The sequence below is a fragment of the Hippopotamus amphibius genome, chromosome 1 (assembly GCF_030028045.1).
Source record: "Hippopotamus amphibius kiboko isolate mHipAmp2 chromosome 1, mHipAmp2.hap2, whole genome shotgun sequence".
In the NCBI taxonomy this organism is placed as follows: domain Eukaryota; kingdom Metazoa; phylum Chordata; class Mammalia; order Artiodactyla; family Hippopotamidae; genus Hippopotamus; species Hippopotamus amphibius.
In genome coordinates, this window is record NC_080186.1 from 109,776,028 (window position 1) to 109,844,414 (window position 68,387).

A 68,387-nucleotide genomic window follows, 5' to 3' on the forward strand; every position below is an offset into this window, starting at 1 on the left:
GGGAGACCTGTGTGGCCAGGTGACTGCCTCTTGCAGCCCCGGGAGGACAGATATTTCTAATACCTCACCTAGCTTTCCCGTCTTTCTTTTCTTTTGTATAACTGGCATGACAATACACCCAAGAAACAGTAGTATCTAGTGCTGTGTCCCCTGCTTAGCAAATAAGGCACAGGGTCATTTTATACCACCAAGAGGAGGAAGATCCTGTGAGTGGAGGACTTTGTGGGGTCTCTTTTGGAGCAACCGATGAGGTTTCTGAGAGAAGGTCTGGGAATCTCTGCCCCTCTTTCAGTGCCTGGGTTGTAGCCCACCAATTTGAAATGTTTGGTGTCTCTCCCTGGTTCCTCAGGGAACATAAGTCAGCCTGGAAGCAGTGTTTCCTAAGAGATACTCCACGAAAGCCCCAAAGCTGGAACTTTCCATTGGGCCACTTTGTAGTCACGTTCACCCTTCCTTTGAAGGACCTTTTGGAGAATAGGAATAATCAAGGGTGACATGCTTTTAAAGAGGCATCTCCACTCACAAAGGACTGGTTTTCACCACAGACCTCAAGGGAACATTCCCTCAGCCTTTGGGCAAGGGGCTATGGGGTTTGCAATCCCCAACATAGAGTCAGGCCAGCATTGTCCTTAAAACGGGTATGGTGCTTTTAAAATACACTTTTTTTTTTTTTGGTCGTAGAGTTGATATACATTATTATATAATTTACACATGTACAATATAGTGATTCACAACTTAAAGGTTATATTCCATTTATATGTATTATAACCTATTGAGTATCTTCCCGGTGTTGAATAATATACCCTTGTAGCTTATTTTATTCATAATAGTTTGTACCTCTTCATCCCGATCCCTAGGTTGCCCCTCCCCCTCCCCTTCCCCACTCCCCTCTGGTAACCGCTAGTTTGTTCTCTATATCTGTGAGTCTGTTTCTGTTTAGTTTTATTCACTAGTTTGTGGTATTTTTGAGGATTCCACATATAAGTGATGTCTGACTTATTACACTTGGCACAGTACTCTTCAAGTCCATCCATACTGTTGCAAATGGCAAAACTTCATTGATTTTTTTAAGACTGAGAAGTATTCCATTTACTACATATACCTCATATTCTGTATCCATTCATCTGTTGATGGACACATAGATTGCCTCCCTATCTTGACAATTCTAAATAACCCTGCTATGAAAACTGGGGTGCATGTATCTTTTCAAATTAGTGTTTTGGGGTTTTTTTGGATGCATACCCAGCACTGGAATTGTTGGGTTATGTGATAATTCTGTGCCCACTAACCATGTGTCAAGGTTCCCTTTTCTCCCCATCCTGGCCAGTGTTTGTTATTTGTGTTCTTTTCGATGACAGCCATTCTGATAGGTGTGAGGTGACATCACACTGTGATTTTGATTTGCATTTCCCTGATGATAGTTGATGTTGAGCTTTTTTCCTGTTGGTCATCTGTATGTCCTCTTTGGGAAAACGTCTGCTCAGGTTTTCTGCCCATTTGTTAATTGGGTTGTTTGGGGTTTGTTGATGTTGAGTCCTACAAACTGTTTATATATTTGGATATTAGCTCCTTATCAGTCAAGTTTAAGGGTTTTCCTTCGTTCACAGTCTTACCCTGGTTGTGACTGTGCTTTTTATTTTGGAAAAGTTTCTTTTCAGGATCTTGATAGATATTTTCCAACTGTGATTTTATAAAGGGGGTGCCGCACGAATACACACTAACAGAAACTGGATTTACTCTCCCACTTGAAACAGCAAAAGAAAGCAACAACAATAAACTGGACAAAATAGATGAGACAGAGATTTTCAAAAGACTGGCCATCAGGCAGTAAAGGTCAGTGAGTGATCCTGAGAGATGAGAAACAAGCAGATGAGCCTACATTTGCTCCAGTTTACCACCTGGAGAGAGTTTCCAAGCAAGGCAGGGGAGAGGAAACTGAAAACAAGCCAGTGGACTTCATTGAGTTGAGGACACTGAGCTGAGTCATTGCACCTCATCCTCATCTTCCCTTTCAGCAGGTGGAACCTATTGGTGTCTGCTGTTGTTATTCTACCTACAGAGAGATACCTAGGCTGAGCTGGGAACAGTCATCTTCACACTTTCTTCAGTAAGGAATGTGTACCCTCATTCGTATCCCACAGTAGAATTAGCACAGTGCTTTACCCACAGGGGCTTTGTAAATGCATTCGTGGAACTCAGCTAATTTAGGATCCAAGTCATCTAGATGAGCAGAGATATTATATTTTGTACAACATGATGGGATAGAGGAGTGACTCAAGGAGTGTTAGATTATTCTGTTTCTAAGAGCACTAAAGAGATATCAGGCACGTGAAAGCCAGGATTTTACTGCTAGACCCCACTACATTCTCACTGCAAACTTGGAAGTTGCTTTACTCCTTTACTTTGCTTACTGGATCTGAAATGTAAGGGTAAAGCACCAAGTTCTAAAATTCTAGGAATATGACCAATATTTAAATTGTCTTTGAAATGGGGAGAGAATTTGAAGTCTAGAAGGCATTGCCTTTTGTAAGAGAAGACAGATAGTCCCTGATTGTTATGACATGATGAAACTATAAGACTTATTCAATTTGCCTGTTCATTTCTCCTACTGACCAGGACATAGACAGTAGAGACAGACATCAGCAGTTTCCTCTGGAAACGCTGGCAGTGTTGGCTACTTTGAGCCAACATAGATTGCAGATGTTAGTTGTATCATGAGAGGATGAAATCTGGCTGAGAGCCACAGTTGTTGGACCTGGATTGGTCACTAGCTGTTGATAAAGAAAGAAGGGCGGCCACGAGAAACACTGAGGTCATCCCTAGGCAGCACGGGTCACTTCCTCCAGTGAATCCACCCCCATTACACTTCTCATGACTTTTTGGTCGCTGGACTGAGAGCTCCAGGAAAGTTGGAATACCCTTTTAATCATCTCTGTGTTCATGTCTCCTGGCACTGAATCAAGATGCGAGTAGGGTCTCAGTGACATTTGTTCACTGATTGAATAAAAGTGGTTGCAAATCTTCCACCTTTTCAACTACATTCCTTCCCAAATGTGCTCTCAGAGATACTCTGCTTTCTCCCAAGATGTAGCAAATCCCCTTCCTTAAGGACGTGCCCGCCCTACATTATCCACGCCCTTTGATCCAGACCTCTGGTGACGCTGAGGAAGACCCACCTCTCCACAGTGATTCCTCTCAGGGGTTCACTGTCATTAGGAAGAGATGTCCTTGGCCTCCCCTCCCATCCTCTGGTCTGCCACAACACCTAATTGAGAAGAGCCCCACACTTTGTTGAAAGTATCCACTTGGATTCTTCTTCCCACTGCTTTGATGTCCTCAGGTAAATCTTACTGATAGCTGAACTCCAAGTTGTTCACAAAGCATGAGGAAAAATAAACCCTCACAAATACTTAAGAAATACTGGGTGTAAAGTCTTTCCAAGTGTAAATGTGGAAGAATATTACTAGTACCTCTGCTTCAGATGGAAGGGTCCCCTTACCCTGCCCCCTCCTGACCTCAGGGCAAAACTGGTGAAGGAAAGAATGGACATCTCCATCCCTTCTCCAAACATTCTTTCTCCCTCTAAGCTCACGCTTACTTGGGGCATCTGCTGTGGGGGCAGCTGCGGGTGCAAACAGCAGGGTCCAGCACAGAGCCTCAGGGTCTCCTCCTCCTCCTTTTGGAATTGGTGCTCCCAGCAGTGCAAACGAACCCTGATCCATGCTGTGGATCTCCTCGGCAGGTGCACAGGTTCACTGTGGAGTAAGTTACTCTCTCAGTCCTCCCTGCTCAGCTCAGGCTGCTCCTTGAGGACGTGGATAATGCTGTGTGCACTCTTCACTTTCCCTTGATTCTTGTGAACTCAGCTTGTCCTTCTTTTCATCTCTGCTGGCAGCCAACTGCTCTACCATTTCTTTACCCTTCTTTGTGTTATTCTCGTTCTTCCAAGCTGCTGATTTTCTTTCTTCCATCTCCTCTATCATTTATGTCTTTTCAGGGTTTGGGCTTGGCTTAGGCTCCTGCATGAGACACACAGAGAAGATACCAAGGTCTGCTCTTGGCTGCAGTTCCCAGGTCCCATTTAATATGCATCTCAGTCTCTTATGCATTCAGAGAAATGTGAACTGAAAGGGACTTTGGAGGACTTGAATAACAGCTTTTTTTTACTGATAAAGAAACTGATTCCCAAAGAGAACAGGAGATTTTCAAAACCCTGGGAACAACTTAGTGACGGTAGAACCATCACACAGGTTTGGACACAGGCTACGCTGTCCGAAGCATACAACACACTGTCCAGGAACCTACAGCTGAAATTCAGAGGACATTGTGTCAAACATCAGTATTTCTACTGGTAAAATAAAGTCTGATTATTTATACTCAGTCAATTTTCAATCCCTGCTGACAAAATGGGAGCAAGGAACATGTGTATGAAATACACCACGGTCATCCTTAAAAAACATATATGTGATTCTCTGCAAAACACCTGGCTCTGGTGCTAGAGGTCATCTTCCTGAGAGCAGGTGCTCTGTGTGCCTTGTTCACCCCTCCTCCCCAGTGCCTGCTCCAGAGCCTGCCAGATAGAACATTCGGTAAATATTTGTCAAGCAGGTAAATATAGGTAACAAGGAGAAACTAACTTTTACTGATGTGTTCTAGTGCTACCGTATTTCCAGTCCAATCCTATCCTAGGACTGTGCTGTAGCAACGAGAGCACAGCCCTAGGAATAGCTGTCCAAGATGCAAATACCAGCTCCCCGCGTACCAAGTTTGCTGTACATGGTGATTTCATTACCGTCTTTGAGCATATGGTTCTCATGTATAATGGAGAAGAATGTATAATGTAAAACAGAGAAAGTAGTATTAACCTTGGATGAGTAACTATGATATCATGCGGCTGACAGGCCCCAATCCCTGGGCCCTAGCTGCACAGCTAAAGAATACCTACATCAGGGTCATTGTGCTGCTTCTTAAAGGCCCAAGAAACTGCATTTCAGACAGAAATTCCCAGGAGATTTTCATGAAAGGAAGAAGCCACACCTTCAAACAAGCACTTTAGAATGGAGACCCCAAAAGCCTAGTGGCAACAAGAATGACCCAGTGGGATCAAACCAAGTCCGTTGTCCAAGGTGCTCTGCCAAGGGGAAATGTCTTCTTTTCCAGGAAGGGCACCTACCTGAAGTGGAACACAAAGAGGACCCTACTTCTTCATTCGGGGCTTTTAGTGCCTCCATTGTCTCTTAGATTTTCTCCCCTGCTCTAATCGCTGGGGATCTCAGCCCTCATATGGGTCCTGTTTTATGAAGACCTCTGTTATTTTATTCTCCTCTTGGAGAAGGACATGGCAGAGATCAGTTCTGGGCCTCCACATTCCAGGCTTTCTCCTAAGCCTCTTTCTTTCAGGTGAGCTGCAAGAAATCATGGGGGTTAGAATTCAGGTCAATAAAGAGGATCCCAGAGGAACACGAGACCACGAGGGCAGCCCCTCATGGGAGATGGTCACACCACGACGTGGTCAATATCAGCCCTATTCAGGTGGGGAGGACATAGTGGCCAATTGTGTGGGCAGAGGACCCAGCTACATCTTTCCAAACCTCTAATCAACAAGATTCTGAGATAACAAAAATGGATTGCTTTAAACTACTGTTTTTGTAACCTGTTAATAGGCAGAAATAGGGAACTAATTCAGATGCTTATCTCTACTTACCTGATGTTCTGACTTTTCAGAAAAAATGTATGCTAAACTTGTATGCAAAAAAAAAAAAAAATCAAAGAATCACAGTAAAAATCTTGTGCTCACCTTCATGTGGCTGTTTCCAAGCCCTTGTAACATGAAGGACACTATGAAGGGCATTTCTGGTGGTAGAGGAATGTGTCATTAATGTTACCAAACAACCTTGAAAAGAATAAAGAGGGTACAACACTTAACTCCACATAATATTATCCAAGAATTTATCATATATCTCTGTGTCCTGTGGCAGATTTGTTTTTAGATCCTTGTTTTCCTGGGCTCTTCAGACAAGGCTTATGTGAAGTATCAGTTACCAGCATAGGCGAACCAATTCCAGGAGAGCAATACATCAGCCACTGTTATTAAGTTCCCCAAACAAAGTCCTTTGAATGCAGTCTTGTGGGAAGACATTCAGGAGCCTTTCTGAAACCTTGAAAATGTTTAAGTATGTGGGCCGAGCGATGGGATTCAGAATGTCCCGCTTGAGCAGTGGAGGAGCTGAGGGTGTGGGGCGTGGAGACTGTGGGGGCGTAGGCAGAGGGTTGGCCGTCTCTAGGGGCACAGCCCCTTTCTCACTTGCACACCTCATATCACCCTGTTTGGCCCTGGAGGATGGCTGGTTAGCCAAAGACGGGTAAGATTCCTCAGGGGAGGAACAACCTAAGACAGGCACAGCCGCAGAGGAGCCAACAGGGGTAGGGCACAGACCCTTCCTCATATCACCCTGTTTGGCCCTGGAGGATGACTGGTTAGCCAAAGACACATAAGATTCCTCAGGGGAGGAGCAACCTAAGACAGGCACAGTCGCAGAGGGGCCAACAGGGGTGGGGCACAGACCCCTAATATCTGAGAGAGGTCTCCTGCCCCCAGGGCTGTTTTGCTCTCCACGCCCAGCTCAAATCCACACCTGCTCAACTCGGACCTAGGAGGCAAACAAAGATCATTGCCCCAGTCATGTGAGGCCTTTGATTGTTTATGGGATTAACCTGGGAGTGTTAGCCAAGAACTCAATAAAAGCCACGTGGGATGAATCAGCAAGGCTCTTGATCCTAGAGGTCTTGAGTCCCCCGGTCCCATCTTTCTCTTCAGTCTGTGTCTGTTTTCTTCAAGCTTGCGGCACCCGTCACTCACCTCGAGTCGCCGAGCTGGTCTCGGCACAGTCTCTCCTTTTGTTTTGACTACAAATGAAGAAAAGATCTAATAGTTAATGTCCTATTCAAATGAAACGTACACTTAGAGATCTGTTTTCTAATTTTTATTTTGCTCAGGCTCAATCATGGAGATTCACTCCTCAGGATGAGTGAGTTCCCAACTGGCAGCAGCCTGGGCTGTCTGTGAAGGGAAGTCAAGTTAACACAACCTCATATCTCTTCTGTGAATCAATCCCTCACCCTCAAAATCACGAACAATACATGAACCTAACAGGCAAGAGCATCCACCAAGCAACAGTGATATGTTTGCACTTTACTTGGCTCAGCTTATCTGAGAGAACAGAGCAGTCATAAAGAAGAAGAGAACACAGAAAAGTCAAAATATCAGCTTTTCCAGGATGTCAGTTAAACCAATGAGTGTAAACTCACTTGAAGACATCTCTCAATAAGGGGTTAATTGTTGGCAAAATAAATGGCATGTACAGAGCTATCCAGTGTTGAACACAGAGTGGCAAAAAGACTTTTCTCATAAATGATTGAGAATATGAATTTGTAAAGCTTCTTTGCAAGGCAGTAGGGCAGGATTAGCAAAATGAGATACATGTGTACAAACCATTTCTAAGCTGAGAAATTCCTTTTACAAGAATAGCTACTAGAAAAACCCTTACACCAGCAATAATGGGGATATAGTTGGCACTGTAGCCTGCTGGTTGCGCATTCCTGGACTCAAACAAACAACGGCCGACAATATTTTTAACAGTTCCAAACACTTAGTTAAAGTCACTCTGATACCCTGTCAGGTTTGCATCTACGGCTTGAGGACCAGAGTGCTTGCTTTTTCTGTTCTCTCTTTTAGGGATTTCCAGTGAGAAAGAAAAAATACCAGCGTCTGCTGCCCTGAACTAATCTTACACTCACAGCCTGACTGATTTGTTTTCATATTGGAAGTAAACAATCTCAGATACAGAATATCAGCCTCACACAAGAGTATTCTGAGACTGAAAATCAAGCAAAACCAGTCTACCTCATAAACATTTCCAGGCACAGACAAAAACAAGGTCACCGTGGAACCTACAAAATCCCAAACCTCCTCTTCTTTTCATAACAAAATGACTGTTACTTCCTTACTTCAATCATCAATTGCCGGTGCTAACAGTACTCAATATGGAACATCCCCTACGTCCTCCCATCCTCCCCCATATCACCCAACCAAAGCCCAAATCTTATAATAGACTCTTTCTAACATCCTCTTACCCTGAAGTGTGTTCTTTCTGGCTACAAGGAATAAAAAACAAACAACAAACAAACAAAGAACAAAAAAGAACCCCCCAAACCAAGTTGTTCAATGAGAGACGTATTCTCGCTATTTGGCTTCAGGGAATCGGTACCAGCTGTCCAGGAGTGAGCAGCTGCAGAAAACTCAGCCTCAGGAAGAAAGGTTATATTGTCAGTGAGCTTGGAATTCCAGAACTTGTTTTTACCCTTAAAAGAAATAATTCTTTTTACCAAGCCCTTTAGAAACTAACGTGAACCTTAGGAGTAGGGGCAGTATTTTCCTGTATCTGATTGAAAGGGAGAGGGTGAGGATCAGGATCAGAGAAGTAGTGCACAGAGAATGTGCAGCACAAACAGAGCTCGAAAACACCTGGGATCAGTGACAGAACACTATCTGTTGGGCTCAAACCATCAACCATTCAAGTAACAGGTAAATGAGCTCATGGGTTACCCAGGGAAAGAGAGTCATCTTCTAATCTACATCCTATTCATGGTTTGTGAGTCTGGAACATGGGCAGTTCCCCTGATCTGTGTGTCACTCTAACTCTGCTGGGATTGGCTAGGCTGGTGGTTTCACAAGGGTGACAATGGCCACAACGTCCAGCTGTCCCTCTAAGCATTCATGACTAAGTAAAGGAAGGAGCAAGCAGATTGTTTTTCTGCACTGGGGCTCCACCTGCATCACAACCCCCATGCAAACTGAGGGGTGAATTTAGGGTGTGAGGAAGCTCAAGAGTACATTCTATGGCAGGAAAACAATAGTTGGCCAAATTCTTCCTAAACTTCAGCAATTGAAACCTAATCAAAGTTAAGTGACTTGCTTAAAGTCACATTGCAATGATTTATTTGAAGTGCTATTAAAATAGCCTAAACCCCATAGACCATATATTAAAGCAATTAAGCACCAAGCTTATTCAAAACCTCTGGAGCCCTAGGCAGAACTTGCTCAGTGCAGAAAGCTAGTTTTCGGAGTGATGATTTATTTTTTAGTTTTTGTCTCATGGAAATCATTTTCTGAATGATTCAACTAAAGTAGTATCTGTTCTGTATAAAAATGTTACCATGAATGGAGTAATCAGCAAACATAATCAAAGCCATATATGAGAAACCAAAAGCCAACATCGTTCTAAATGGGGAAAACCTGAAAGAATTCCCTCTAAGGACAGGAACAAGACAAGGGTTTCCACTCTCACCATTATTACTCAACATAGTTTTGGAAGTGTTAGCCACAGCAATCAGGGAAGAAAAAGAAATCAAAGGAATCCAAATTGGAAAAGAAGAAGTAAAACTGTCACTCTTTGCAGATGACATGATACTATATATAAAAAACCCTAAAGACTCTACCAGAAAACTGCTAACACTAATTGATGAGTTTAGTAAAGTAGCAGGATACAAAATTAATGCACAGAAATCTCTTGCATTCCTATACACTAACAACGGAAGAGCAGAAAGAGAAATTAAGGAAACTCTCCCATTCACCATTGCAACAAAAAGAAGAAAATATCTAGGAATAAGCCTGCCTAAGGAGGCAAAAGATCGGTATGCAGAAAACTTTAAGACACTGATGAAAAAAATCAAAGACAACACAAACAGATGGAGGGACATACCATGTTCCTGGATTGGAAGAATCAACATAGTGAAAATGACTGTATGACCCAAAGCAATTTACAGATTCAGTGCAATCCCGATCAAATTACCAATGGCATCTTTCACAGAACTAGAGCAAGAAATCTTACGATTTGTATGGAAACGCAAAAGACCCTGAACAGCCAAAGCAATCTTGAGAAGGAAAAAGGGAGTTGGTGGAATCAGGCTTCCTGACTTCAAACTATACTACAAGGCCATAGTGATCGAGACAGTATGGTAGTGGCACAAAAATAGAAAGGAAGATCAATGGAATAGAATAGAGAACTCCGAAGTAAGCCCAAACACATATGGGCACCTTATCTTTGACAAAGGAGGCACGAGTATACAATGGAGAAAAGACAGCCTCTTCAATAAGCGGTGCTGGAAAAATTGGACAGCAACATGTCAAAGAAGGAAATTAGAATACTTCCTAACACCACACACAAAAATCAACGCCAAATGGATGAAAGACCTACATGTAAGGCCAGACACTATAAAACTCCTAAAGGAAAACATAGGCAGAACACTCTATGACATCCATCAAAGCAAGATCCTTTTGGACCCACCTCCTAGAATCATGGAAATAAAATCGAGAATAAACAAATGGGACCTCATGAAACTTAAAAGCTTTTGCACAGCAAAAGAAACCATAAACAAGACTAAAAGGCAACCCTCAGAATGGGAAAAAATAATTGCCTATGAAACAACGGACAAAGGATTAACCTCCAAAATATACAAGCAGCTCCTGCAGCTTCATACCAAAAAAGCAAATAAGCCAATCCACAAATGGGCGGAAGACCTAAATAGACATTTCTCCAAAGAAGACATACAGATGGCCAACAAACACATGAAAAGATGCTCAACATCACTCATCATCAGACAAATGCAAGTCAAAGCCACAATGAGGTATCACCTCACACCGATCAGGATGGCCATCATCACAAAATCTGGAAACAACAAATGCTGGAGAGGGTGTGGAGAAAAGGGACCTCTCCTGCACTGTTGGTGGGACTGTAAGTTGGTATAGCCACTATGGAAAACAATTTGGAGGTTCCTTCAAAAACCACAAATAGAACTACCATATGATCCAGTCATCCCACTACTGGCCATATACCCAAAGAAAACCATAATCCCAAAAGAAACATGTACCATAATGTTTATTGCAGCACTATTTACAATAGCCAGGACATGGAAGCAACCTAAATGCCCATCAACAAATGAATGGATAGAGAAGATGTGGCATATATATACAATGGAATATTACTCAGCTATAAAAAGGAATGAGATGGAGCTATATGTTATGAGGTGGATAGACCTAGAGTCTGTCATACAGAGTGAAGTAAGTCAGAAAGAGAAAGACAAATATTGTATGCTAACTCACATATACGGAATCTAAAAATGGGACTGATGAACTCAGTGACAAGACAAGAACAAGGATGCAGATGCAGAGAATGGACTGGAGAACTCGAGGTTTGGGGGGGCGGGGGGTGAAGGAGAAGCTGAGACGAAGTGAGAGAGCAGCATAGACATATATATACTACCAACTGTAAAACAGGTAGCTAGTGGGAAGTTGCTGTATAACAAAGGGAGTTCAGCTGGAGGATGGATGATGCCTTAGAGGACTGGGACGGGGAGGGTGGGGGGGAGTTGTGGGAGGGAGGGAATATGGGGATATGTGTATAAAAACAGATGATTGAACTTGGTGTACCCCCCCCCAAAAATAAATAAATTTAAAAAAAAATAAAGAAAGAGAAGGATATTTTCAAAGCTAAAAATTACTGGCTAAAGATACAGACCAATAATCAGGGGGAAAAAAAAGAGTAATCAACAATTCTTGAGGAAAAAACTCTGAGAAAGCTTATGCGGAACAAAGAGTGCTATTCAACTCCATTGATCCACAGAGAAACAGGAGTCTCTTGCTGCACTTAAACAAACTATACATTCCATCTCTGTCTCTCAAATCATGTAATAATACAGAGACCTTCAATGTACAGGATAAAGTGACTGAAGTTGATGACAGTGACCACAAGGTATCAGGCAAAGATGGCCTTGGGATTTTGGAGCTGCTCATGGTACCTGCAGAAGAACAGTAGTGATTTTGGAAGACACTCTAGCAAAATACGTGGTTATAAAGGCCATTGAATGTTTAATCCGTGATGTGCCAATCAGTTTGTACACTGATTAGCCTGGTTTGACTTTGGCCAACAGTGACTTTTAACGAAGTTAAAACTGTGATATATAAAATGTCAGTGAATGGTATACGAGCACATCCACTTGAAATGGAGATAACATGAAAAACACAAAAATCATAAATCTTGCCCAGTGTCGAGTTTTACTCACATTTTCAAGGAGGAAGTTAATTGTGAAGGATGAGCAAAGCAACAGAACGTCTGAGCTCACCAGCACTGACTGCAAGGACCTTCTTGCCACATTAGCACATGCTCTGGCCCAGCCTCAACACACGTGGTCTCTAAGTGATGTATGAGGTCATCAGTTACACAGAATGGAGCTCTTGGGGTCATCTCCTATGCTGACACTTACTTAATCAATGTGACAGTCTCCAGGGAACTAGTCCACTTAAATCCCGGGATTCTAGGTTTGATCCCCTAAAGAGTTCAACACAGACTAGATACATCCCACTGAAAGTATTCCATAGGTAAATAGTCTCCCAATAGTAACCAGCATTAATGCATTTGCCAGGAGATTCCTCGCTAACTATTTACAAGGGAAGTTGACCAGGATATTTTTCTTTCTTTCCAGGCCATCCCCCACTGAAAGGAAATGATAGCAACTAGAAGAAATACTGTTTCCCTTCTATCCCTAAACTGTCTAGGTGGAGATTTTAGGCACAGTTTATACATCAGTAGGGATTTACTTGTCTTTCTTTGAGAGAAGGTACAGTGGTTTCTCCCAGCATCTCTGATTAGTCAGTGCCATATTTCAGAGAGAGAGCTAGACATGTTTTTCTTCACAATAGCATGATCACACTCCTCTCTGGAATCCTAACTCACTTATGAGCATGCCTGCTTTTTGCTATGTTTTCCCCCATTTGCATTATGCACTATTTGACCTACATCTTCCCCCAGTAATGGAGCCAGCTCAGATGTAGTGCTTAACCTAGAGGTGGGGCCAAGGAGAAGCAAACACATGGCTATCTTGGGGCTGCATTCAAAGCTAGCCACAATTTGGCTACTTGCTGGTATAAACCCGGCTACAGTACCATTAGGAACATGCACTGCCGAATGTAATGGCAGATTTTGTGTGTTTTGTATTGATATCAACTTTCTTGGTACAAATGTATTTAGACTTATGCATGAGACCATGGCCTCAGAAAAAATGAAAGAAAAACTGCATGAAGCGTGGAAGATGTTGCTATCTGCGTTATACTGAGTTGTATAATTGCACTCTCCTGTAGCCTCCCCACATCTGATAATGAACTCAGGTTCAGCTGTTTGCTGCTCAAAAGCCAGTACTGGAAAGACAAGTGTTGGTAGGAAAGGGAAGGTTGCTTTATTCAGGAGGCCAGTAACACGAGGAGAACGCAGTCTTCTGTCCATAAGCCAATTCCCCAACTGCCAATCAGTGGGCAAGAGCTTTTAAAGGGCAGTTTCACGAGTGTATAGGTTGAGGGAGGGGGCTTTGTGCAGAACAGGACAGTTGGCTCTGACAGTCAACTTGAAATTGTTCCTGCGGTGGCCTGATGAGTGTCACCTTGATTGTTTGAAGTACGGTTAATCTTCAGGTCCAGAGTTGCTTTGTTCCCATTCCCTTGAGGCGAGTTCTCAGAATTGTGTAAGATGGGGCAGCTTATGTCATGGCTACTGTCTGGTCACCTTGTAGTTAACTTCTACCACCTGGCGGGGTTTTCAGTATCTGCAAAACATCTCAGAGGCTATGGATTAGAATATCACCTTTTGCCCTTGAGGAGGACCTAAAAGTCCTTCACTTTGGTTAATGGCTAATTATTATTTTGTCTTGTTTGACTATTTTCCTTTGCTTCTGCATTCTCTCATTTTTCTGATTAACTTTATCCTTCAGCTAAAATTTTTCTATAGTCAGGAGTCAGACAGAGGACATGGGCGTTGGGGAGGGGGCTGTCCTGTGAAGGCCCCATGAGGTCATGCTCAGTTACATTTCTTCCTGCAGAACCTAGAACATTTTTCAGTGGAGTCCCCACTTTACTTTCCAGCAAATTCAATCTGAGGACACAATAATTTATACTATTAACCGACACTTTCAACCTGTTCCCATAACCTGTGTTGCATACCACGTTTCAATTGCCCATTCCTATTTTCAGTGAGACCACTACAGTGAGGGCGGTAAGGAATGTGGTCTGTCTACGGAATACTGTATTTCTTTGTCTATTTCTGTACTCAGCATGTCAACTTCTGTCTGCTAGTGTACCTTTGACCACACATGACAAAGCCAGGAATCTTCAAATTGTAGGGTCTCTGGGATGAGCTTGGGAAATGCCAGCCAACACTTAGGATTCTCTCAGAGCTGAGAATGGCTCTTGATCTGGCTCTTGATCCCCTATCCTTTCCCTAGACGGAGTAACTCCAGATTCCTGATCCACACACCTTATGATAGCTGAGGTAACACACACACACACACGCACACACACACACGCGCACACATGCACACACCCCACTGTTTTCATGTTGGCAATATCGCTTACGAAAGTGCAAAATGTGTTCAATCTGCTGATCCCTCCAGGTATATGTTCACTGAGTTCGTGCTGTGCAAGTCCTCCTTCCCATCCACTCAGTAGGAGACCTTCTAGAAGCCCAACCCAGATCACCTGGATCCCTTTGATCCTTCCTGTGTGACCCTCTCCTGCTTTTGGTCTATTTTGTGACAACGGCCTCCTCTGAGTAGGACAGTCCTCTGACTCATAGAGCTACCTTGTTCCCAGTCCCAGAGAATGGGAAGTACATGGAGTGTATGAGCACCAGAACCCATTTATTTGACCTCTCCCTAGGCACTTAGCCGCTCAGTAAAGGGTGCAGGAATATGAAATCTCAGTGTCCTGGCCTGGGGGAGATTAACTCTTAAAGGTAATTTACCTCCAAGATCTCTTGCCGTCATAGGGCACTTTGCTTGAAATGACACCACATATAGCAATTAACTCAAAATGGACCACAGACCTAAATGTAAGAGCTAAATCAAAACTTCAAGAGGACACATAGGAGAAAAATCACTGTGCATTTAGGTTAAGCAAAGAGTTCTAAGATACTACAGCAAACATGTTATATAGAAGAGAACTTTCATGAAAATTAAGAACTTTATTTGCCTCAAAAGACAGCATTAAGAAAATGAAAGGACAAGTGACAGAATAGCAGAAAATATATGCATATCAAATTTCCAGTGAAGGAATTGTATTTACAATAGCTCGAGAACTATTTCAACTCGATAGAAAGATGCAACACAATTTTTCAAATCAGCCAAAGACCTGAATAGACATTTTCCCCAAGAAGACAAATACATGGGTCATAATCTTAGGAAGAGGTGCTCAATGTCATTGTCCATTGGAAAAATGCACATTAAAACAACAAGATATCACTTTCCACCAACTAGGATGGCTATGTTCAAATAGGATAGACAATAGCAAGTGCTTGTGAGAAGGTGGAGAAACTGAACCTTTAGATGTTGCTGGTCAGAATGTAAGAATGATACAGCCGCTTTGGAAACCAGTTTGACAGTTTCTCAAAAGTTAAACATAAGCTTACCATAAAGCCAGCAATTCTACTTCTATATATCCATTGAAGAGAAATGAAACTTAGGTGCAGGTTGTTCAATATATGTATCGCAGCATTATATGTAATAGCAAAAAAAAAAAAAAAAAACAAACCCACAAACAACCCAAAAACAGGAAACAGCTGAAATGCCCATCAACTGGTGAATGGTACCTGAAATGTGGTATCTTTACACCGTGGAATTCTACTCAGTAATAAAAAGCAAAGAAACTCAAGCCAGAGCATGGATGGACCTCAGAAACATTGTGCTAAGTGAAAGAAGCCAGTCACACAGCACTGCATATTGATTTATTTCATTTATCTGAAATGTCCAGAGAGGAAATTTATGGAGGCAGAAAGCAGATTAACATTGCTTGGGGCTTGAGGGAGGGTTGTCTGCAGCAACGCTGGAGGGAATTGAAAGCAGTGTTCTGAACCTGGAATATGGTACCTGCGGTGGGGCAAGAAAAGGAAAACAGAAGGAAAACGACAGTCTCAAATGAAAGGGTGGAGGCTTCTGAGATCGGTCCATGAATACCGCGCGTTGAGGTGCCGTGCAGGTGGTGCATAGAGCCTGATTGCCGACATCCCAGGTTGAGTAAGAGATTCCCCCTACCCGTGTGTGTGTGCCTTCATCCTCTGACAGCTGCCCTGGAATGTACAAGGCAGATGAGTTAGTGAAAGGCAGCCCTCCAGGTGGTGCCAAGAGACAGGGGCACCAGGGTTAAAAACCAGGAGGAATGAGCGTGCTGGGGATCAGCTGGGTGGAGATTCCTGAAGAGGGGCACTGGGGAGGAACTGGGAGGGCAGTTGGGCAGACGCAGAAAAGCAGCAGCTGAGACCTCCTGAGATTCTAGGCCAAAGCTCGTCCCTGGGTGGGCTTGAACCACCAAGCTTTCGGTTAACAGCCAAACAAGCTCACTGATTGCGCCACAAAGACAAAGACAAACTGTTGCGAGGTTCTGTTGTAACATCCTGGAATCAGAATGCATTCCCCGTCCCTTCCAATCCAGCAGCAAAGAGAGTCACATGCCTCTGTCTTGTCCCACCTCGCTGGCCCCAGAGGCATTGAGTCTCGTCACTCAGGAACGTCCGGCCGTGGACACCGAGCCTGAGTTAGCTGCAGGCTCCAACGAAACAACTCCGAGCCCACGACCATCGTCGCCTGCTCCTGGCCGCCTCAAAAGCGGCCCCTCTAGGTGGGACGACTGCAGGCTCTCTCGGGCCCAAGTCCCCCGTTTCCCACTCATGATCGGCCTCACTCTTCGCGCTCACTGCAGGTCCCCCTCACCCCACCCCTCCCGCAGGCCCGGGTGGTCGCGTGGGGGAAAGGACAGCAACAGGCTGTGTGCCCACCGCGCTGCCTCCTCTCGGCGCTTCCAGAGAAGGGCTCCATGAGGCACGACCTGGAGTTTGCACCCCAGGCAGCCCCTCACCCGGAGCAGGGCCTGGCATCCAGCAGGTGCCCAATAAATGTCTGGCTGAGGATGCAGTCCGCCGCAGGTGCCTGAGGTGGTGGGTCCACCGAGAATTCTTATGCCACCTCTAAGTTTTTCATCCTAGAGGAACCTAGAGTTTTCCAATCGGCTGCTCTTCAAAACCTTTCTTCTGGCAGCTGATTTAGAACCAGGTAAAAGTTCTAGAAAGTCCAAGAGGGCACCACCTGGATCGGCTCTGAGCTCCCCATCCAAGACAGTGAGGCGGCCTCAGCCTGCGGGTGCAGGGGGCAAGTCTGAGAGGGATGAAGGAGGGAAGCTGCCAAGGAGAAAGCCAGTTGGGGTAGGCAACCTGGAGTATGAGGGAGAGAGGGAGAGAGGGAGGGAGAGAGAGAGAAGAGAGAGATCCCTGGAAGCTGTCTTTCCATTTCCTTAGGTATGCTTTAATCACTTGCAACTATGTTTTGTAGGTCTCAGTGTGCAAGTGTTTCACCTCCTAGTATATGTTAATTCAATTCATATATATTTTATTCTTGGTGCTATCTTAAATCGAATTGTTTTCTTAATTTCTTTTTCAGACTGTTCACTCCTAGTGTATAGATCTACAACTGATTTTTGCCTGTCTGTACTCTGCCACTATAGAGAATTTGTTTGTTGACTGGTAGTTTTCTGTTGTGTGGGTTATTGGGGATTTTTCTATGTATAGGAGCTTGCCGTTCGCAAAGACAACGGCAGACAGGAGAGTTTCCCTGTTTGGGTGGCTGCAGCCCCTGAGACTTGGATCAGCCTGCAGCGCCTAAGCCAGGGAAATCAAAATCTGCCTGAGCACTTGTTCTTCGCAAGCCAAATCCAATCATCAGGAACACAGCGACCCCTCGAGGCCCCTGCAGGGCCTGTGCTTGGCCCTATGAGGCCAGAAAGGGGCAGATTCGGACCAATCCAGCCACATGCCCCCAATTAGACAGAGGAGAAGGTTGTTCGTGGAGCTGCAGGCACTCTTCTCAGCACGGTCGGGACCTGGAGGGGATGCTGACTTCAGGCCTTGGGGGCCTCGGGCGGAGTCTGGGCCGCCTCAGAACTTGAGTCCTTCAGTGAGGTGTGCGCCGCATCCTCTTGCCCACCTGCTCTGTGGGCAGTAGGGGGCAAGCCACCAAGTCCAAAAGGTAGACCCACAGGCTATTGCCGGCGGTGATCAGGCACGGGAAGCTGTTTGTCTGTTAGGATTCGAATTCAGACCCAAGCAGCCAGGCTCCCATCACCGCACCAATCACACAGGGACCACTGTTCTCCACCGGGGGATCCATGGAGCTGTGGTCGGGTCGACCTTAGCACTGGAGGTAAGCAGGTGGCTAGAGATGAACCAGTCTCTCTCCCTCTCTCCCTCACACTCCAGGTTGCCTACCCCAACTGGCTTTCTCCTTGGCAGCTTTCCTCCTTCATCCCTCTCAGACTTGCCCCCTGCATCCGCAGGCTGAGGCCGCCTCACTGTCTTGGATGGGGAGCTCAGAGCTGATCCAGGTGGTGCCCTCTTGGACTTTCTAGAACTTTTACCTGGTTCTAAATCAGCTGCCAGAAGAAAGGTTTTGAAGAGCAGCAGATTGGAAAACTCTAGGTTCCTCTAGGATGAAAAACTTAGAGGTGGCATAAGAATTCTCGGTGGACCCACCACCTCCGGCACCTGCGGCGGACTGCATCCTCAGCCAGACATTTATTGGGCACCTGCTGGATGCCAGGCCCTGCTCCGGGTGAGGGGCTGCCTGGGGTGCAAACTCCAGGTCGTGCCTCATGGAGCCCTTCTCTGGAAGCGCCGAGAGGAGGCAGCGCGGTGGGCACACAGCCTGTTGCTGTCCTTTCCCCCACGCGACCACCCGGGCCTGCGGGTGGGGTCGGGTGAGGGGGGACCTGCAGTGAGCGCGAAGAGTGAAGCCGATCATGAGTGGGAAACGGGGGACTTGGGCCCAAGAGAGCCTGCAGTCGTCCCGCCTAGAGGGGCCGCTTTTGAGGCGGCCAGGAGCAGGCGAGGATGGTCCTAGGCCCGGCGTTGTTTTGTTGGAGCCCGCAGCTGACTCGGGCTCGGTGTCCACGGCCGGACGTTCCTGAGTGACGAGACTCAATGCCTCTGGGGCCAGCGAGGTGGGACAAGACAGAGGCATGTGACTCTCTTTGCTGCTGGATTGGAAGGGACGGGGAATGCATTCTGATTCCAGGATGTTACAACAGAACCTCGCAACAGTTTGTCTTTGTCTTTGTGGCGCAATCAGTGAGCTTGTTTGGCTGTTAACCGAAAGCTTGGTGGTTCAAGCCCACCCAGGGACGAGCTTTGGCCTAGAATCTCAGGAGGTCTCAGCTGCTGCTTTTCTGCGTCTGCCCAACTGCCCTCCCAGTTCCTCCCCAGTGCCCCTCTTCAGGAATCTCCACCCAGCTGATCCCCAGCACGCTCATTCCTCCTGGTTTTTAACCCTGGTGCCCCTGTCTCTTGGCACCACCTGGAGGGCTGCCTTTCACTAACTCATCTGCCTTGTACATTCCAGGGCAGCTGTCAGAGGATGAAGGCACACACACACGGGTAGGGGGAATCTCTTACTCAACCTGGGATGTCGGCAATCAGGCTCTATGCACCACCTGCACGGCACCTCAACGCGCGGTATTCATGGACCGATCTCAGAAGCCTCCACCCTTTCATTTGAGACTGTCGTTTTCCTTCTGTTTTCCTTTTCTTGCCCCACCGCAGGTACCATATTCCAGGTTCAGAACACTGCTTTCAATTCCCTCCAGCGTTGCTGCAGACAACCCTCCCTCAAGCCCCAAGCAATGTTAATCTGCTTTCTGCCTCCATAAATTTCCTCTCTGGACATTTCAGATAAATGAAATAAATCAATATGCAGTGCTGTGTGACTGGCTTCTTTCACTTAGCACAATGTTTCTGAGGTCCATCCATGCTCTGGCTTGAGTTTCTTTGCTTTTTATTACTGAGTAGAATTCCACGGTGTAAAGATACCACATTTCAGGTACCATTCACCAGTTGATGGGCATTTCAGCTGTTTCCTGTTTTTGGGTTGTTTGTGGGTTTGTTTTTTTTTTTTTTTTTTGCTATTACATATAATGCTGCGATACATATATTGAACAACCTGCACCTAAGTTTCATTTCTCTTCAATGGATATATAGAAGTAGAATTGCTGGCTTTATGGTAAGCTTATGTTTAACTTTTGAGAAACTGTCAAACTGGTTTCCAAAGCGGCTGTATCATTCTTACATTCTGACCAGCAACATCTAAAGGTTCAGTTTCTCCACCTTCTCACAAGCACTTGCTATTGTCTATCCTATTTGAACATAGCCATCCTAGTTGGTGGAAAGTGATATCTTGTTGTTTTAATGTGCATTTTTCCAATGGACAATGACATTGAGCACCTCTTCCTAAGATTATGACCCATGTATTTGTCTTCTTGGGGAAAATGTCTATTCAGGTCTTTGGCTGATTTGAAAAATTGTGTTGCATCTTTCTATCGAGTTGAAATAGTTCTCGAGCTATTGTAAATACAATTCCTTCACTGGAAATTTGATATGCATATATTTTCTGCTATTCTGTCACTTGTCCTTTCATTTTCTTAATGCTGTCTTTTGAGGCAAATAAAGTTCTTAATTTTCATGAAAGTTCTCTTCTATATAACATGTTTGCTGTAGTATCTTAGAACTCTTTGCTTAACCTAAATGCACAGTGATTTTTCTCCTATGTGTCCTCTTGAAGTTTTGATTTAGCTCTTACATTTAGGTCTGTGGTCCATTTTGAGTTAATTGCTGTATGTGGTGTCATTTCAAGCAAAGTGCCCTATCAGGGCAAGAGATCTTGGAGGTAAATTACCTTTAAGAGTTAATCTCCCCCAGGCCAGGACACTGAGATTTCATATTCCTGCACCCTTTACTGAGCGGCTAAGTGCCTAGGGAGAGGTCAAATAAATGGGTTCTGGTGCTCATACACTCCATGTACTTCCCATTCTCTGGGACTGGGAACAAGGTAGCTCTATGAGTCAGAGGACTGTCCTACTCAGAGGAGGCCGTTGTCACAAAATAGACCAAAAGCAGGAGAGGGTCACACAGGAAGGATCAAAGGGATCCAGGTGATCTGGGTTGGGCTTCTAGAAGGTCTCCTACTGAGTGGATGGGAAGGAGGACTTGCACAGCACGAACTCAGTGAACATATACCTGGAGGGATCAGCAGATTGAACACATTTTGCACTTTCGTAAGCGATATTGCCAACATGAAAACAGTGGGGTGTGTGCATGTGTGCGCGTGTGTGTGTGTGCGTGTGTGTGTGTGTGTTACCTCAGCTATCATAAGGTGTGTGGATCAGGAATCTGGAGTTACTCCGTCTAGGGAAAGGATAGGGGATCAAGAGCCAGATCAAGAGCCATTCTCAGCTCTGAGAGAATCCTAAGTGTTGGCTGGCATTTCCCAAGCTCATCCCAGAGACCCTACAATTTGAAGATTCCTGGCTTTGTCATGTGTGGTCAAAGGTACACTAGCAGACAGAAGTTGACATGCTGAGTACAGAAATAGACAAAGAAATACAGTATTCCGTAGACAGACCACATTCCTTACCGCCCTCACTGTAGTGGTCTCACTGAAAATAGGAATGGGCAATTGAAACGTGGTATGCAACACAGGTTATGGGAACAGGTTGAAAGTGTCGGTTAATAGTATAAATTATTGTGTCCTCAGATTGAATTTGCTGGAAAGTAAAGTGGGGACTCCACTGAAAAATGTTCTAGGTTCTGCAGGAAGAAATGTAACTGAGCATGACCTCATGGGGCCTTCACAGGACAGCCCCCTCCCCAACGCCCATGTCCTCTGTCTGACTCCTGACTATAGAAAAATTTTAGCTGAAGGATAAAGTTAATCAGAAAAATGAGAGAATGCAGAAGCAAAGGAAAATAGTCAAACAAGACAAAATAATAATTAGCCATTAACCAAAGTGAAGGACTTTTAGGTCCTCCTCAAGGGCAAAAGGTGATATTCTAATCCATAGCCTCTGAGATGTTTTGCAGATACTGAAAACCCCGCCAGGTGGTAGAAGTTAACTACAAGGTGACCAGACAGTAGCCATGACATAAGCTGCCCCATCTTACACAATTCTGAGAACTCGTCTCAAGGGAATGGGAACAAAGCAACTCTGGACCTGAAGATTAACCGTACTTCAAACAATCAAGGTGACACTCATCAGGCCACCGCAGGAACAATTTCAAGTTGACTGTCAGAGCCAACTGTCCTGTTCTGCACAAAGCCCCCTCCCTCAACCTATACACTCGTGAAACTGCCCTTTAAAAGCTCTTGCCCACTGATTGGCAGTTGGGGAATTGGCTTATGGACAGAAGACTGCGTTCTCCTCGTGTTACTGGCCTCCTGAATAAAGCAACCTTCCCTTTCCTACCAACACTTGTCTTTCCAGTACTGGCTTTTGAGCAGCAAACAGCTGAACCTGAGTTCATTATCAGATGTGGGGAGGCTACAGGAGAGTGCAATTATACAACTCAGTATAACGCAGATAACAACATCTTCCACGCTTCATGCAGTTTTTCTTTCATTTTTTCTGAGGCCATGGTCTCATGCATAAGTCTAAATACATTTGTACCAAGAAAGTTGATATCAATACAAAACACACAAAATCTGCCATTACATTCGGCAGTGCATGTTCCTAATGGTACTGTAGCCGGGTTTATACCAGCAAGTAGCCAAATTGTGGCTAGCTTTGAATGCAGCCCCAAGATAGCCATGTGTTTGCTTCTCCTTGGCCCCACCTCTAGGTTAAGCACTACATCTGAGCTGGCTCCATTACTGGGGGAAGATGTAGGTCAAATAGTGCATAATGCAAATGGGGGAAAACATAGCAAAAAGCAGGCATGCTCATAAGTGAGTTAGGATTCCAGAGAGGAGTGTGATCATGCTATTGTGAAGAAAAACATGTCTAGCTCTCTCTCTGAAATATGGCACTGACTAATCAGAGATGCTGGGAGAAACCACTGTACCTTCTCTCAAAGAAAGACAAGTAAATCCCTACTGATGTATAAACTGTGCCTAAAATCTCCACCTAGACAGTTTAGGGATAGAAGGGAAACAGTATTTCTTCTAGTTGCTATCATTTCCTTTCAGTGGGGGATGGCCTGGAAAGAAAGAAAAATATCCTGGTCAACTTCCCTTGTAAATAGTTAGCGAGGAATCTCCTGGCAAATGCATTAATGCTGGTTACTATTGGGAGACTATTTACCTATGGAATACTTTCAGTGGGATGTATCTAGTCTGTGTTGAACTCTTTAGGGGATCAAACCTAGAATCCCGGGATTTAAGTGGACTAGTTCCCTGGAGACTGTCACATTGATTAAGTAAGTGTCAGCATAGGAGATGACCCCAAGAGCTCCATTCTGTGTAACTGATGACCTCATACATCACTTAGAGACCACGTGTGTTGAGGCTGGGCCAGAGCATGTGCTAATGTGGCAAGAAGGTCCTTGCAGTCAGTGCTGGTGAGCTCAGACGTTCTGTTGCTTTGCTCATCCTTCACAATTAACTTCCTCCTTGAAAATGTGAGTAAAACTCGACACTGGGCAAGATTTACGATTTTTTTGTGTTTTTCATGTTATCTCCATTTCAAGTGGATGTGCTCGTTTACCATTCACTGACATTTTATATATCACAGTTTTAACTTCGTTAAAAGTCACTGTTGGCCAAAGTCAAACCAGGCTAATCAGTGTACAAACTGATTGGCACATCACGGATTAAACATTCAATGGCCTTTATAACCACGTATTTTGCTAGAGTGTCTTCCAAAATCACTACTGTTCTTCTGCAGGTACCATGAGCAGCTCCAAAATCCCAAGGCCATCTTTGCCTGATACCTTGTGGTCACTGTCATCAACTTCAGTCACTTTATCCTGTACATTGAAGGTCTCTGTATTATTACATGATTTGAGAGACAGAGATGGAATGTATAGTTTGTTTAAGTGCAGCAAGAGACTCCTGTTTCTCTGTGGATCAATGGAGTTGAATAGCACTCTTTGTTCCGCATAAGCTTTCTCAGAGTTTTTTCCTCAAGAATTGTTGATTACTCTTTTTTTTCCCCCTGATTATTGGTCTGTATCTTTAGCCAGTAATTTTTAGCTTTGAAAATATCCTTCTCTTTCTTTATTTTTTTTTAAATTTATTTATTTTTTGGGGGGGGGTACACCAAGTTCAATCATCTGTTTTTATACACATATCCCCATATTCCCTCCCTCCCACAACTCCCCCCCACCCTCCCCGTCCCAGTCCTCTAAGGCATCATCCATCCTCCAGCTGAACTCCCTTTGTTATACAGCAACTTCCCACTAGCTACCTGTTTTACAGTTGGTAGTATATATATGTCTATGCTGCTCTCTCACTTCGTCTCAGCTTCTCCTTCACCCCCCGCCCCCCCAAACCTCGAGTTCTCCAGTCCATTCTCTGCATCTGCATCCTTGTTCTTGTCTTGTCACTGAGTTCATCAGTCCCATTTTTAGATTCCGTATATGTGAGTTAGCATACAATATTTGTCTTTCTCTTTCTGACTTACTTCACTCTGTATGACAGACTCTAGGTCTATCCACCTCATAACATATAGCTCCATCTCATTCCTTTTTATAGCTGAGTAATATTCCATTGTATATATATGCCACATCTTCTCTATCCATTCATTTGTTGATGGGCATTTAGGTTGCTTCCATGTCCTGGCTATTGTAAATAGTGCTGCAATAAACATTATGGTACATGTTTCTTTTGGGATTATGGTTTTCTTTGGGTATATGGCCAGTAGTGGGATGACTGGATCATATGGTAGTTCTATTTGTGGTTTTTGAAGGAACCTCCAAATTGTTTTCCATAGTGGCTGTACCAACTTACAGTCCCACCAACAGTGCAGGAGAGGTCCCTTTTCTCCACACCCTCTCCAGCATTTGTTGTTTCCAGATTTTGTGATGATGGCCATCCTGATCGGTGTGAGGTGATACCTCATTGTGGCTTTGACTTGCATTTGTCTGATGATGAGTGATGTTGAGCATCTTTTCATGTGTTTGTTGGCCATCTGTATGTCTTCTTTGGAGAAATGTCTATTTAGGTCTTCCGCCCATTTGTGGATTGGCTTATTTGCTTTTTTGGTATGAAGCTGCAGGAGCTGCTTGTATATTTTGGAGGTTAATCCTTTGTCCGTTGTTTCATAGGCAATTATTTTTTCCCATTCTGAGGGTTGCCTTTTAGTCTTGTTTATGGTTTCTTTTGCTGTGCAAAAGCTTTTAAGTTTCATGAGGTCCCATTTGTTTATTCTCGATTTTATTTCCATGATTCTAGGAGGTGGGTCCAAAAGGATCTTGCTTTGATGGATGTCATAGAGTGTTCTGCCTATGTTTTCCTTTAGGAGTTTTATAGTGTCTGGCCTTACATGTAGGTCTTTCATCCATTTGGCGTTGATTTTTGTGTGTGGTGTTAGGAAGTATTCTAATTTCCTTCTTTGACATGTTGCTGTCCAATTTTTCCAGCACCGCTTATTGAAGAGGCTGTCTTTTCTCCATTGTATACTCGTGCCTCCTTTGTCAAAGATAAGGTGCCCATATGTGTTTGGGCTTACTTCGGAGTTCTCTATTCTATTCCATTGATCTTCCTTTCTATTTTTGTGCCACTACCATACTGTCTCGATCACTATGGCCTTGTAGTATAGTTTGAAGTCAGGAAGCCTGATTCCACCAACTCCCTTTTTCCTTCTCAAGATTGCTTTGGCTGTTCAGGGTCTTTTGCGTTTCCATACAAATCGTAAGATTTCTTGCTCTAGTTCTGTGAAAGATGCCATTGGTAATTTGATCGGGATTGCACTGAATCTGTAAATTGCTTTGGGTCATACAGTCATTTTCACTATGTTGATTCTTCCAATCCAGGAACATGGTATGTCCCTCCATCTGTTTGTGTTGTCTTTGATTTTTTTCATCAGTGTCTTAAAGTTTTCTGCATACCGATCTTTTGCCTCCTTAGGCAGGCTTATTCCTAGATATTTTCTTCTTTTTGTTGCAATGGTGAATGGGAGAGTTTCCTTAATTTCTCTTTCTGCTCTTCCGTTGTTAGTGTATAGGAATGCAAGAGATTTCTGTGCATTAATTTTGTATCCTGCTACTTTACTAAACTCATCAATTAGTGTTAGCAGTTTTCTGGTAGAGTCTTTAGGGTTTTTTATATATAGTATCATGTCATCTGCAAAGAGTGACAGTTTTACTTCTTCTTTTCCAATTTGGATTCCTTTGATTTCTTTTTCTTCCCTGATTGCTGTGGCTAACACTTCCAAAACTATGTTGAGTAATAATGGTGAGAGTGGAAACCCTTGTCTTGTTCCTGTCCTTAGAGGGAATTCTTTCAGGTTTTCCCCATTTAGAACGATGTTGGCTTTTGGTTTCTCATATATGGCTTTGATTATGTTTGCTGATTACTCCATTCATGGTAACATTTTTATACAGAACAGATACTACTTTAGTTGAATCATTCAGAAAATGATTTCCATGAGACAAAAACTAAAAAATAAATCATCACTCCGAAAACTAGCTTTCTGCACTGAGCAAGTTCTGCCTAGGGCTCCAGAGGTTTTGAATAAGCTTGGTGCTTAATTGCTTTAATATATGGTCTATGGGGTTTAGGCTATTTTAATAGCACTTCAAATAAATCATTGCAATGTGACTTTAAGCAAGTCACTTAACTTTGATTAGGTTTCAATTGCTGAAGTTTAGGAAGAATTTGGCCAACTATTGTTTTCCTGCCATAGAATGTACTCTTGAGCTTCCTCACACCCTAAATTCACCCCTCAGTTTGCATGGGGGTTGTGATGCAGGTGGAGCCCCAGTGCAGAAAAACAATCTGCTTGCTCCTTCCTTTACTTAGTCATGAATGCTTAGAGGGACAGCTGGACGTTGTGGCCATTGTCACCCTTGTGAAACCACCAGCCTAGCCAATCCCAGCAGAGTTAGAGTGACACACAGATCAGGGGAACTGCCCATGTTCCAGACTCACAAACCATGAATAGGATGTAGATTAGAAGATGACTCTCTTTCCCTGGGTAACCCATGAGCTCATTTACCTGTTACTTGAATGGTTGATGGTTTGAGCCCAACAGATAGTGTTCTGTCACTGATCCCAGGTGTTTTCGAGCTCTGTTTGTGCTGCACATTCTCTGTGCACTACTTCTCTGATCCTGATCCTCACCCTCTCCCTTTCAATCAGATACAGGAAAATACTGCCCCTACTCCTAAGGTTCACGTTAGTTTCTAAAGGGCTTGGTAAAAAGAATTATTTCTTTTAAGGGTAAAAACAAGTTCTGGAATTCCAAGCTCACTGACAATATAACCTTTCTTCCTGAGGCTGAGTTTTCTGCAGCTGCTCACTCCTGGACAGCTGGTACCGATTCCCTGAAGCCAAATAGCGAGAATACGTCTCTCATTGAACAACTTGGTTTGGGGGGTTCTTTTTTGTTCTTTGTTTGTTTGTTGTTTGTTTTTTATTCCTTGTAGCCAGAAAGAACACACTTCAGGGTAAGAGGATGTTAGAAAGAGTCTATTATAAGATTTGGGCTTTGGTTGGGTGATATGGGGGAGGATGGGAGGACGTAGGGGATGTTCCATATTGAGTACTGTTAGCACCGGCAATTGATGATTGAAGTAAGGAAGTAACAGTCATTTTGTTATGAAAAGAAGAGGAGGTTTGGGATTTTGTAGGTTCCACGGTGACCTTGTTTTTGTCTGTGCCTGGAAATGTTTATGAGGTAGACTGGTTTTGCTTGATTTTCAGTCTCAGAATACTCTTGTGTGAGGCTGATATTCTGTATCTGAGATTGTTTACTTCCAATATGAAAACAAATCAGTCAGGCTGTGAGTGTAAGATTAGTTCAGGGCAGCAGACGCTGGTATTTTTTCTTTCTCACTGGAAATCCCTAAAAGAGAGAACAGAAAAAGCAAGCACTCTGGTCCTCAAGCCGTAGATGCAAACCTGACAGGGTATCAGAGTGACTTTAACTAAGTGTTTGGAACTGTTAAAAATATTGTCGGCCGTTGTTTGTTTGAGTCCAGGAATGCGCAACCAGCAGGCTACAGTGCCAACTATATCCCCATTATTGCTGGTGTAAGGGTTTTTCTAGTAGCTATTCTTGTAAAAGGAATTTCTCAGCTTAGAAATGGTTTGTACACATGTATCTCATTTTGCTAATCCTGCCCTACTGCCTTGCAAAGAAGCTTTACAAATTCATATTCTCAATCATTTATGAGAAAAGTCTTTTTGCCACTCTGTGTTCAACACTGGATAGCTCTGTACATGCCATTTATTTTGCCAACAATTAACCCCTTATTGAGAGATGTCTTCAAGTGAGTTTACACTCATTGGTTTAACTGACATCCTGGAAAAGCTGATATTTTGACTTTTCTGTGTTCTCTTCTTCTTTATGACTGCTCTGTTCTCTCAGATAAGCTGAGCCAAGTAAAGTGCAAACATATCACTGTTGCTTGGTGGATGCTCTTGCCTGTTAGGTTCATGTATTGTTCGTGATTTTGAGGGTGAGGGATTGATTCACAGAAGAGATATGAGGTTGTGTTAACTTGACTTCCCTTCACAGACAGCCCAGGCTGCTGCCAGTTGGGAACTCACTCATCCTGAGGAGTGAATCTCCATGATTGAGCCTGAGCAAAATAAAAATTAGAAAACAGATCTCTAAGTGTACGTTTCATTTGAATAGGACATTAACTATTAGATCTTTTCTTCATTTGTAGTCAAAACAAAAGGAGAGACTGTGCCGAGACCAGCTCGGCGACTCGAGGTGAGTGACGGGTGCCGCAAGCTTGAAGAAAACAGACACAGACTGAAGAGAAAGATGGGACCGGGGGACTCAAGACCTCTAGGATCAAGAGCCTTGCTGATTCATCCCACGTGGCTTTTATTGAGTTCTTGGCTAACACTCCCAGGTTAATCCCATAAACAATCAAAGGCCTCACATGACTGGGGCAATGATCTTTGTTTGCCTCCTAGGTCCGAGTTGAGCAGGTGTGGATTTGAGCTGGGCGTGGAGAGCAAAACAGCCCTGGGGGCAGGAGACCTCTCTCAGATATTAGGGGTCTGTGCCCCACCCCTGTTGGCCCCTCTGCGACTGTGCCTGTCTTAGGTTGCTCCTCCCCTGAGGAATCTTATGTGTCTTTGGCTAACCAGTCATCCTCCAGGGCCAAACAGGGTGATATGAGGAAGGGTCTGTGCCCTACCCCTGTTGGCTCCTCTGCGGCTGTGCCTGTCTTAGGTTGTTCCTCCCCTGAGGAATCTTACCCGTCTTTGGCTAACCAGCCATCCTCCAGGGCCAAACAGGGTGATATGAGGTGTGCAAGTGAGAAAGGGGCTGTGCCCCTAGAGACGGCCAACCCTCTGCCTACGCCCCCACAGTCTCCACGCCCCACACCCTCAGCTCCTCCACTGCTCAAGCGGGACATTCTGAATCCCATCGCTCGGCCCACATACTTAAACATTTTCAAGGTTTCAGAAAGGCTCCTGAATGTCTTCCCACAAGACTGCATTCAAAGGACTTTGTTTGGGGAACTTAATAACAGTGGCTGATGTATTGCTCTCCTGGAATTGGTTCGCCTATGCTGGTAACTGATACTTCACATAAGCCTTGTCTGAAGAGCCCAGGAAAACAAGGATCTAAAAACAAATCTGCCACAGGACACAGAGATATATGATAAATTCTTGGATAATATTATGTGGAGTTAAGTGTTGTACCCTCTTTATTCTTTTCAAGGTTGTTTGGTAACATTAATGACACATTCCTCTACCACCAGAAATGCCCTTCATAGTGTCCTTCATGTTACAAGGGCTTGGAAACAGCCACATGAAGGTGAGCACAAGATTTTTACTGTGATTCTTTGATTTTTTTTTTTTTTTGCATACAAGTTTAGCATACATTTTTTCTGAAAAGTCAGAACATCAGGTAAGTAGAGATAAGCATCTGAATTAGTTCCCTATTTCTGCCTATTAACAGGTTACAAAAACAGTAGTTTAAAGCAATCCATTTTTGTTATCTCAGAATCTTGTTGATTAGAGGTTTGGAAAGATGTAGCTGGGTCCTCTGCCCACACAATTGGCCACTATGTCCTCCCCACCTGAATAGGGCTGATATTGACCACGTCGTGGTGTGACCATCTCCCATGAGGGGCTGCCCTCGTGGTCTCGTGTTCCTCTGGGATCCTCTTTATTGACCTGAATTCTAACCCCCATGATTTCTTGCAGCTCACCTGAAAGAAAGAGGCTTAGGAGAAAGCCTGGAATGTGGAGGCCCAGAACTGATCTCTGCCATGTCCTTCTCCAAGAGGAGAATAAAATAACAGAGGTCTTCATAAAACAGGACCCATATGAGGGCTGAGATCCCCAGCGATTAGAGCAGGGGAGAAAATCTAAGAGACAATGGAGGCACTAAAAGCCCCGAATGAAGAAGTAGGGTCCTCTTTGTGTTCCACTTCAGGTAGGTGCCCTTCCTGGAAAAGAAGACATTTCCCCTTGGCAGAGCACCTTGGACAACGGACTTGGTTTGATCCCACTGGGTCATTCTTGTTGCCACTAGGCTTTTGGGGTCTCCATTCTAAAGTGCTTGTTTGAAGGTGTGGCTTCTTCCTTTCATGAAAATCTCCTGGGAATTTCTGTCTGAAATGCAGTTTCTTGGGCCTTTAAGAAGCAGCACAATGACCCTGATGTAGGTATTCTTTAGCTGTGCAGCTAGGGCCCAGGGATTGGGGCCTGTCAGCCGCATGATATCATAGTTACTCATCCAAGGTTAATACTACTTTCTCTGTTTTACATTATACATTCTTCTCCATTATACATGAGAACCATATGCTCAAAGACGGTAATGAAATCACCATGTACAGCAAACTTGGTACGCGGTGGAGCTGGTATTTGCATCTTGGACAGCTATTCCTAGGGCTGTGCTCTCGTTGCTACAGCACAGTCCTAGGATAGGATTGGACTGGAAATACGGTAGCACTAGAACACATCAGTAAAAGTTAGTTTCTCCTTGTTACCTATATTTACCTGCTTGACAAATATTTACCGAATGTTCTATCTGGCAGGCTCTGGAGCAGGCACTGGGGAGGAGGGGTGAACAAGGCACACAGAGCACCTGCTCTCAGGAAGATGACCTCTAGCACCAGAGCCAGGTGTTTTGCAGAGAATCACATATATGTTTTTTAAGGATGACCGTGGTGTATTTCATACACATGTTCCTTGCTCCCATTTTGTCAGCAGGGATTGAAAATTGACTGAGTATAAATAATCAGACTTTATTTTACCAGTAGAAATACTGATGTTTGACACAATGTCCTCTGAATTTCAGCTGTAGGTTCCTGGACAGTGTGTTGTATGCTTCGGACAGCGTAGCCTGTGTCCAAACCTGTGTGATGGTTCTACCGTCACTAAGTTGTTCCCAGGGTTTTGAAAATCTCCTGTTCTCTTTGGGAATCAGTTTCTTTATCAGTAAAAAAAAGCTGTTATTCAAGTCCTCCAAAGTCCCTTTCAGTTCACATTTCTCTGAATGCATAAGAGACTGAGATGCATATTAAATGGGACCTGGGAACTGCAGCCAAGAGCAGACCTTGGTATCTTCTCTGTGTGTCTCATGCAGGAGCCTAAGCCAAGCCCAAACCCTGAAAAGACATAAATGATAGAGGAGATGGAAGAAAGAAAATCAGCAGCTTGGAAGAACGAGAATAACACAAAGAAGGGTAAAGAAATGGTAGAGCAGTTGGCTGCCAGCAGAGATGAAAAGAAGGACAAGCTGAGTTCACAAGAATCAAGGGAAAGTGAAGAGTGCACACAGCATTATCCACGTCCTCAAGGAGCAGCCTGAGCTGAGCAGGGAGGACTGAGAGAGTAACTTACTCCACAGTGAACCTGTGCACCTGCCGAGGAGATCCACAGCATGGATCAGGGTTCGTTTGCACTGCTGGGAGCACCAATTCCAAAAGGAGGAGGAGGAGACCCTGAGGCTCTGTGCTGGACCCTGCTGTTTGCACCCGCAGCTGCCCCCACAGCAGATGCCCCAAGTAAGCGTGAGCTTAGAGGGAGAAAGAATGTTTGGAGAAGGGATGGAGATGTCCATTCTTTCCTTCACCAGTTTTGCCCTGAGGTCAGGAGGGGGCAGGGTAAGGGGACCCATCCATCTGAAGCAGAGGTACTAGTAATATTCTTCCACATTTACACTTGGAAAGACTTTACACACAGTATTTCTTAAGTATTTGTGAGGGTTTATTTTTCCTCATGCTTTGTGAACAACTTGGAGTTCAGCTATCAGTAAGATTTACCTGAGGACATCAAAGCAGTGGGAAGAAGAATCCAAGTGGATACTTTCAACAAAGTGTGGGGCTCTTCTCAATTAGGTGTTGTGGCAGACCAGAGGATGGGAGGGGAGGCCAAGGACATCTCTTCCTAATGACAGTGAACCCCTGAGAGGAATCACTGTGGAGAGGTGGGTCTTCCTCAGCGTCACCAGAGGTCTGGATCAAAGGGCGTGGATAATGTAGGGCGGGCACGTCCTTAAGGAAGGGGATTTGCTACATCTTGGGAGAAAGCAGAGTATCTCTGATAGCACATTTGGGAAGGAATGTAGTTGAAAAGGTGGAAGATTTGCAACCACTTTTATTCAATCAGTGAACAAATGTCACTGAGACCCTACTCGCATCTTGATTCGGTGCCAGGAGACATGAACACAGAGATGATTAAAAGGGTATTCCAACTTTCCTGGAGCTCTCAGTCCAGCGACCAAAAAGTCATGAGAAGTGTAATGGGGGTGGATTCACTGGAGGAAGTGACCCGTGCTGCCTAGGGATGACCTCAGTGTTTCTCGTGGCCGCCCTTCTTTCTTTATCAACAGCTGGTGACCAATCCAGGTCCAACAACTGTGGCTCTCAGCCAGATTTCATCCTCTCATGATACAACTAACATCTGCAATCTATGTTGGCTCAAAGTAGCCAACACTGCCAGCGTTTCCAGAGGAAACTGCTGATGTCTGTCTCTACTGTCTATGTCCTGGTCAGTAGGAGAAATGAACAGGCAAATTGAATAAGTCTTATAGTTTCATCATGTCATAACAATCAGGGACTATCTGTCTTCTCTTACAAAAGGCAATGCCTTCTAGACTTCAAATTCTCTCCCCATTTCAAAGACAATTTAAATATTGGTCATATTCCTAGAATTTTAGAACTTGGTGCTTTACCCTTACATTTCAGATCCAGTAAGCAAAGTAAAGGAGTAAAGCAACTTCCAAGTTTGCAGTGAGAATGTAGTGGGGTCTAGCAGTAAAATCCTGGCTTTCACGTGCCTGATATCTCTTTAGTGCTCTTAGAAACAGAATAATCTAACACTCCTTGAGTCACTCCTCTATCCCATCATGTTGTACAAAATATAATATCTCTGCTCATCTAGATGACTTGGATCCTAAATTAGCTGAGTTCCACGAATGCATTTACAAAGCCCCTGTGGGTAAAGCACTGTGCTAATTCTACTGTGGGATACGAATGAGGGTACACATTCCTTACTGAAGAAAGTGTGAAGATGACTGTTCCCAGCTCAGCCTAGGTATCTCTCTGTAGGTAGAATAACAACAGCAGACACCAATAGGTTCCACCTGCTGAAAGGGAAGATGAGGATGAGGTGCAATGACTCAGCTCAGTGTCCTCAACTCAATGAAGTCCACTGGCTTGTTTTCAGTTTCCTCTCCCTTGCCTTGCTTGGAAACTCTCTCCAGGTGGTAAACTGGAGCAAATGTAGGCTCATCTGCTTGTTTCTCATCTCTCAGGATCACTCACTGACCTTTACTGCCTGATGGCCAGTCTTTTGAAAATCTCTGTCTCATCTATTTTGTCCAGTTTATTGTTGTTGCTTTCTTTTGCTGTTTCAAGTGGGAGAGTAAATCCAGTTTCTGTTAGTGTGTATTCGTGCGGCACCCCCTTTATAAAATCACAGTTGGAAAATATCTATCAAGATCCTGAAAAGAAACTTTTCCAAAATAAAAAGCACAGTCACAACCAGGGTAAGACTGTGAACGAAGGAAAACCCTTAAACTTGACTGATAAGGAGCTAATATCCAAATATATAAACAGTTTGTAGGACTCAACATCAACAAACCCCAAACAACCCAATTAACAAATGGGCAGAAAACCTGAGCAGATGTTTTCCCAAAGAGGACATACAGATGACCAACAGGAAAAAAGCTCAACATCAACTATCATCAGGGAAATGCAAATCAAAATCACAGTGTGATGTCACCTCACACCTATCAGAATGGCTGTCATCGAAAAGAACACAAATAACAAACACTGGCCAGGATGGGGAGAAAAGGGAACCTTGACACATGGTTAGTGGGCACAGAATTATCACATAACCCAACAATTCCAGTGCTGGGTATGCATCCAAAAAAACCCCAAAACACTAATTTGAAAAGATACATGCACCCCAGTTTTCATAGCAGGGTTATTTAGAATTGTCAAGATAGGGAGGCAATCTATGTGTCCATCAACAGATGAATGGATACAGAATATGAGGTATATGTAGTAAATGGAATACTTCTCAGTCTTAAAAAAATCAATGAAGTTTTGCCATTTGCAACAGTATGGATGGACTTGAAGAGTACTGTGCCAAGTGTAATAAGTCAGACATCACTTATATGTGGAATCCTCAAAAATACCACAAACTAGTGAATAAAACTAAACAGAAACAGACTCACAGATATAGAGAACAAACTAGCGGTTACCAGAGGGGAGTGGGGAAGGGGAGGGGGAGGGGCAACCTAGGGATCGGGATGAAGAGGTACAAACTATTATGAATAAAATAAGCTACAAGGGTATATTATTCAACACCGGGAAGATACTCAATAGGTTATAATACATATAAATGGAATATAACCTTTAAGTTGTGAATCACTATATTGTACATGTGTAAATTATATAATAATGTATATCAACTCTACGACCAAAAAAAAAAAAAAGTGTATTTTAAAAGCACCATACCCGTTTTAAGGACAATGCTGGCCTGACTCTATGTTGGGGATTGCAAACCCCATAGCCCCTTGCCCAAAGGCTGAGGGAATGTTCCCTTGAGGTCTGTGGTGAAAACCAGTCCTTTGTGAGTGGAGATGCCTCTTTAAAAGCATGTCACCCTTGATTATTCCTATTCTCCAAAAGGTCCTTCAAAGGAAGGGTGAACGTGACTACAAAGTGGCCCAATGGAAAGTTCCAGCTTTGGGGCTTTCGTGGAGTATCTCTTAGGAAACACTGCTTCCAGGCTGACTTATGTTCCCTGAGGAACCAGGGAGAGACACCAAACATTTCAAATTGGTGGGCTACAACCCAGGCACTGAAAGAGGGGCAGAGATTCCCAGACCTTCTCTCAGAAACCTCATCGGTTGCTCCAAAAGAGACCCCACAAAGTCCTCCACTCACAGGATCTTCCTCCTCTTGGTGGTATAAAATGACCCTGTGCCTTATTTGCTAAGCAGGGGACACAGCACTAGATACTACTGTTTCTTGGGTGTATTGCCATGCCAGTTATACAAAAGAAAAGAAAGACGGGAAAGCTAGGTGAGGTATTAGAAATATCTGTCCTCCCGGGGCTGCAAGAGGCAGTCACCTGGCCACACAGGTCTCCCTGAGTTTAAGACCTCTGGTGGTGGTTCTGCAGTAAAGGAATAAGCTGGTCCACTTTCTTTCCAGCAGAAAATGGGGAATGGGACTGGTCTGAAATAAAGTGTTCTTCATTGGCTGATTAGGGCCTTAATCCTCATCAACTATGATGGTTGTCAATTCAGTCTGGCCCTGGAAAGGAATACAGCATTTTTCCCCAAAACAAACTTAGAAGGGGAGTAGGAAGGTTTATCTTCCAGGAAAATGTATCTAGGAAATGCTCCCCAAGAATTTGCCCAAACTACTGAATATATTTACAGTGGTCTGTTATTAACCATTACCTGTCAGGAGAGTATGCAAACACTGTCCCCCATTACCACAAATTGTGCAGTCGAGTCTCCTAAATTTGGAGAAATCAAAGGGCTCAGTACATCCGGAGTGCAATGGATAAGCCTTTTTTTTTTTTTTGGAAAACCATCTTCCTGATCATGGGATCTCCCCGGCGCCTGTACCACAACAATGCAAGATACCAATAATAGAAGAAATTGTGTGAGAGAGAACAGAGCATATGTGAGAAGTCTCTATCTGCTCAATTTGTCTGTAAACCTAAAACTGTTCTAACAAGTAATGTCATAAATTTTTTAAAAAATGTAATGATGCAACACCCTCAAATCAAAGTGTTGCTGGCATCCTATAACTGCATAGTTAATACTAGCCCTTGAGGTGCACCAACCTGGAGTCTGACCAGGCCTATGCCATCAGCCTCTGCAGCCTGGCAGTTCCCCTGGAATCTGGCTGTGGAAACATGTAGGTCAAGGTGGCCGCAGAGCTCCATATGGTGCAGAGAGAACACTGGAATGTGGTGACAGCGGGGAGAAACCATCGGAGGGCCGAGGTCGGTGAAGATCCAGGACGACTCAGATTCAGCAGCTGCCCCACCCGCGGCCACAGAGCAAAGGACAGGGAGGACAGGAACTGAGAGCTACCGGATGAGGTCGCTGCCTGAAAGATAAAAGCAGCTCAGGAGGCTTTGGTCAATTTTGAGAATGGGAAGCAGGAAAATGAGTTGAAGTACGACTCGCATGTTCCGTGGTGGCTTGAGCCACCAGTCTTCCAGGTAACAGCACGCTCGCATACTGTACTCACAGAGCCGCATTACACACTCTTCTGCTGTTGCCACGGGGTGAGAACGTGCCCCTCAACCCCTCCCTCCGGTTCTGAAAACACACTCAGACTGGCCACTCAGGACACGCTGTTCTCACATGGGGCACATGAGGGCGTTGATACCAGGGAGTGGGCCAGGCCGCCTGCGCCTCGCCGCCTCGGGAGCCTCCGCTCAGGTGACAGGGGACCGCCACAGCCTCTGGGGCTGCAGCCCGCCCTGTGCCCCTCTTCCCTGCGCGTCCCCCTCCGCCGAATGCGAGGCTGGGACAGGCTTTCAAAAGTGGCCGACGTTCAAAACTTTAAAACTGGCCGCTGAGCCATATAAACGTCCGGAGGCTGGAAACGTCGACGGGGAGCCCGTGGGCCGCGCTGAGCTCCGCTCCCAGGACCCAGCGGCCGCCTCAGTCTCGGGGACGCGGGTGGGCGGAGAGGGGGTGAACCCGGAAAGCGGAGGAGGAGCACGAAGGGGAGGGAGGAAAGAGCCCAGAAGAAACACTGTCAGCTGCTCACACCCGACCTCACCCCTCAGGGCGCCAGCGGCCTGGGTGCTCGCGGTGCGACGGGTGGGGCCGCGGCCGCTTCGGCTCCCATCCGGTTCCCAACAGAGAGAGGACGCGCCGTCCCCCGACGAAGCCGGCAGCGCCCCGCGCGTCTACCCTTGCACCTGGGTCCCAGGGAGGGGACACCCCACGACGTGCCTAGCCCTGTCCTGAGGATGTTCAGAGCTGCCAGGGCAGCGGCGAGAGGACAACTGCAAAGAAGGGGAAAGGAAGTTTGGGGGTTTTTTGGCGTTTGGGTTTTTTTTTCTGGCGGGAATTTTACCTCAGGGCAGAAAACTCTAGAAATGCCGGCAGAGCAGGCGCATTTGGGGGAGGCCGCCAAGCCCTCCCCTGTCGCTCCTCCCGAATGGACTTCGTGTCTTTCCACGACGTACAAACCTGAGGGCAGGCGAGTCAGGCGCCTCCTGGCGTCGCGGAGGAAGCGGGCTCGGGGCGGGGGGACGAGAGCGCCCGGCGGGAGGCGGGTGCTGGGCCCGCGGGGCTGCGCGCGGCCTGGCTCCGCGGCGGGAGGGGCGGGCCTGCGGCGGTTCCATGGTGTCATGGTGAGCACTCTGGACTCTGAATCCAGCGATCCGAGTTCGAGTCTCGGTGGGACCTTTCCCTTTAGGCCGCGCCGGCGTCTTTTACTCCCGCAGCCAGAACTCAGTCTCCTGCCGAAGCCCGCGTTCCTCCGGCTCCTGTTCCTGCCACCGCAGGCACCTCGCAGCCGCGTCCCTGACCTCTGCCGGCTCCTTCTCCAGAAAACCGGCTTCTCCGACCTGCGCGGTCCACATGGGCAGGTGGCGCGCAGGTGGGGGACGAGCCCGGGCTGTCCCCGCTGGCCCCGGGCGGTCAGCCCGTCTCTGGCCATCGGAGGCCCGGCCCCGCCGCCAAGCGGCGCAGCGACCGAGCCAGTGCCACCCCGCCGTCGGGGCCCCCCTGGGTCTCGGGGGTAAAAGGCAGAGGCTGCACCGCCTGAGTCCTGCCCCGCGAGGGGGCGTCACACCGCAGGCGTAACTGCGCGCTTGTCCCTGTGAGTCAGGGGTCGCTGTGGGGGGCTGTGATGTCGCTGGTCAGACAGGGTGACAGCCTCTTATGGTTCCAGACCCGAATGGGTAGTGCTGTATTGAGGTGCCTATTCTATTCTGAAGTTTGATTGATCCTATTCCACTGTGTTCCGATTTTATTCAGAATTTCTAGCTCCTAAGTCTCCATTGGACACGAAAAGCCGCTGTTAGGCTGAGATTTCAATCTTGACCCCAGGAAGTCCCGTGCTTTCATCCCAAGCTCAGCCAGAAAGAGGAGAAAGGCCAAGGATTCCAGCATCTGGGGAGACCAGGGCTCCCTGACCCCTCTCCACCCAGGCCTTTGAGACACTTGCAGAGCTTCTCATCAAGGCTAGCCTGTAGCGAATATACTTTGTTTCGTTAGATTTGGGTGGAAACCAGATTTAATTTTTTATCATTATAAACTTAAATTCCTTTTTCAAATGTTGCCTCTGGATATGGAAAACACAATGTAACACATAAACCTTTTGTGCAAGGCCTTCTGTGGAACAGCCACATGGATAAGAACTAGCCGAAGAGAGTATAAAACAATAATTTATGTGTACCCCAGAACAGTGACAAAATTTTAAAACCTGCTTTCGTCAGTTGTGTTATGATTGGCATTGTTGGGTATTTCTTTATTCTTTTGTCAATATAGTGTGGGGAAAAGCAAAGGAGGCGGTATAAGATGTTGTATTTCTATTACTCCCAGTGCCCTTAAAAACAAAACTAGTGGTATTAGAGAAAAGAGTCTCAGCTGAAAGACAGACATTCAATCAAAGCCTGTAGTTCTGAGTTTGAATTATGAATGTGAATATATGTGAATGCATGAACACATACAAATATGAGTATGTATTTGCTAGCTCTGTCCACTGGAAAGGTCTAGAATTCAACCACTTCCATTGAGTGTCTTTAGGTTACACAATTTGATTTGGGAATAATGTTTTTCACAGAAAGGAATCAGAGATTTTGAGAGATATGACTGAGTCCCGGTCAGGGGCAGATGAGACAGAAGCACCTTGTCATAGTGATATCTACAAAGGTCTCAAAGACTATTAAAATCTTACGAAAAGGAGAAAGGAGCCAGCTTAAAGGCACATTCACTGCTGAAAGAGAGGATCATTGGAGTATCAGTAAGGACTCTATTGCAATGAATTGAAATACTTCAATGTGTTTGAAACTTTGATTTCATATTAGCACAGGGGGAAAAAAAAGAAATAAAAGAAACTAGTTGGTGACCATGGAGGATGCTTGGGGAATTGCTCATTAAGCTGCAGTTTTCTTTACAGAGGGAACCACTAAGTAACTAAACAGTATTTAGTACTAAGGGGAAGTTTTTTTTTATGCAAGTGTACCAGCTAGATAACACATGGCCATGGAATATCACCATTTTGCTCCACATAACTAGTTCACGGATCTAGGCCTTGAACTCCAAGGGCTGCTAACATTATTTGAGGAAACACACAGGAGTTGATGTGCCTCCTGATCAGAGAGCACACACCACTTCTGAGGTGCCCTTGCCAGGATACCAAACACAATCTCCTCTGCCTCTGTATCTACTGTGTCCAAAATAGGGGCCACTAGACACATATGGCTATTGAATACCTAGAATGTGGCTAGGACGACTAAGGAACTGGATTTTAATTATATTTAATTTATAATTCATGTGAATGTAAACTTAAAGGCTGAAGATATGCACAACATTTTTCTATTAAACACAACTTTAAAGCTTTGGTGGAATTATGTTTCCCTTAATGTGCAGCATTAATTAGCTGTGTAGACGATAATATTTGTATCATTGTGTGCTTATACTTTTCAGTTTTCAATGTGGTTACTCGGAAAATTGAAATTACATATGTGGTTTGCAATTTCATTATATTCCAGCACTGCTTTAGATTCTACCACCAAAAAGAAAGTATGGAGGACGGAAGAATTTATTAAAGTACACCCAGTTATACAATTTACATTGTGGGAATGCTACAGAACAAACAACTCCATTTCTTCAACAAATGAATGATTTAAGAAAGGAAAAGAAAAGAACAGCAAGAGACCAAGAGAGCTGGAGCAAGAGTGAGAGGGAAGGAAGCAAGGAAAGAAGGGGGGGAGGGACAACGGGAGGGAGGAAGGAAGAGGCAGGGGAAGAAAGGAAGGGAGGGAGGGAGGAAGAAACCCAGAGTAAATATGTGTGTAAAGACTTCAACACATATCCTACTAATTACAGTTTGTGCATTTTCTTTGGGTCCCAAGAAAGAATAACTTAAAAACAATAATGGGAAATTTGAGCACTCTTTTATGACATTAAAGATGCTGAATTAATTTATGAACAATTATAATGCTATGATGAGAATACTTTCAAAAAGAGTCCTCATTTACGGAAACATACTGGCAAAATGACAGACGAAATATGATATCTGAGATTTGCTTCACAGAATATAGGGAAAGGTAAGTGGGTGGCTTGTAGTAAAACAAGGGCAGCCATAAGCTGATATTTGTTGGTCGTGGCTAACAGAGATGGGGATGTTCTTATATAATTCTATTTTGTGTACTATTGAAAACCTGCATTTGAAAAAGAATGATAGGAGAGCACAGGTCCACCTAGGATAATGGCAGCAGGAACTCTCCACGTGCATTTCAGAGGGCTAGGGACTAACAGAGAGAGTCAAGGACACCAGTCATAACCCTGCCCCAACCAAGGGCCAGAGGACACCGTGGACTCCAGTTGGTTTGTATTTAGCCAGGTGTGGGAGCCACACAGAAGTAGAGGAACCGGCAAAGACTCTGCACATAGAGGAGCACAAAGATAATTGACACACATCAAGGATCGATAAGGGCTGGTAAAATTTTAGAGAAAGCATCATAGAATAAGATATTCATACACTCTCAAAGCACCACTAATCAAATTACTGATTATAGACAGCAAACATGTCTTTCCAATGAATGGATCTCATGAAGCCCTGCACAACAGTGTCCAATGCTAAAATGACAATAGTGGTGACAGGCAAAGTGGACACTCTCAGCCTCCAAAGGGGCTGCGCTAGGAAGCACACAGCATGCACTAGGTGGTGTTCTAGGCAAAAAGGTTTCCCCTGAATTTAATCACGAGGAAATGATCAGACAATGGCAAACTGTAGGCCTTTGAGCCAGACAACTGACCTGTCCTCTGCAAACAAGTCAATGCCACCACCATTGAAGACAGCTACCAAAAGGTGAGGAGAGGCTTGAGGTTCCCAAGGACTAAAGAAATATAGCAGCACAATCTTTTTAGGCCTTTGGAACCCAAAACATCTCTTCTCCTTTTTGTGGTCTTAGTTGTGGAGACCTTGACTGTTTGAAGAAAGACTGGCCAGCTGTCTTGCTCAGTGGCCTAAATTCTGCAGTTGTCTGATCACTACCTTGTAATGAAACTCAGGCTACACATTTTCAGCAAGAACACTGCATAGTTAATGCCATCTACTCCTGGTCCAGTCCATCTAGTGGCAAAGAATGACCAGGTTGACATGTTGCCTTCTTCCAGTTGCTCCTGATGCTGGTGTGTGGAGGAGGCGTATTGAGAGGAACAAGAGTTAAGGTCTCTCCAAACTGTGTGTCCATCAAAGCATTGGTCTCCTTATTGACTGATCACACTTGGAGGCTGATGGCTGGGATTTCTTCCATCAAATCTGTCTTTTGGAGTGTGGAAAGTGGTTGTTGGTTGGGATGTCGATTCTCAGGAAAGGATCCCTCCAATATTCTGTTGAGGCTTGAACTTGACTTGCTGTTGTAGATTTTTTTCATCAAATGGAAAAGGTACATTTTATAATATGGATTCATCCAAACTGGCAATATCTTTTCTTAGTTCCTAGGGAAACTGGTATCTGCAAAAGACAGAGGGAGAGAGAGAGATGACACGGGAGTTTTCCTAGGTCCTGCTGATACCTGAGCCTGGAGGGATGGCTACATGATGACAGAGGCCCGGGCAGGCTGAGCTCCTGTTGACAGGAGGAGCTGAAGGGGGAGCCACAGGCTGGCTGAAGGGGAAAGTGAGATGCATAAGTTAGCAGAAATAGCTCCTGAGATTTTCATCCAGCCTGTGGAGCAGAATCTAGGGACCCCTGTCCTCACCCCACCAGTGCTTGGTCATATTGCAGCTCAAGCTGCTGCAGAGCCTTAGCCAGCTTCCTACCACCCAATCCGCAGCAGCCACTTTACTCTTGAACCCCTTCATCTGAATCGAATGATGACATTCTCACATGTACCAGGGATGGATGTACTTAGCATCCCTCGTACACATTCAGAAACGGACTGCTATGGGAGCAGAGATGCTTGCTGGAGAAATACACTCTCTTCTACCTCTACATCCCTGCCTTCTGAGGAGGAGGGACCGGCTACAGGGAGAGCCCTGCAATATGAGAGCCAACAGGGACCTCAGAAGGTATCCAAGTCCAGTTCCACCTTTTACAGATGAGGAGCTCTGGTGCCAAGGAACTAAGGACTAACTAAAACCACGTGGCCTGTGGTTGCCAACCCTGGTCTAGGACCCAGGCCACAGGCCCTTTCCATACACTTGGGGCAACAGAGAGGAGAGGCTCCCATGTGGAGGTGTCAGCAATTAATAGAGGCTGTTTGGTCACCCTCCTGGACAGGGATCAGGCTCTACCGAGAAATCCTGCTCCAGAGGGGCTGAGGAAACAATGGAAACAGGGAGAACTCAAAATGAAATTAGCAAAATGAGAGCAGGGAGTGTAACGGCAGCCCAACCCCTTTGCATCCCATGGACACCAACAGTCTATGAAGGTGATTTCATGCTGGATCCCCCGAGAGCATTGCTAGAAACGTTCTCAACCTCTAGACAAACACAACTCTGAAGTGAAAGGGAAAAAGCATTAGTTTTAGTTATACTAGATTCTCATCACTGTTTTCTCTAACTTTGCCCAAAGAAAGAGTCTCTCCTAGTATTTTACATTAGTGTATAGATGGCATGAAAAAGGATACACATAGGAGAATGAGGCCTAAGATTCATTATGGGGCTTTTGCATAAAGAAAGAATTTAATTAAAAAACACATTTGTTGAATCTGCAGTTCTGAGCCAATTAGTAGGCTGTGAAATCCATTTAGTAAATAGTGAACTGCAAGTTGCATTTTACAGTAGAAATGAAAACACTCCAGTTCATTATTGTGGTAAGGGGAGGTACTATTTTATACTGTGGGTTTCTATGTAATGTGTATTTTTTATTCTATCTTATACTATAAAAATTGTAAAAAACATTGGATCCAAACAGAGAGATTATATATCGAACCTACGTATCTATCTTTTTTCTCTTTGCTCTGAGCTATACAAATAGTTCTGTTGAGAGAAGAATGCTAATTCCCTTAAAGGCTGATCTTCAGCTTTTCTATGAAGTAGCCACACGATGGACACTGCCATACTGGTTACTGATGTCCTACCAGATCCATAGTCCTTCTAATCCCTAGACGCATATTAGCAGAGCTTTTAAAAATACTGATACCCAAACCTCACCACAGAACTTTACAATCAGAATTTGAAGAGATTGGGTTAAGGCATTCAAGTTAGATCAAAACTCACCCACTTCTTGTTTTCTAACTGCATGATTGAGAACTACTCACTAGACCTACACTGTTTCATACCATTCTTTTTCTTCTCTCCATCTAGTCCACCATGGACTCCTTTTCCACTGGCCCTAAAGATTTTTTGGCCTTTCTCCGACACTCCCATATAAATAACTTGCCTTCTCAATTAGATTTGTCTGAAGCAATGATTATCTTATATTCTTGTGTATCTAACTGGGTCTTCATACATCTGGCCCAAAGGTAATTCACTCCAATGCTCTCCTCCATTCCCTGGCCTCAGATTCCAACTCAGTTCATTTTTCTGGATTCTTACTGAACATGTAGAAGCAGTCATTTGCAAAAAGGGAGAGGTCTGAATGCCTATGCACCTCACGTCTATGCATTTTGAAAACCTGGCCTCTGCATCTCCTTTTGGCCACTGTCCCTTTAGCGTGCCATCTACTGTCCTCCAACTACTGCCAGCTCCAGTGAGTCCCTGGAAGCCCCATGCACATCAGCACAGAACTGCCCACCTGGAGCCGAGGAGAGCCCTGACTCCAGGCCAGTCCAGGACTCCCACCTATGACCCAGGTTCTTATTTAGTTTTTATAATCAGGGCTCTTTTCCTCAGTTTCAGCATTTCTTATTCAGGTGGAGAAGTTGAGGGTTAAAGGCTGTCCGAGGTTGGGTCCTCCAAAACCCAACCCACATGCAAGTAATTCATTCAGTCGCGATCCTGGAAGGAAGAGGCAGTGGATTTGGGGGGGATGGGCAAGGAAAGGAAGCTGAAGAAACCAATATGTGGTATCAGGCGAAGCATCATGTCTTCAGTGTCTTAAATGATGCTCTTCTGATGGAGGACCATGGATCTGAGCCTCCCTATGGCTGAAAGGAACGGTCAGAGGGAATATCAGGAGAGCAGTTACAGAGACTGAACAGGGTTCAGAGTGCAAACAGGAGAAGGAGATGGAAGGGCCTGGCAGGGAGGCAGCCCCCATGGGAAACAGAGCAAAGACCAGACGAGGTAGCATCAGCTGTTGAGGGCACAAAGGAGGAAGAGGAAAATTAGTGTGAGACTGAGCTGTAACCTTAAGTGAAGAGTAAAAGGCAGGAGTGCATGGAAGAGCCTCAGGTGTGCTTACCTCTGTACCCTAAGCTTGAAGGCCAGGGAATCTGCATGCTAGTCTCCACGTGCTGAACAGCAGTTTTCTTCTGATAATCTTCTGTTTCAGGACACTTAAGGCATGAATCTTGCTGCAGACCAGACACTCATGCTTGCTGGCAGCTGAGCCCTCACCCTCCAGCTTGGGAGGGGTCTTCATTCCGATGGAGGCATCCAAACCCAGCTCTGACATAAAACCACAGACAACAGGATCCATTGTTACTCATGACCTTCCTATGACTTATTCCCCCACCCAAGAGGGACAGCAAGTAAGGAAAGTGTCCAGGAACAAGAAAGGCCACCTGAAAGGCCATGGTCAGGTGAAGCCAGTGGCGACACGAGTCTTTTTTTTTTTCTTGATATTCCTTACACTACCCATAAATGGTAAGACTGCCAGTAGGCAAACATGCTCCCAAATAATAAAAAAAAGTCAAGAAAAATAGAATTGATAAAAAGTCCCTAGCTAGAAAAGGTAAAGGCAAGGAAATCATTCCAGATACAGATTGTACTCTCTGGAGGAAAGAGAGTGTAGAGATCAGGCAAAGTCACAGTTGAAGGAAAACCTTGAGATAGAAGAGAATGCAGGAAGTCTCAAACTGGAAAATTTAAAGATATACATCAATATATATTTCACATATATATGCACACATACTATGTGTAATATTTATACATAGTCAATCTAAATAAGGCATGGAAGATATGATACAATGCAACAACACTCACAAGTGTGTGTGTATAAAGGAACGAATGCATGAGGGTGATGAGATATCGACTGGCTCATTCTGACGGCCTCCTGATGAGCTGAGTTTGAAAAAGCAAGGAGGAAAATAAGAAGAATGAAAAAATGAAGCTCTGGTGGGAAACATGAACTGTTATATATGGGGGGGCAGGGATCCCAGGGTGGAGGAGGATGAACATAAAGTCCACGAAGATTATCCTTTGCTGCAAAGTCTGATGCAAAGCCTGGATTTATGCTGAGTCCTCTGGGGAAATTGAGTAGGAGACAGTGACTGAGCCAGCGGGGTTAGGTCTTGGCTGGAAATGTGGGAAGCCAAGGACAAGAAAAGGAGAGACTAGAGGGAAGAGGAGACAACTAAATACCACAAGACCTACTGGCATGTGGCAGGGCTGTGCATCCCTGCACTCCCTGAGCACCTTCTATGAGACTCTCCCTGGTGCCACAGGGGCGCTCCTTTTTATCTCACCCCCACCGAGGATGTGGGGCTCTCCTCATTTCTCAGATGAGGCCATCACCTGAGGGATAAGCCCCACGCAGCCCCAGGCTCCGGTGCAGATGTGGGGAGAGGTGGAGGGTAAGGATACATTCGTCCCAGGTGAAATGGATGTGAGGGTTTCAAAGCTCTTTTAAGACAATCTGAGCAGTGGTGGATCCTGGGGAGAAGAAAACTGAGGACACGGCCACGGAGCTGAGTGAAGAGGGTGAATCACAGGGAGTGTCGTCAAAGAGACTGATCAGTGCACTTCAAGGATGAGGGTGGCCCTTTATTTTAAAAGGAGAGGAAAACAAGAGGAAAATAACCTGGATATGAAAAGCAAACAGGAGACTGAGTTGTGGGGCCCTGTTTACATTGCTACAGAGTGTTACTAATACACTGTTACTGAGAGCATCTAACAGGGAAAATTTGGCTTAAGCATAGATGTTGAAGGGAGAGAAAAATATTGGCCAACATGCCTTTCTGAAAAAGCAAAGGTAGATGGGGTCCAGAGAAAATGGAGATCATAAAAACTATGCTACCGCAGGAGAAACAATGCACGTGCAAGCATTTACTGTGTTAAGCACCAGAAAGACCTAATGGTTAGGGATTATATATTCATAGTAATTCTGAAGCCATTTTTACTGAATCATGCACTCTAGACATTACGTTGCTTAATATTCTCAACAACCATGGAATGAAGATAGAATTCTTCAAGAGTTCAGATGAGAGATGTGAGATGGAGACACCAGTTAAACACCAGGCATTTGCAAACCCAGGACCTGAGGCAGAGCTGGTCCTAAATCCCAGGTTCTTGCTCACTCACTCTGTTAGAGCATCACAGATTTCAACTTGACCTACAGCAGGTGTGGAAGAGGCCCCATTGCCTCCTCCACCCACAACCCTCTGCTGACTAGAGCTTCTAATCCTTGTTTTTTTCTTACCTAGGAAGAGTGGTCCCTGGTTTACATAATCAGTGTCGGTGTTAAAGCCCCCGATGGTGAAGGAAAGACTGAGCGAGGCTTTGCTGTCACCACAATCGAAATCCTGGTCCAGCCGTACTTGCAGATAATTGGTATCCTGGGTGCTTTTCTGCAACTGTGCTTGTGAAGTTTGCACCTCTGACCCTTGGAAATTCACAGGCCCTCGGTGACAGTCCTCCCATGTGTCACCTGCAAGGGAAAGAGTGTGCAGTAGGACCAATCCAAGTTTTCCTTTGCTAATCCCTCCCAGAACGGATGTGCCTTCCTATCAGTGAGACCATCCAGTGACCCAACAATAAAGGCAGAAATCATGTCCATGAAGAAGAGGTCATGTTTCTGGCTGGGCAGATGCTGGGATGGCAGTTGCTAGGCTTCAGTATCCTTGAAATGAAAAATTACCCACTTGAGTCTAGAGGGTTTTGGATGGCAGATGTGGTCCCATCTGTTACTAAATTATTACTAAACTTAATCCTGTAGCTTACAGACAAAGCTCTAGGCAGTCCTCAAGGCATGGAGGAGAAAGAGTTGTTGATATCTACCCACAAGAATAAAAGAACAGGGGAAGAAGTATGGCCTAAAGGCTTCAGGTACCACTAGAAAAGTGAGTTGGGTAACGACAGTATATGAACCAAGTTAAGAGAATGCTTCACAGTTCTGGAACCTTTTAACTTCCTTACTTGTGATTTTTGTCTACCTTTCCACTCACCCATACATATATATATTCTATTGCCACATGGGGCAGAGTGGGCGTGGATGGTATCAGCAGATAGAAGCAGTTGTAGCAGAGGCCCGAATCCCTTATTGGAAGCTTAGGTGCAGAAGGGCTACAGAATCAGAGTGTTTGCTTCTTTAGGGAGAATGTAACACAATGCACAATCCTTATATTACACTCCCCTCCAGTGGGGTCTGGGCAGTGCCCCTAAGCAAATGTGTTGCTATTTCTCCTGTGAAATGAATACATATTCTCAGAACGTGGGCTAAGCAAAGATATCAAGTACCCTCATCCAGTCCAGGTCAGGCTCAGGTGGGGTTGTGCCCCACAGGACCTGCTCCACATTGCTGTGAGGCTCCCGTCTGGCCTCTCTCCTATACATCCGCATCCTCAACAAGGTTTGTTTAACTGTTTCTTTAAAGTGTCTCTCATGTATCTGTTACCACTGAGTCTTCCAGAGAGCATCTATGTCTGACTCTCAACAATGATTCATCCAATCTCCTTCTATTTGCTTTCTCTGATTCTGGCCTCTCCACATCGTCAAAGGTCACCTGTCTTATTACCCCCAAATCCTGTTTCATCGCACACTCCTTGGCTTATGGAAATTCATCCTCCCTTCTCTACTACACGAGCTCTGCACTCCTCACGCCTTTGTAGTCCTCCTGTCATCTGGCTCCTCTTTCTTCTGCAAAATCATTTCCCACATCTCCCTTCTACAAATCCTCCCAGACTCAGGCGGGCCCCTCCCTGACCCCAGCCCTGCACCAGGAGCCTCTTTGAGCCTCCAGGGCTTTTTTCACAAGCACTTCTCTTAGCCTGGTGTGCCCTTCATATTTCCTCCAGGCAGAGTATTTTAATCATTAATCATCAATGTTAGGACACTTCATCAGATCATATGGTAATTCACAGTTCATATGGGTCAAACCTTTTAATTTAACAAATTAGGTGGGTGAAAGATGTATCAAAACCAGGTATCCCCATTCTCCAATGTGATTTTCAATCAAGGTCTAGGATTGTTTGTTGTTGTAGTTGTAGTTTTGAAGGGCTTTTTTTTTTCTTTTTCGGCTTTGTTGGGTCTTCATTGCTGTGCGCAGGCTTTCTCTAGTTGTGGCGAGTGGGGGCTACTCTTCCTTGTGGTGTGCAGGCTTCTCGTTGCAGTGGCTTCTCTTGTTGCGAAGCACAGGCTCTGGGTGTGAGGGCTTCAGTAGTTGCTGCGCATGGGCTCAGTAGTTGTGGTGCACGGGCTTAGTTGCTCCACAGCATCGGGATCTTCCTGGACCAGGGATTAGACCCCTGTGCCCTGCATTGGCAGGTAGATTCTTAACCACTGAGCCACCTGGGAAGTCCCTAGGATTGTTTTCAGTGATCACTCCTTACCCTCTTCTGCAGACTAATGGGCTTTATTAAATTTATGCTTTGAACATTCTTTGCATTTGCATGGGAAAAAGACAAACATTTCATCAAACATCGACACTATTGCCTCATATTATTAGTTTGGCATGATGGGAAGAGGCCCTAAGAAAAGCTCATGTTGTAATTTAAAAATATAGTGTTTGCACTGTTTCCACAGGGTTTCTCCTTATACAGAGAGAGGGTGGGGCAGACGCGACCACCTGTGCCCACACCGCTGCATCACAGCTGTCCACACTCTTATATCCACACTGTTCTCAGGTTATCATCAGAACCCAGACACAGGATGGATCCGTGGATTATTTAGATGTTCCACTCATTCCTCTCAGCCCATCTGTGTGGGTGACTTGGCCTCTCCGGGGCCGTTCTGAATGAGGGCCTGGCAGGGCTGGGCCACATCACACACATCTCACTCGTGAGACCTGTGTCTGAGCATCACTCATCCTCTTCATTGAAACTCAGACCCTGACCTGGCAGATCCCCACCACAGCATCCCCTTCCAAGTCTCAGTAAAAACTAGACAGATGCTGGGGAACAGTCCACCTGCCTTCTAACAGAATCATATTCAGGCTTTTCTCATCATATGCTGGCTGGTTTAGCTGAATGATGATTGGAATCTACAAAACCTCACATGAAAATGAATCTTTGTTGCTCCATTGAATCTTTGGCCATTCATGGGTGGGTGGGTGGGGGGAATGCCAGGGCTCTGCCTTGGTTCACGGAAACATACAAGCAAGGTGAGGGTAGGGGTCTTCGTATCCTCATATCCAGATGACGGTTTGCTAAGAGGACCAACTTAGAGGAGACAGACACTGGGGATGACAGCAGTGACACCAGGGAAACAACAGATCCAAAGATGGAGTTAAGGCTGTCAACATCGCTGGAAAGGCACAGACATCCAGGGATGTTTGGGGGTATGGAAATGGGAGCATTTGGGGTAAGAAGAGACATTTCATGGGTATCAGGAAAGAAGACAGTCATCTGTGCGCACTTGCACATTTGCAACTGAGTGAGTTTGTCACACCTACCTCGGGTCCAGTGATCTAACTCAGGGCCTGACCCACAGGCTTGGCCAGGATGAAGAAGAGACACTGCTCCCTGACCCACCTGATGTCTGTGCTTAAAACTCTATCATAAAGCCTGATTCAGATCACTCTGTCTACGGAGCTTGTACACAGTGGGGAAAAATCTCAGCACCACCTGAGGCGTGGGGTACAAGGAATTCAGAGTGTACCTGGGAGTCCAGTTGGAGTTTTATCACATCGGCAAGAGAATACTCACTGCTTACATCTGGAGCATAGGGGACATCCACTTCCTCACATGAGAAGATGGCGGTGCTCCTATAAGGCCAGAAGGAGTCTGACTGACCAGGAAGCACTGAGTAAGTCAAGTGGTATTCATCCAGTGAGTCCCGTGGGACACCATTCTCTCCCATCTGCGGCAGCTCCCCGCTGAGCCTGGTGGGGGAGGGAGGACTGACGATTAACCCAAGAGGGATCAGCTATCCTAGAGTCCTATCTGGTTCTGATGGCATGTTTACGGGAGTGGTGAAGCAAGCCAAGGACCTGATCCACTAAAGATGGAGCAACTCCCTTTTGGGTGTGGGACAGAGTGTGTTTCTACAGGGGCAGGAGCTAGAAAGGACAGCAGGTGCTCAGTGCTCTGGCCAAATAACAAGCTGGTGAAGAAAGAGACTGAATTATCTCCAGATGGTACAGCCATGACTCACAACATATAGGGTCACGTAACAGTGCCTTTCACCTTCTCGTTTACATTGCAGTGAGTGTCACATGCAGGGGCCATGAGCATACAGCTTTTGGGGCATTCTGCTATCCCAGACATCTCATGCCACCAAGGCCTCTCTAAATATTGTAGCATTATATAATAATATTATTATCTATTCACTTTTCTTACTGTGACATACATGTTGTCAACGTGCTAATACCAAACAGGCAGAAAAGAGCTATGCACTCACTCTCTAAACCATCCTGGAGATAACAAGTCTATGCAAGAAAATCACTCTCATTTAGTTCACCTGGGTCAACCGACTTGGATTATGAACTTGAGATGTTACAAAGAAATGGAAAACAGTGTAAGTATCACAATGAAAGCAGAAGACATTATGATAAAGGATAATTCATGGTTGGCAAAACTGATGATACAAAATATTCAGCACTTTCTGCTTTCCCCTGGATCAGAGGTCTGCAGATGTCATCATTGTATGAACAGCCCACAAATATTCATAACTACCTGGGGGCAATAGCCTCTGGTCCTTCCAGGTCATCCTGATCACTTTGGTTTTCTGCAAATAAATTAACAGGACAATTACATGGGGCAAAACCCTTTCACAAAAGCCCAATTCGATGCCAACCTTCACACTGTCCTAACAGGCTTTGAGGGAAATATCCTAAGAGACCCCAGATAGAGCCTCATAAGAAGGCGCTGGGTTTCCTTCTTGAGCCATTGGACAAATCTGCTTGATATGACAGGTCATCAGCACAGTATCCTATGTCCTGAGTCTGTGCAAACAGCTAAACAAATCCTTTCCCTACAGATCCTGCGGAACTACCGAGCTACCTAGAGCACTGCTGTAACATTCAGGCTTTTTCTATCTGAAATGCTGTTTGTTAATGGGTTAGAAGAATTATACTTTGAGATTAGGTGGGAGTGGAATCCATACACCATCAAGTCAAAAGAATCTTCAAAGCTGCAAAGAAACAGTGGCCATTTGTCAGGTTGGGACGTTCCAGGGCCCTGCCTTGCTTCAGAGAAACATACCAAAGATGACAGTGGGGCTTACGTTCTGGTTTCAGAAAACTCTGGACAAGATAATACAAATGAAAGGAGCTGGAATATGGGTTGACAGAAGTGAAACCAAGGAGTGGCAACTCCATAGATATAAACAAGACTGCCAACAGCCTCGGACAGGTAAGGGAACTCAGGGACATTGCTCAGGAATGAAGATTAGAGCATTTCATGTGATATAAAAGATTCATTCAAAATTAGGAGGCCTGAAAGGTACTTCCTGTGCCACAATTGTAGTGGTACATGTGAGTCTGGCAGGACCACCTTGGGTCCAGTGATTTGCCACAGGGTCGTACATGACTAGCAACTGAGAAAACTTCACTAACCTGTGGAATGTCTTGTTTTAAATGCCATTGTAGTGCCTGGTTTGAACTTCAGTATGTTCATATACTGTCTATCTAAGGAGATTCATTCTCTCAAGTAGACTAACAAAGAGCATGCAGATTACCTGGAAGACCAGTTGGAATTTTATCCTCTTTAGCATGGGAGCAACCACAGGCTCCTTCCAGAGCAGACCCCACTTTCCCTTCATCAAATGCACATTTTCCATCACTGTAAGGCTGGTAGCAGTTAGCACCTTCCTGGACACTTGAAGGAGCCAAAACACATTCATCTTGGGATTCCTGGAGCACTTCCTTCTTTTCAACCTCCTGCAGCTCCACTCTGTGTCAGGTGGGAGAGGGGTGACAGAAGATTAAATGAAGAGGATCAGACACCAAGCCATCCTGGCTGGTTTTGATGGGAGGCAAAGGGAGTGGTCACAGAAAGCAAAGGCGAAGTGGTCTTAAAGACGGAAATGACTATCCTTCTGTGTGTGCAGTGGAGTGTGGCTTCCATGGGGTGGGAGAGGGAGAGAGCAGCAGATGCTAAGTGCACTGGCCACACAACCGGCTGTTGAAGGAGGAGAATGAATGCTCCCTGCACGCTCTAGTCATGACCCCCAGCCCACACGGAGAACTAAGACAGTGGTTCCAACTCTTTTGCATGCTTTGTATTGATCTGTACTTGCAGTGTCAAAGTGATACAGCTTTTGAGGAATTACAGACTCTAGATATTCTCCCTTCAGTAACTATTTTCTCAATATTTTGTTATAACATGAATTTTTTTCTAGCTTCTTCACTTGCAGTCAAGTATTTACCAACATGCTGACGCCAAACAGGCACAAAGTAGGTGACTCTCGCCCTACTGTTAACCACACGGGGAAGAACACTTGATTACAGGAGCTCCCAAGTTTGCCTGTTCCACCTGGGTCAACTCACTGTACCTCACTGTACCTGAAGGATTAAGAAATTGAAACACACACAACTTCTGAAGTGAAAATAGACAACATTCTTAAAAGGGATATTTCGCTGTTGACTGAGTGGATGAAAGAGTTATATTTAGTAATTTTTCCCCCCCTGGATCTGAGGTCTCCTGATGTCACTGTTGACATTCACAGCCCACAGATCTTCAGAATTACCTGGGGGACACTGGCTCTTGTCCATCCACTTGCACATGATCATGCTGATTGTCTAGTAAGAAATTCAGACACAGTGGGTCACAAGAAACAAATTACACCTCACACGTACCAACTCAGTGAACACATTTACCACAAGGACATTCATACTCTCAGTGCAAGAACATAATACGATATTCCAGGACACTTAACTCCTAGAATCAGGGGGGACCACTTCCAGACCCATCAGGGAAATCCTCAGGAGCGCTCTCCCAATATCCTTTGTTCTGAGTCTGTGGAAATAGTTAATTTTCCCCAGTGATCCTAGAAAGTGAGCTGAATTATTTTCTAGAATTGTTTCTACAATATTGGTTAGGCCCATCAGATTTTGTTGCTGTTGATACTTTAGAGAAATTTATCCTTAACACTAGAGTGATGGATGAATTTTACAAACCCTCAAACTAAAAAGAATCTTTGGTGCTACAAAGAAACCATGGCCATTCAAGGCTGGAGGGACTGCCAGAGGCCAGCCTTGCTTCATGGAAACATCCAGGCAAGACAATGGTACAGTTGTTTCTGTCCTGGTTTTCAGATGACTGCTTAGCTAAGAGAAGCCAACATAGAGAAGATGGAGACTGGGGCTGAGAGCAGTGATACCAAAAAGAGAAATCACCTCTCCTAAGGTATAAGCCAGTCTGCTGTTGTGTTTGGATCAGAAGAGAAAGGCCAGGGACATTTACAAAAACAAAGTTAGATCATTGCAGGTGACAAGGCATATCTGATCTAAAGCAAGTCTAATAGACACCTCCTGTGGATGTCCACCCGAGGTGGGTGAGAGTTGTCACACTGATTTGGGTCCAAATGCCTGACACTGGGGCCAGGGTGACAGAGGCATGACCAGGGCCTAGAAAGGGGTGAAGGCTCCCTGGTCCACCCGATGTCTGTGTGTCTTAATAGATCCTTTTCCCTGGTTTAAATCAAGATGTGTCTATAGGGCCTGTCTTCAGAGACGAGCTTCCTCAGTCTACACAGGTTGAGGGGAACAAAGAACATGGAGGCTACCTGGCAGATCGGTTGGCATTCCAGCCTCTGCAGCATGGGAGCAACCACAGGCTCCGTCCAGAGCAGGGCCCACCTCCCAGGCATCACATGCGAATTTGCCATCCCTGCAAGGCTGGCTGCAGTCAGAACTTCCTGGGAGATGTGAAGGAGTCAAAACACACTCATCCTGGGATTCCTGACGCACTGCCTCCTTTGCAACCTCCTGCAGCTCCAAGCTGTGTCAAGTGGGAGAGGGATGACAGAGAAGTAAACAAAAAGGATCCGACCCCTTGCCGTCCTGGTTGGTTTTGATGGGAGGCCTAGGGAGTGGTCACAGAAAGCAAAAGGGCAGTCCCCTTAGAGAGGGAAGGAACTATCCTGCTTATGTGAAGTGGAGTGTGGCTGCCATGGGGTGGGAGACGGAGACCAGCAGGTGCTCCGTGCACTGGCCACATACCCTCTGATGAGGAATGAGACTCAACCCTCCCAGGATGGTACCTTCAGGAACATGAAGCACAAATCAGCTTCCACGCCAGGTGCTACCCCCTGGTCCTACGCCATGTTCAATGTAAGATCAAGTAGTCAAGTGAATACTGCTATTAAGGCAGTATACACTCTCAGAGACGTTAGGCCTTCTTTTTAGGAATAGAAAGGCCTCCAAGGCCTCTTTCTCTTACTCTTGTGAAATAGCAACCAATGTTTTGTCTAGATAGTTTTCCTGATCTTTAGTTTCTCTAGTTACTTCTCTGATAATTCCTTTGCTAGGTACCTTCCTCCCAAGGACCTAAAACAACTGTGTAGGAATAGATATGCATCTCCCCTTGGAGCTCCTTTAGGAGAGAACAGCTATCCTCTGTGTGTGCAGGAAATCCTAGGGATGGTGCTTTCAGCTTGGGTCACATGTACAAGTAGCACAAGAGATCACAGACGACCAAGTTACCAGGCCATCTCCAGGTGGGTTGAGTGAAGTAACTCAGTACAGCCTGCAGGTTTGCTTATGCTTGCATCTGGCATCTGTGACTCTCTTGACCTCACTTACTCTTTCTGTGACCCTGTCCATATGTTACCTACACATTACCTGCTCCTGACGGTTCATTGGTACCTGGGCGTGAGTGTTTCTTCTGCTGGTTCACCTTCCTCATCTTCATCAGTTTCTACAAGCAAATTCAGAAATATCCAGTCAGCTTCTTGCCACTTCACCCACGACAAACACAGCAACCCATATGGTCGTAGAGTCATGACTGTCTGTGTGTGAACTGGTACTGTGCGGAAGGAAGTTCTAGTGCCTTGTCTTTACACACCCCGCCCCCAGCATGGATTTCTGACCCATCAGGACGTCTGACTCTAGACCAGAGGATCACCATTGTGGCACCTTCTGCCTGCAACTGGGCAGACATTTAAAAGGTCTTTTCTTCCTTATATCACTGCACACTTGTCCACCTTCCATCTCGACCTCTACATCTGCATCATCCATCCTGCCACAAATTCTGCCAAAGACACAGGCTCTCTAAACCTTCTCAGCTCTCCCAAGATCCCTTCCTTCCTCTGAGGAGAGCAACCACGTCCCGCATCCCTCCACCTGGGAACATCCTGGGCTCTTCAAGGCGGCTTCTGTGTGTTATCAAGGGAAAGTCTCTCTATGGAAAGGGGTCCAGTCTAAACAACATTCCCAGCACCAAGGCTGACTATATCAAGTACCTTATCGGACACCACACAGTGAAGGGCTTCTTTTTCTCCTGTGCATTGATACATATTTCCTCAGTTTATCACTAGAGCTACCATCAACAGATTATTTGATCTATTTTACAGAGGAGGAAACAGACGCTAAGAGAGGAAAAGTCAGTCACTCGCTCGCTGTTACTGAAGGCAGCACTCAGGCTAAACCTGGAAACTTGCATGCTTAGTCCAGGGCTCTTTCCACTCTCACAAGCTGCCTCCTGTCACATCGTCCTTTCTGTGCTTTAACACTGGGCGGATGCTGCCTCCTGCCCCAAAGGCCATGGTCCATCAGGAAGGAATCAGTTGCAATACTATGCCCTCTACCCTGTGCATTACTCCCCGTCCTCCCACTCAGCCAGTCCTGCTCCTATCAGAGCCCCAAATGGGCCATGAAACAGGAAAGCTGAGAAAAAAGAAAACCACATCCTAGTCGAGGTGCACAGTCTCTTGTGAGTGGCTCAGTGCTATCAGGTTCTGTGGGCCCCTTACCTGGGCTGAGCTTGCGGGCAAGGCGCTCTGCCAGCCTATGTCCCTCAGTCAGCTGCTCTCGGAAGCCCTGCCCCTGGTGGTTGTCAAGGTCATTGTGGGTGACGAGGTCCTTGAGGTGCTGCTTGAGTAGAACAGAGTCATCTTTCCCTTCCCGTAATGTCTGCCGTAACTGGGTCAGCTCTCGCGCCTGACTTCGAATTAGGATATCACACGTCCTAAGGTGGGACAGAAGATAATTTTAAAATGCAAAGAGTTGCATGATGACTGCGAGGGATTCCTGTGAGAACATCCTCAAGGAGCCATCGAAGCAGCATTGTGGCCCATATCTGGTGGCCAGCCTGTGCCAAAGAGAAAGAGGGACGACAAAGGACTCCCCTGAGACAGGGCATGCTCCTATAAGATTGCCCATTCATCTTGTTCTGTAAACAAAACCTAGGGTCTTTCTAAACCTACATGAAGATGTCTCTTCATTTCCTCACTCAGCCATGCCCATTTCCATATAAAAATAGACAGAGGGCATGGTACAGTGGATGACACACAGCCACATATAGCGTGGACAGGTACAGCAGGTGTGAGTTGGAAAGAACAAGAGAATAACAGGGTCAAAAAAGGATGACAAGCTGTAGTCAGTCAGGAGGACATTGTGATTTAAAGGTCAATGAGGTACTGATTGAACAACACTGTGAAGGTACCAAATGCCACTGAGTTGACTTGTTCACTTGAATTTGGTGAATTTCATGCATGATATGTGATTTCAAATTAATAGTGTTTGTCAAAGCAGACTAACTGGAGCCCTGAATAAAATCAGAGTCCATAATTCACCAGTTGGTGTCCTCCACCTGGTTGATAAATATTGTGCCCATGTGCCTGCCACGCACATCTCTGACCTCCTTACCTCAGCCTCTCATCGAGCGTTGGCTTCTCTGCCAGCTTCTCTGCCAGCCTCAGCGCCTCAAACGACAGCTTCTCGCCCAGCACGGATTCAATGATGTCCTTACAGGCTTCACACTCTGAGGAAAGAGAGACGCTGCCTCAGGGGAAAGCTGGACCTGCTGCTGTGGTCACGGCCTTCAAGGGAGGAGGCAGGGTCCACCCCAGGGGCAGATGTAACTCCAATACCAGGCTCTATGCAGCGATCTCCACATCTGATCCCTCAGCCTCCCAACTGCGTGGCCTTCGGTTACTTCTTGTTTGAGAACTGAGGAAAGAGAAGCTCCAAGGCCCAGAAAGTAACTAGACAAGATGAACTGGCATTTGGCAAAGTCAGAATTCACATCCCCTGAGACTGACTCTGAATCCTGGGCCACTTTACCAAGACCTGCAGCCTCTTGGGTGACACGCGGAACAGGGCCATGAGGTGGCGATTGCTGTGTGGTCGGGAAGACCCCTGATGGGGTCCATGCAACTATAGGCCTGATGGTTCCCTTCTGCTGGGATTTACTAATGAACAAGTGTCTCAAAGGTTTTCACCTTTGAGTAAAAACTCTCCTGGATACACTTGTGTGAAATAGAATATGCGAAAGTATAAGGACCTAGAAAAAAATGTGCCCAAACACTATGAAAGCTTTTGTGATTAGAAATAGTATAGTGTGAATGTACTGTGCTTACACTGTGACAGGCACTATTTTCACAGCTTTGACAGAATTTCTTCATTATTCATTACAACTGAAACAAGTAGCCCACAGTTTCAGTGAGGAGCAACCTCACCCTTAAGCTCCTTTAAAGCAGATACTATCCTCTGCTTTCCCCAGTGTGTAACCACCACGTGACCCCAGTGTAACAAGCACGGGGCTTTGCCAGTGGGACCTCAGGGGAGCTGGGACTGATGCAGTTCATTAGTGCCAGACGTTCAGCCAACAGTGATGCAGGATCAGATACAGCACAGAAAAGATTCCAGTTGACACACTTTAGCTTGTTGCTGAGAGAAACAGGCGGTTCTGTGACTGCATCAGGAATCAATGTCTAGAATTGTAACTTGATGCTCACCCTACAACGCACCGCAAACTTGGAAAAGGGACTACACTCTTTGTACCTCAGTTTTCCCATCCTCAGGCAACTGAGGGTAAAACAGCCACTTCTACCTTTCCTGGATTGTGGTCAGAATGAAATTCAAAATGACAAAGGAAATAGGAGATAAAGTCTAGAGAGTTTAGTTTCTTGGAGGGAAGACGGTGATCATTCATCACTTTGGTGACCGTGACCCCTAGGACTTACTGTATTTCTGCAGCTGGTTGGCCAGGGAGTAGGCAGTTGCTTGGGATACAAGGAATTTCTCCGTGAGGTCTCGGAAGTCCTGCTTGTTCTTTGCCAGCTGCAACTGAAGCTCCCGGTTGATTTCCGTCAGTGTAAGTTCTGCCCTCGGATCAGATAAAGGGCCAAGAGATACTGCCATGGTGATGTGTGGTAGAAGGGGTAGAGCCAGGGGCTGGGGAAAAGAAAGCCAAACATATGTTGGATTAAAATCAGGTGAAATCACATAGGTTTACTCAGGACTGAGGGACGACAAAAACTGGCGTTCTTAACTTACTGTTGGGAACAACGGAGGGTTCACAACTGCAAAAATAAGGTTCAAGATGCCAGAGCTCAGAGCCAGAGGTACTGCCTGTAGCTCAGACTCAGACAGGAGTGACGGAAGGGGACCCAGTGTGCCAGGTAACCATCTGGAGTTGCAATAACAGAACTGGTAGGTGGGGGCGGGTCACGGAATCTTGGGGGCCCCTGCCTTCCAGTTGCCTTGGCCATGCTGGTACACAAGGCTGCCTGGGGTCCTGTGAAGGTCACCCTGGATAGCACCCAACCCCTCAGCAGCCACTCTTCAGTTGTCCACACATGTCCTGATACCACTTACCTGTCTCCTTCCAAAACATATCTAAGCTGAGTTCTCCCTGTTCATTCTTCTGTGCATAAAAAAAATTCATGAGAGAAATAGTTTGCCAACAAGTCTTAATTTCCATAGGGCTGTCATGAAGCCATCCCACCTTCTCTTTACATGGATCTTAAGGTTTTTCCACAAGTGAGAGATGTCAAACTTTGAGACTGTCATGAAGTTGTTCACTGGGTCTTCTCCAGGTTTGTCTATATCCTGAAATCTGTAGGACAAAAAGCAGAGTATAATGCTATGTGAATGCATACTTAATTTTTTAAACTGTTTTCTGTCCCAATGTAATATTCTTTTGCTGCATCACAGTGTTGTATCAGATTCTTATCTTCCCTGGGCAGCATGATGGCTTTAGAATAAACTTAAGTTTGACATCCCTACCTTCTAAGCTCCTCCTCTGTATGTGGGTTGCTCTACTTGTGGGTTTTTTTTAAATGTCACTAAACAGGACAGTTCATATTTTCGCTTATGGATTTCCTTGTAGTCCCAGAAGAGCTCTTTCCAAGCTGTCAAAGTGATTAAAAGAGTTTACATGTATATCCTTGGCTACCTGGCATGACCATCTGTTTAGGAAAGACTTGGGAGCCTGAGGCTATTGATCTGTGTTGATTAAATTCACCCCCATCATGAACAGACCAGGGATCCAGGGCGGAGTTTATGGGACACTGCTTGATAGATCTCTTTGAGTTGTCCTCCTGCCATTGACCTGTGGTTGTACTCCCAAAACAGCATATGGTTAAGTTCAAGATCTTGGGTCAGGGATGGCTGATGATCCACAGGGAACATATGGATGTGTTCAGTGACATAAAAGCTGAGGTTGAGGAGAGAGGGACAGGCAGGCCCGAAGGGAGTTATGTTCTGAACCAACTCCACACTTCTTCAGCATCTGCTCCTAGCCGGGTCTTGTGAGCCTGTGACTTGGGAGACCCCTTTGCAACATCCGTCTCTTCAGTTTAGCTGCTGGTCTAACCTGGATTGAGGGTGAAATGGATGTGAGCATGGGTCATATGTGTCAAGGTAAAGGATGGAGGACTGGATCAACCAGTTATGAAAGTTCCTCGTCCCCGCACCCCAAGCCATACTCCAACTATCCTTCCTTTTTTTGTTTTTAATTCTCACCTTTTTACAAAACATATTTATTTATATCTTTTTGGCTGTGTTGGGTCTTCATTTGCTGTGCACGGGCTTTCTCTAGTTGAGGTGAGTGGGGGCTACTTTTGGTTGAAGTGCACAGACTTCTCATTGTGGTGGCTTCTCTTGTTGCGGAGCATGGGCTCTAGGCACATGGGCTTCAGTAGTTGTGGCATCTGGGCTCAGTAGTTGTGGCAAATGGGCTTAGTTGCTCTGAGGCATGTGGGATCTTATGGAGATCAAACCCATGTCCACTGCACTGGTAGGCGGATTCTTAACCACTGCACCACCAGGGAAGTCCCCTACCCTTCTTAATGAGACTGGTTTGTGAGATTAAGCAAATGCATTAAGGAAATCTATTTTCTGGTGTCTGTGGGCCTGACATTCTGTGGGGGAAAGAAAAATGTATCACATTCCTTCATTCAAATAATCATGAAATGGAAGGCTCACAAAAGGTATCTGATGTACTTGAAGTCAAACACGGATCAGCTTTTACAGGGCTAATAAAAGTTATCACAACAGTTCTAGTTCATTGACTGATATTGGGGTCAGGCAATTTGTATAATCCTGTGATTATGATATTTTATTTTCCTTATAATCATCTAAGGTAATATGATTGTGCTAAGTAAATAATAAGAAACGTACAGAAGAGGACATTAAATAATCTATCTGGCCAAATTAAGAATTGAAGAAAATGCTTTTTATTTACCAAAGCAAGTAAGCTATTGCTTTGTGTTTTGTAAGTAAAGGAAACTTGCTTTCGTCTTTATCCTTCATTTGTGCCACTTAGTTCTCCTCTTTTCCTCTGTAACCTGGCTTTGTTCCCAGACCCCTACTTTTGTCTTACGAAACCATTTCTATACACAGTCCAATGCAGAAGTGATGGCTGGGCCCTTGCAAAGGCTCCCTGAAGTGGTTACAGGTGTCAGGACACCAAAGTCTGGAGGCAAAAGCAGCCCATCTTTTAGAATGGCTGCTTTCCCACCTCCTTGAAGTTGACATGATGTCCCATGACAGAAAGGGATCATCTCCCTTTAACTTGGGAGTCTCAAATCTCAGGGACTGTAGTCTATTGGGCTGACCTGTGCTGAAACTGAATGCACCTGCTAACGTTCTGGTTTCTTGTTAGGTGGCTAGAATATTTATAAGGTTTTCTAACAAACATCTTTGTAAAAGGTTGCATTTATAGCAATATGATTTATTTGTATAAAGTGGCAGCTTGAAGAAGACTGGTCCCATCAATAAGGAAAAAGAAAAGGTAAACTGAACTTTCACTCGAAACCAGCCTGAATTTGAAATTAGGGCTCTCACTTTTCTCAAGGTAGGTGGTCAGGTGCCTCAACCATGTGTCCCCAAGGGCTTATGTCTCCGCTGTAAACTGGACAAGGGTAAAATGGGGTCAGATAGGCCAGGTCCCTTCAATTCTAGAGTCCTCCAATAGCTCTCGTCTGCTTTAGTCACTGGATTGGAAATATCTTTGTTCTTCTGCTCTGTCCTACTTCTGTGTTTTGGGTAAATTTTGTGCAGCTCGGTCTGTTCTGCCCTCAAGTTGATCCCTGTAAGAGTCACCTGGGAGAGTTAGTACCCATACAAGTTCACAGTCCTCATCTGTAGCAATTCTGATTCATTGGGCTGAGGTGGCACCTGGAATCTATTTGATAAAGTTACTCAGATGTGCAGTTAGATTTACCCACTGATTTCAGTGACCTTCCTCATGATTTGTGGGCATGAGTATATCATATATATGAGTAATTCTAGTCTTCACAATTGACTTGTGCAGAGATCATTACTCTCTGCTGCTTTGCAGATGGAGAAACTGAGGCAGAGAGAGAGTCTGTCACTGGCCAAAGCCCCCTTGCTGTACGTGCTGGAGCCAGAACCCAGGTAGAGTGCCCCTCCACCCCAAAATCCCATCCCACATTGTCCAGTTCAATCTTTTGTCAGATCTTTCCAAGTAGGTGCTTCCTTCACCTATACTGCATTTCTACCAAAAACTGTCTAAATTTACTTTTTGTTTTTTTTCTGATATCTTTCTTCTCAACAGGCTAACAACATCACATTCTGGTCACTGGCTATTAATTTGAGACACTGGTTAATGAAACTACAGGGCATGGAACCTGCAAAGATGCCTTGTTGATGATGATGATGATGGCGGCATAATTCATGCACCATAACATTCATGTTGTGTACAAGTCAGTGATTTTCAGTCTGTTTACAAGGTTTGAAACCACCACCACTATCTAATTCCAGAACAACTGCATTACGTCCCAAATAATCCTTGGTCCTATTAGCAGTCACTCCCTATTCCCTCCTTCTTCCAGCCCTTGGAAACCACTAATCTCCTTTCTCTCTGTATGGATTTGCCTTTTCTGGGCATATCTTCAAAATGCAATCATCAGACATATGGCCTTTTGTATTTGGCGTCTTCATTACCATAACGTTTTCATGGTTCATCCATGTTTTTGCATGTCTCATTATTTTATTTTTTTTTACACCTAAATAATATTTCACTTTATGACTCTACTACATTGTGTTTATTCATTCCTCAGTTGGTGGACATTTGGTGTTGTTTCTACTTTTGACGTCTATGAATAATGCTGCTTTGAGTATTCAGGTGCAAGTTTGTGACCATATGTTTTCAATTCTCTTGGGTACAAACCTCGGAGTGGAACTGCTCCCAGTATGTCAGTGTCAACTCTATATTGAATTTGAGAAACTGATAACTGTTTCCAAGACAATTGCAACATTTTATATTCCCGCTAGCAGTGTAAGAGGATTCCAGTTTCTGCACACCTTTCACATCTCCCTGTGTATGTTTTTATCACAGTCATACTAGCGGGGGTGAAGTGGTATCTTATTGTGGGTTTCATTTCCATTTGCTTAATGACTAATGGTGTTGAGCATCCTTTTCACATGCTTACTGGCCATTTTTAAGTCTTCTAAGGAGAATGATTGTTCAAATCCCTTTTGCATTAATATATTCGGTTTTTTCTCCTTTTCCTCTTGAATTGTAAGAGTTCTTTACATCTTGTGGATACTAGACACTGTCAGATATAAGTTTTGCAACAATTTTCTCTGCTTGTGTGGATTGTCTTTTCACTTCCTTATTCGTATCCACTGAAGCACAAAAGATTTTAATTTTTTTTTTATAAATGTGTGCTGTTTTAATGTGTTTCGGTTTGTGGTATTCTGTTGTACAATAGATAAATAACACAAGAGGTATGGCCTCTAAAATCCCCAGACCCGCATCTCAAAATTTGGAACTTGAATGGATCTGAAGGCCACTTTGTCACCTTTCTTGTTCAAAAATCCTAACAGAGGGCTCTGAATGGCCCAGCTTGCATCAGGTTTCCACCCTACTAATTACCAGGGAGGTTGGAATCAGTAAAAAGATAGCAGTCCCATTCTGAATTAAACAGAATATTTTCCAGAATAAGAGCAAGTATGGGCAGGCAGAACAATAGGTGTTCATTGCAAAGGATGAATCATATAAACATGTTATTTTCTCATAATCCAGAGGTAGATATAAATGAGTTAATAGTCTATGAAAATGCAATAGTTTATGGGTTGCAGCTCAGGAAGTACCGGTCAGAAAGGGACCTTTCACACAGGCTTGAGAGTCAGGAAAGAATTTCCAGGCAAAGTGACAACAAGATAGACCCTGAAAACTGAATAAGAGTAATAAATAGGTAAATAAAGGGCAGGTAAGAATGTCTCAGACACAGGGAACATCATGTAGAAAAACCCAGGAGCCAGAGAAAGAATGAAGTGTTTGGTGACTTCAGATATTTTTAATCAGTCAGATCATAGCATGAAGCACGTGGGGAAAGGGCCAAGAGGGAGGCTGAAGAAACTTGTCAGGGCTGGAAAATAAAGACCTTGTATTGGTCAGCGTTCTTATTGACAAATCATACCACTCCCCTCGGTAGCTCACAGGGTTAAGACACCATGAAGCACAAAAGATTTTAATTTTGATGAAATCCTTTGATCTATTTATTCACTGTTGTTTTTGCTTAAGATGCCATCTAAGAAATCATTACCTCATCAAAGATCACAAAGATTATGCCTGGGTGTTTTCCAACGCATTGCTTCGAATGAGAACTTCCTTGGGTTTTTAGGATGGGGGACATGTTTGAATTTTGTTTCCTATCAATGAATATATATACATTGTATATATACAATGACAGACCTGATTGATATCCACAGGCTTGTTACCCACTGCAGTGGAGCCTTCATGTGCTATAACAGCGATCTGGGAAACCGTATTACTATCCTGGCTGTGATTCAAGTGAGAGTTCTGGTGATGTGGTTCAGTTTAGCCTTGACCCCTCCTGGTTTCAAAAATTGTTCAGTATCTTTAGCGTGGAACAACTGATTGTTTTTCTGAGGAACACTTGGGAGTCAAGGTTGTTCTAAAGCTATAGTGGACTTCCTCATTTCATTCCAGACAGGGAAGACTGCAGGGGTGAGCCCTGGTCAAGACTTTCATCTCTCTTTTAGAAGGAAACTAGCCATGCTCCAGGGTTGAAGGATGGCTGTTCAAAAGGCTCTTGTCCCTCTCCAATTCTTTCTACTATTAACAGGACTTCTTTCTAGAAATGGTGGGAAAATAGTTATTTTAGGACACATTATGTGTTCTCTGCCAATTGCATTCTATCAGTTTAAGGTGAATAAAGGAGAACAAAGTCAAGTATGTTCTTAGCACTTGTTATAGTTCAAGTGATCATATTTAATCCTCTGAACAATCTTATAAGTCAGGTGTTGTTCTTTTCCTCATGACACAAAAGCTCAGAATGGTTATAAAACTTCCTGACATCAAAATTTGGCAAGGAGAGGTTTGATCATTAGAAACCATTTCAATTTGTCCTTCAAAGGCAACCCTGTACCTTTACATTAAACTGAATGGCAGTACTTTTACAAGACTACATCTGCATTTGTTGTTCTAGGGTGATTTTTCCCAAGGGGGCAGTGTGTCATTTTAATATCATTTGGACTTTTAAATTTTATTACTTTTCTCATTAAGTATACTTTTGAGTGTTTGTTTTGTTCCATTGCTTTGGGTTTCTTCTCAAGGGAGCCTGTTATTTATATGTTGAATATCTCATCTATTTTCTGTCGTTTATCACTTGTTTTACCCTTTGTCATCCCTCTTTTCAATGCCTTCAGTTCTACATTGAGGTGTAATTTGCCTAGAACAAAATGCACCAAACCTAGAAGTACAGATCAGTGAATTTAACATACGGATGCATTGTATCATCACCATCCAGATCAAGGTATAGAACATTCCCCACCGTTCCCCAAAGTTCTGTTGCGTTACTTGCCAGACCATCCCCTTCTGCCAAAGACAAACATGTTTTGATCTCCTCATCAGAGATAATTTTGTTTACTCTTGCACTTCATATGAATGGCATGATGCAGTATGTTCTCTTTTTCCTGGGTTCTTTCACACGATATCTGGTTTTGAGGTTCAATCTTAATTGGCCACGTCGATAATTTGGCTTTATTTTTATGTTAAGAAATATTCTGTTTTATGATTATAGCACAATTGGACTATCCATTTTTCAGGTAATAAACAGATTTGTTTTTGGCTACTCTGCACAAAGTAAGTATGAATAATGGTGCACAAATTATTTTGTCCACACATCCACGTGTTTCTCCTAGGTACATACACCTAAGAAGAGAATTGCTTGGTCAATGAATGGAAACTGACACAGAGGTTGCAAAATCGTTGTGTCATTTTACATTTCTCCCCCCAATATAGAGCTGTTCCAGTTTCTGTATGTTCCCACATACTTTATATATTCAGTCTTTTAAATTTTAGCCATTCTGATGTCTATAGTGGCTTCCCATTTCGGTTTCCAAAAGCTGATTGGTCATTTGGCTATCTTCTACTGAGAAATGCTGCTTCAAATCTCCTGCTCAAAAATACACTACATTGTTAGTAATTTTCTTTGTGATATATAAAAGTTCTTTATATATTTTACAGAAGTCTCTTGTCAGATATATGTATTGCAAGGAATAACTGCGGGTCTATGGGTTGCCTTTTCACTTTTTAAATGGAAATTATGGTAAGTTAAAGATTCAATAATGTATGAAATCCAGTTTATTCAATTTTTTAATCTGTGGTGAGTGCCTTGGCATTTTGTATAAGAAATTTTTGTCTATGCCTTAGTCAAGAAAACATTCCATCATTCTTTAAAAAGCATTGCAATTTTAAAAAGAAGATCTCCAATTAACTTTAGTATATGGAGAGAAGTGATATTTTTTTTTTTCTGTTATCCTGTCCCATGTGTTGGCTGGAATTCTTTTTTTTTTTTTTTTTGGGGGGGGGTACACCAAGTTCAATCATCTGTTTTTATAAAGAAGTGATTTTTAATATTAAATTATTTCTAAATGAATAGTCATTTGTTTTATCATATTTTGCAGAAAAGCTTTTCATTACTCTGCTATGCATATTGGTGACTTTATTTAAAAAATCAAATAATTGCATACGGATGTGGGTAAATTTTTTACTCTCTACTCTTTCACATTGATATAATTGTGTTGTGTTTACATACACCAATAGTATAGTGTCTTAATTACTATAGTTTTCACCTGAATTTTGAAATCCAGTAGAGTAAGTCTTCCAACTTAATTTTTCTTCAGTGTGTCTTGGCCAATCTACATACTTTGACTTCATATACATTTCATAATTAGCCTGCAAATTCCCCCACAAAATGCCTGCTGCAATATTATTCGGAATAACATTGATTTGACATTCTAAAAATATTGACTCATCTAATTTATGTATATGACATATGTTTCCATTTATTTAGGTCTTTAATTTCTCTCAGCAATGGTTTTCAGGAGTCTTCAGTATATGTGTTCTTAAGCATTTAATGATTATGGATGTGAATCTCTATTATGTTTCACTGAATTTTATTTTCTAAACACTGCTAGTATGAAGAAAGAATTGCAGTGGATTTTTATATGGGTCCTCTTGAGATATGATACAGGTAGAAGAGACTGCACCACTTTAAAGTATACAATAAGGGACTTCATAGGTGGCGCAGTGGTGACAAATCTGCCTGCCATTGCAGGGGACACGGGTTCGATCCCTGTCCCAATGACATCCCACATACTGTGGAACAACTAAGCCTGTACAACACAACTGTTGAGCCTGTGTCCCACAATTACTGAAGCCTGCACACCTAGAGCTGTGCTCCTCAGCAAGAGAAGCCACCACAATGAGGAGCCTGCACACCACAATGAAGAGTATCCCCCACACACCAAAACTACAGAAAGCCTGTGTGCAGCAACGAAGACCCAACACAACCAATAAGTAAGTAAGTAAGGTAGTAAGTAAGTAAATAAATAAATAAATAAATAAATAAATAAATAAATAATTTTTTGCCAAAAAAAAGAGTTAGGAATAGCTCTGTGACTTACTTTGGCCAAAGCAATATGCATGGAAGTGACATGCTTCACTTCTGGGTAGATGCTGAA

The 68,387-nt window shown here is 44.5% G+C and overlaps 2 non-coding genes across 2 annotated transcripts; one reads left to right on the plus strand and one right to left on the minus strand.

Moving 5' to 3' along the window:
• Positions 1-35,972: 35,972 nt before the first annotated feature.
• On the minus strand, positions 35,973-36,139 carry LOC130842144 (U1 spliceosomal RNA). The gene has a single exon (XR_009050366.1). It is a non-coding gene; the product is annotated as a U1 spliceosomal RNA (small nuclear RNA).
• Positions 36,140-37,876: 1,737 nt separating this feature from the next.
• Positions 37,877-37,948, plus strand: TRNAQ-CUG (transfer RNA glutamine (anticodon CUG)). The gene has a single exon. It is a non-coding gene; the product is annotated as a tRNA-Gln (tRNA).
• Positions 37,949-68,387: the final 30,439 nt, after the last annotated feature.